This window comes from Helianthus annuus, chromosome 7 (genome assembly GCF_002127325.2).
Source record: "Helianthus annuus cultivar XRQ/B chromosome 7, HanXRQr2.0-SUNRISE, whole genome shotgun sequence".
Lineage (NCBI taxonomy): Eukaryota > Viridiplantae > Streptophyta > Magnoliopsida > Asterales > Asteraceae > Helianthus > Helianthus annuus.
In genome coordinates, this window is record NC_035439.2 from 138,046,526 (window position 1) to 138,107,473 (window position 60,948).

The 60,948-nt window shown below is 37.5% G+C and overlaps 3 protein-coding genes and 1 long non-coding RNA gene across 13 annotated transcripts; 1 reads left to right on the forward strand and 3 right to left on the reverse strand.

The window, feature by feature from the left end:
• Positions 1-31,154: 31,154 nt before the first annotated feature.
• On the reverse strand, positions 31,155-38,439 carry LOC110868751 (rRNA-processing protein UTP23 homolog). Of its 4 annotated transcripts, XM_022118003.2 has the most exons (9): positions 38,263-38,439; positions 35,186-35,307; positions 33,301-33,491; positions 33,138-33,218; positions 32,944-33,064; positions 32,107-32,388; positions 31,910-31,972; positions 31,569-31,674; positions 31,155-31,405 (listed from the first exon to the last, which is right to left on the reverse strand). In XM_022118003.2, exons 3-8 carry the CDS (start codon positions 33,489-33,491, stop codon positions 31,582-31,584), a joined length of 831 nt encoding a protein of 276 aa, XP_021973695.1. In that variant the 5' UTR covers positions 35,186-35,307; positions 38,263-38,439; the 3' UTR covers positions 31,155-31,405; positions 31,569-31,581. The 4 variants fall into 4 exon arrangements, with proteins under 4 accessions (XP_021973695.1, XP_021973697.1, XP_021973693.1 ...); XM_022118005.2 differs by lacking the exon at positions 35,186-35,307 and having other exon boundaries at positions 38,269-38,439; XM_022118001.2 differs by lacking the exon at positions 35,186-35,307 and having other exon boundaries at positions 38,263-38,438.
• A 2,554-nt stretch (positions 38,440-40,993) lies between these two features.
• LOC110868750 (probable transmembrane ascorbate ferrireductase 2) lies at positions 40,994-44,633 on the reverse strand. Of its 3 annotated transcripts, none has more exons than XM_022117999.2 (3): positions 44,388-44,633; positions 42,686-42,734; positions 40,995-41,467 (listed from the first exon to the last, which is right to left on the reverse strand). In XM_022117999.2, exons 1-3 carry the CDS (start codon positions 44,481-44,483, stop codon positions 41,187-41,189), a joined length of 426 nt encoding a protein of 141 aa, XP_021973691.1. In that variant the 5' UTR covers positions 44,484-44,633; the 3' UTR covers positions 40,995-41,186. The 3 variants fall into 3 exon arrangements, with proteins under 3 accessions (XP_021973692.1, XP_021973691.1, XP_021973690.1); XM_022117998.2 differs by having other exon boundaries at positions 40,999-41,541; XM_022118000.2 differs by lacking the exon at positions 42,686-42,734 and having other exon boundaries at positions 40,994-41,467.
• A 4,809-nt stretch (positions 44,634-49,442) lies between these two features.
• Positions 49,443-52,643, forward strand: LOC110868749. Of its 5 annotated transcripts, none has more exons than XR_004862851.1 (10): positions 49,443-49,696; positions 49,773-50,696; positions 50,786-50,881; positions 50,950-51,006; positions 51,101-51,149; positions 51,240-51,703; positions 51,785-52,116; positions 52,206-52,225; positions 52,309-52,415; positions 52,501-52,643. It is a non-coding gene; the product is annotated as an uncharacterized LOC110868749 (long non-coding RNA). The 5 variants fall into 5 exon arrangements; XR_004862852.1 differs by having other exon boundaries at positions 51,243-51,703; XR_002552706.2 differs by having other exon boundaries at positions 51,278-51,703.
• Positions 52,644-58,328: 5,685 nt separating this feature from the next.
• On the reverse strand, positions 58,329-58,766 carry LOC118480288. The gene has a single exon (XM_035975059.1). It carries the CDS (start codon positions 58,764-58,766, stop codon positions 58,329-58,331), a length of 438 nt encoding a protein of 145 aa, XP_035830952.1.
• Between the last annotated feature and the right edge of the window lie 2,182 nt (positions 58,767-60,948).

Consider the following 60,948-nt stretch of genomic DNA (forward strand, 5'->3'; position numbering starts at 1 on the left):
GCCATCAAAGATGAGATGAGGCAGTTTTACACAGAAGCAGACCCATCAAAAAGAAAATTCTCCTCACTCATCGGCTATATAGCTCCAGAAGATATAAATGATTATCTCAAGATAAAGGCAAGGCAAGCTAAAGTTAAAGCCAAGGTTGACAGTGAGAAAGAGAGGCTAAGCGAAGAAGGCATTGCGAATAGACTGGAGTTCTACCTTGCAAAGGTTAAGCAGATGGAAGAATATGCACAAGAGCTAGACAAAGAAAAGGCTGATCAAATGAAGAGATTGAGAGATCAACTTCTAGCCTTCATCATGAAAGAAAAGTTCTATTCTGCTGAAGAATCCCAGTTTAAAGAATGGCCTCTAGTAGCTTTGAAGCATGAGGCTGAAAGGATCCAAAAAGTCAAAAATGATCCTTCAAAGAAGAAAACTGCTCCAAACTGGAGTAAGTACAAAAGACTCATTGCTGATCTCACTGCTGAGTATAAAAGAAAGAAAAGGGAGTTGGTGGATGCTAAGTTAGGCACTGCTGAAGCCATATCAAAATGGTCTAAGCAACAAACTGATGAAGCTTATGAAAGACTTGAGAAGCAGAGGATGAAAGCCTCTAACTCTCCTAAAAGGTCTGACTACAAAAAGCTTCAAGAGCAAGTCAAAGTTTTCGAAACACAGATCAGCACAGCAGAAGATTTTGTCACAAAGCTGAGTAAAGAAAAGAAGGAAATGCTATCTGCTGGAGTAGATAAGAACAAAGAAGCTGAACAAATTGAAGAAGCTATGAAGAAAATAGCTTCAGATAAAGAAAGATTGGCTAAACTACAAGTCCTTGCCAAAAAGGTTAAAGTAGTAAGCCAAAAGTCATCAGCAGGCATCACAAACAGTGAGCTGATTGACAAAGAAGTTGAAGCAGATATAGCTGAAGCCAACAAGATCATTGAACAAGCATTCATACGAGTGTCTGAAGCTCATGATGCTGCTCTTCACTTCCTCAGGCCAATCACTTCAAGTTCATCAGATAATAAAGCTCTCCCAAGAAACCCATTGAGTTCAAAAATACTAAAGTGGATGTCTGATCAAAAGACCCACGTATTGACTTTGCTCAGATTCAATGGTGAAGTGAAGCATATATCAAGGAATCAGGCACTAGGCCTAAGTGCTGAAGATCTACAGGATCTCCTTGAGCTTACACTGTGCAGGGATGAGGATGATACAAGTTCCAAGGATTTTGAGAAAGAATTTAAAAGAAAAGCAATGGAACTTCTGATGAAAAATAAAGGTCCTGAATAAGGAAGGGTTTTGGCATTATCTGTTCCAGGGGGAGATTGTTGGGATTGAACCCTAACAGAGGAACAGATAATATAAAGCCAAAACCGGATCCCATCAGTGGACTCCTAATAAGCAGCAGTTTACTCTAATCTCTCCCCTTGACAGTGGTTATCTAACAGCTGATAATCTAAAGTGCTGCTCAACTACAATAACTGATAAACCAAACTCTGATGATTACCTAACAACTGCTGAAGACAGACTCTGTTGCTCTATCTACTGCTGTTTCCTAAGTGCTGTTGAAGACTCAAGCACTGCCCTCTCAAAGACTGATCACCTTTGAAGAAAGCATTGAAGACTCAACATCTGTGCTAAGGCTACAACAGTGGAACGTGAAGCAGTAGTTTTCCTTATGTTTTGTATGTTAGTGAATATCAGATGTTACATAACAGTAGTTTGTATAGGACAGTATTTGTAGTTTGTTAGGTCGTTAGATGTCACTATCATGGTGATGTCAGCTGAAGTATATCAGTAGTTTGGTTTGCCTATAAGTATGACAGTACTCTGTACTGTTACACTTGATCGTGTTGAGTGAGTTCTTCTCCTCAATTCATCCTTTCATCTTGTGCAACCAACTCTGGTGTATTAGGCTGAGGGGGAGTTTAGATTGTAAGCTTTTACTGTAATCATTTGCTTTGTATTTCAATCATTTGACTCAATGAAAAGCAATTGTTTATCAATCTCTACTTTCCTTTGTTTGTGTTTACTTTGTTTGCAACTCATTTCCGCTGCACTTATTAGTTTTATGCAAACAAACACGAATCATGACAGCCTCAGATCCTAACAAAACGCAACTGGAGAGGTACTATAACACAAGAGTACGCATCTGCACCTTCACGCCAGGAGAGTACGTCTTCCGAGATAATGAAGCGTCAAATGCGGAACGCTCAGGGAAACTAGCACCCAAATGGGAAGGCCCATACTTGATCCACGAGGTGCTAGGCAAAGGGGCTTACAAGTTACGCACCTTAGATGGTTACATCTTACCCCGAACGTGGAATGCGCAACAACTGCGCAAATGCTATATGTGATTTACTTCGGCCTTGAGCCTTCGAACGCCAGTATCGGCCACGCGCCCTTTTGTACTTTCCTATGTTGGCTATACGCCCTTTGACAATTAATGTATGTTGGCCTAAGCGCCCGTTTCCAAAGCAATGAAAGCATACGGCATGTTTTTTATTATATCTTTCGTTACAAATGCATGTTAAACTTCTGATTAGCACGAAAACACTCCAGCAACTTAGAAATTCTCAAACAAGAACGCCTCCAAGGTCCTCCGCGAACAAAGCGCGAGACCGGGCAGTTCCACTTACTCGAAGAGACTTCCATTTATTCGAGCTAATTTAACCTAAGTTTTTAACAACAGTGCAATAATTGTAACGGGAAAGAACAAGCAAAATTCATTCAATATAAAACAAGCGCAGCAGCGCAACGGTGTACATTCAAAGAAAGCAAAAAATTACAAGGCACAAAGCCTAATCGACAAAGCCTATTCGAGGGCATGTTGATCACCATCATCATCGCCATCATCATCGTTCCCACCATCATCATCATCATCGTCATCATTTCCACCATCATCACCAGCTGGTTCCTCTTCATCTGATAACTCAATAGTCACCGGTGGATCGAGAATGGCCTTGAGGCGCTGGCACCAGTCATCCTTCTTTAAAGCCTCCACTACCAAGTCTATTACAGGCAAGGAAAGGTTATCATAAGCACTCTCAGCACGCGTCAACTCGATAGGAGCTTGGTCAGTCACCGAGCAATGACTCACATCAAACTCTTGTCCAAACATCTCCTCAACGTGTTGGGCACATTCCAGATACCCTCCTCGATGACCCACTACGCGCGCAGCATCGGTCAGAGCAGCAACAGCGCGGTCTAGCTCGCCAGCATTGAGGATAGAGTTGGCAACCTATAATGAAAACTGCGTATTAAAGGCAACCCTTAGCAAATCAAGCTTATAAGTGCAAACTTACCAGCACTACTCCACGATTGCGCATCCACTCGGCCTCAGAGACAAGTGTATCAATGATACCTTGCGGCTCAGAGTAGTTAGTCTGCGCTACATTAAGGGCGGCGGCACTGATAGTGCGTGCCTCTTCTGCAGTGGCAGCCTTAACTTTCTCCGCTCCGAGGTCGATCTCCAAGGTCTCGCATTTATCAATCTGATCATTCAGGCGACGTTTAAGCTCAGCAATCTCGACATCCTTGGCATGCAGATCCTTATCTTTGCTAGACAATTGCGCCTTCACGTCAGCCAATTCAACCTGAAAAGAGAAAAGACTTAGGCTATTTCGTAAACAACATAGCAAGAAAGAAAGAAAGTGGTAAGCCAACCTCAATCTGCTGCTTGGCAGCCTTTTCAGCTTGTGCATCATCAACCATCGCAGTAAGCTCCACAATCTTAGCTTCAAGGTCAACAATTTTGTTCCGAGCTGCGAAAACGCGCTCATTATCTTTCTCGCATATGCGCTTAAACTCGGCCTTCTCCTTGGCCAGTTGCTGTTCAGCAGTTTGGAGTTTATTTTTCAGGCCCTCACGCCCCCATTCCTCCGCCTTCTTGTCCGCATCAAACTTGGCCTTTTCCTCATCAAAGGCAGCTTTGGACTTCTTAAAATCGGTGATACGCTTCAGCATCCGCTCGCGATAACCCTCCCAATCTGCCCGCTCCCTAACCATCGTTCGCCACTCACGAACTATCTGATGATTAGCGGCGCGTGCATTGGCCTCCCCGATCACATAAGTTCGGTACAACATTTCATGGGTCTTCGCCCTCTGCCGGTTAACCTCGCCGGGGGTAAAAGAGTTTAAAAACCAATCGCGGCAGGGCCCGAATTTCTGAAAAGTGTCCCTTTGCTTCAAACCCCATGGAGCTTGGTGAGGAGCGCTACCACGTTCTTCCTCGGTATAACTCTTATAATAAATATCATCGATGGTGTCCTTCGCCCCAATGATATTCGGGTTGTAGCCCCCAGCCCCACCAGAGCTCGCGCCGCTGGAAACATACCGACCCGACCCCTTGGAAGTGACTATCTTTGAACGATCATGGGCCTCAGCATGCGCGGGGTGGGTAGGTTTGGCGACTTCAGGCTCTTGCCTCCTCTCAAGACCCTTAAGGATTTCAAACTCCGGAACATCGACAGGCCTTTCCATAGCCTTCTTCTGTTCCCTCTCCTTCTCCAACTCGGAGGCCCTCTTCTTCTTCGCCTCTTCGGCTCTCTTCTCCTCCTCAGCCTTCTTCTTCTTCGCTTCCTCTGACTTCTTATCTTCCTCAGTTTTCCTTTTTTTCTCTTCCTCCATTTTCTTCCTACGCTCCTCAGCCTTTCTCTGCACCTCAGCAGCCTTCGCCGCATCCTTCTCAGAAATGTTTTTCTCCTTGGCAGACTCATCCCCAGCAGTCTGAGAGGATTTGATGGTGATTTTCGGCCTCTTCGGCTCTGGCTCAGTAAACTTAACCCCCTTTTCAGGGGTTTTCTTCTTGATCTCTGCAGAAAACAAGCAATTAAGAAAGGAAAATAATTGAAGGGAGAGAAATCAAGAGCTTACCAGGAGAAAATTTATATAGAGAGCGCAGGTTGCTCGTCTTCCCAACCAAGGGAATCGCACCAATTAGCGGCGCAGCAGCCACACCAGCTGTGGTCTCGCTTCTAACTCTTTTTCTGCTGACCAACTGTACAACAGCCGCCTCTTCTTCTTCAGCTTCCTCTTCTTCATGCACGGAAGGGGTTGCGCCAGCATTAGGGTTACGAGAACCCGCGCTTCCAGAGCTCCTTGAGCCACCCGCTCCAGCCTTCGTCTCAGCTGTGTGCGATAAGCCTTTAAGTGAATCACTAAGTATCACATAATCGTTCAAGTCACCCTGTCGAAGGCGAGGAGTACCTTTACCAGCAGCAGCGGTTGCGCGACTACTACCAGCCCCCTTACTGGTCACCTCGGCGTCCAAGTTGGCTTTTTTCTTCTTCTTCAAGGGTTTCTTTTTCTTCTCTTCTGGGTCCACCCCCAGGTCGCGCAACACACTTGCAAAGATGTTAGACCACGGACTTAGCTCGCTGTTTGAAGACCCTACAGACTCCTCGCTGGAAAGATAGACAACCTCTTTCCCAGCAGAAGTCACAGAGCGCAAAGGACGAGGTTTAGGGAATTGCGCACCTTCAGTCGTGGTAGGAGGCGAGGCAAAGGGATCAGCAACCGGATACATGAAATTGCCTCTGATCTGCTCGTACCAGCTTTCCTCATCCTCAAGCAGTGGGCGCACGCCCATAGATCCACCAAAAGTGACGAACGCAGCTTGATACAATTGCGCCTCTACACGTGAAAATGCATAAGTAAAATAAAGCATAAAACATGAAACAAAGTAGGAAAATCACTGACCTTGATCACCAATCTTCAGAATCGGCACCTCCTTGCTGTCTGGTGACCACTGGTCACTCATGCGCGCCGCTACCAGAACATTTTCCCCAAATACCCGGTTAGGGGTAGGGGTCAACTGCTGATACCATTGTTCGTGTTTCGGGATCGGAAGATCCTCTTTCAGCACCGTCTCACTCCAATCTCAGAAGGGCATGGCAATCGGCAGCACCTCTTCCCGAATGAAGAAAAATTTTGGTTTCCAGTCATGGAAACTCTTGGGTGGGTTTAACAAAATCTTCTTTGCAGCACCACGGCTGGCAAATGAGAAGAAGCCCATCGTCCGTTGAAGTTGGTAGAAAGCCCGGAACTTCTCGACGGTTGGCTCGATGCCATGAGCTCGGCACAAGAACTCAAAATGACGAACCCTAACCATTCCGGGAGGGCTCATCTGAGAAAGATGGAAGTTGTAGTGGTGCAATATGTGCCCCATGAAGCTCGTTGCCGGTAATCGGAAGTTACCTTGAAGAAAAAAGTCCTCAAATAACGTAATATAACCCGGCGGTGCGTCGGCCGCCGTCTGGTTTTGAGCCGGGTAACGTGCATCCCACTCCGGTGGAAACCGGAAGCTCCTAACAATCTGCTCGAAAAGCCCAAGATCCCACCGGAGAACGGGAACAGGACCCTCTTCTGTGGAAACTCCCTCCTGATGTTCTTCAGTCATCGTGAAGAAAGATAACAGGTTTCTGGAAAAAACTTGAAGATGTGAAGAAAATCTTGAAGATCTGCTACAAGATTTGAAGATTCAAAGAGGAGAAACGAGAGAAAGTTGGAAAACAAAGAAGAGAAGTGAGAACCTCTCACATCTCTTCGGATATATATACCCATCGCATTTAATGCGATGGGTAAACGTGCCGCTTTCGCCGCTAGGCTAACCAACGAGAGGCTGCCACGTCACACGGAAAAGCAGGGTTGACGGTTACCACGCACGCGTGGGCCTCACTCTCCTGAAACGAAGTGCAACCGTCACAGTCGGCATGATGACATCCGTGTCAGGGGTCAACTCAAACGTCGCAATCAGCGACTTATCTCACCAACTTGCCAGAGTTCAAATTTCGAAGTTTTTCCCGCCATAAAATTACAATTAGCTTCATGCAAAATCTATCAAAGGCGCGCAAGTTAACATCACCTTAGCAACACTTCGTGTCGCGCCACACCAACCAAAAGCAAGACACATTCCCTTCAACTTTTATTTTTTCTAAGTCCAGAGCTCCAACCACTTGCGTCGCGCATGGTGCAGCACTAGACTGGGGGGACTTGAAGGGGTATGGTCCCAAAAAGCCGCGCAAACCTCCATCAAGGTTGCGCGTGGGACCATACTCCTTATCTTAATAAACTTCCTATCAAGAGTCTCGCCCGAGATACACCACTTTCTGCTCTACGTCGCGCAAGATCCCGCCCACAAGAAGTTCTGATATCAACACTTAGCATACTAAAGGAGCACATGGGCATACTAACCCGCGCGGGGTTAGTTAGATGCTCAACAGGAACCGCATAGGAAGGCAACGCAAGTCTACCTCCAGTGGCACACAAGGTACAAGTGGCAGTGAAAAGAGCCAATGAGCGTCCAGCAGGCTCTGGTCAATCGTGCGCCACGATCGTCTGACGAGAAGTACGTAAGGACGCCTACGTGGCACCAATCAGGGGACGGAGACATCTGTCCCACGATCTCCACTTGTCTGCTGATGGCAGAAGAGCAGCAGGGCCGACAACAACGACACGTGGCTCCAATCAAGGTGCGCCAGCACCGAAGAACTTCTAGAAGCCACTAAACGGTCGACACTAGTGAGACAAAGAGCATATCCGTTGTGTTGTCATTTCCGGCCCAAGGCTCATCAGCCCATATCCTCTTACACCTCTCCGGCTATAAATAGAGACCTCATTCCACAGGTTAAACATTCTATTCCCTCTACTCTCACTCTTAACACTTGATTATCCTCCCAAAGCAGTTGCTTATTCTCACGCCGGAGCCTGGTTAAGAAGGAAACGCCCACATTCCCCTCTTAACGAGTAACGGTGTTCTGTTTTGCAGGACAACCTCAAGTCGGAGCTCAAGTATTATAAGAAGATTAACCATTATGGTAGAAACATAAACCAAAGTGATTAGACACTATAATTAGTTCAGTGTTTCTTCACCCAAGTTTGTGAGATAAGAGTAGTGTAACAAGTAAATAGAGGGAGTGTATTTAGTAGCACTTTTTAGTTTAACAATTTAGATGGTTGAAACCAGTTTTAAAATTTTTATAAAATCTCTAGTTTGTGTATAGTATACAAAACGGTCCAGCCACATTTATAATCCTTTAAAAATATTTCAACGGACTTTTTATATATTTTTCTCATTTATTTTCTTAAAGAAGTAGAACACCCATTCGAGATTTTTATTTTTTTAAACCATGGTGGACGGTGTACCACGTAAGAAAGCATGATTCAGTCAAGTGATTAACACATCTTTAATTATCCATTAAACTAATTAAAAGATATTTTATTGAATTTATTAGGTTTAGAAAAGAAACTAAAACCTAAAAATCGAACCTGACTCATGCCGATGATAACGTTTTCAAAAATAATTGTTTTTAATACAAATAAACGTGTTTGAAATGATTAAACCTACATATATATGCTAGTTGATATGTAAGGTTATTTTTGGTGACATGGATAATTAATAAACTTTTATTTTTTCTAACTTCCGTTCAAATGTCTGTTGTCTAAACACATCATGATTCATGCATAGATAATTATGGATGATCTTTGGACTTTGATATGATTACTGTAGAAACAACAAACCTAAGTTGATATGAGCAATATACTACTCACATGGTTTATATTCTGGCATTATCTAGTATTATGTAATCTTAGGGCTATTTGGCAACTTTTGAATTGTTAAGTGCTTAACAAGTAAGAGGTCTGAACCATTAAGTGTTGAACCAGTACGAGGTCTAACCATTAAGATCAGTATAATGCTAAACGTTTCAGAGGCAAATGTCTGACCAATTCAGATTATAGGTCTTAACCATTTAGACTTAGTATAAAACTTAACAATTCAGAGGCAAATGTCTGAACCATTCAGATATCTGGTCGCGAAACAAACAGTCTAAACCATTAAGTGTTGAACCAGTAAGAGTTCTGAACTATTGAGAGCCTCGTTAAGAGCTAAACAAATAACCCCTTAGAGCATTCACATCTTGTCCATCAAATGGTGTTTATATTCTGGCATTATCTAGTATTATGTAATCTTAGAGCATTCCCATTAAATTATGTGAGAGGCTCTTTCATATTATAGATAGTGTTTATGAGAGGTTGTGAGTAGAGGAGATATTAGAAAATATTATTGTTCATCTGTAAATATAAAAAACTCTTTACTCATATAAATTTTTTTAATATTTTTAGAAAATAGTTGTGAATAGAAAAGAGAGGAAAGGCTTTGTCGCGAAGGGCTTTGTATTCAAACTCAACAAATGAATGAGAATTTGTGTTGCTTGTAGGTGCTCTATGAGATAACTGATAAGGTTAGAATCCAAATAGATGATGAATGCCAACGTGGGGACAAACGATTATCTAGACAATCGAGCATGTCAACATCTATGCTTTTAAAGAAAATACAAGAATTTTTGAAGCATTTTGCCATTGAGCATAGAGTGTTGTTTGGACTGTTTCGACTAATACTCTTGATAGGTGTGATGTATGATGCACCAAAACGAGGAAGTTATAGCTACAAAAGGTCCAACATATATTATACTCACAGGTTACTGATTTCCCAATGTAAGTATCGCCTAATTTAGTTAGAATTGTCCATCTAATCGGGATAGGAGCTAGTGAAACCAAACCCAAAACCGAAACATTCAAAAAAGAATTGAATCGAAGATCCAGACTGAAAGGGCTCGGTCGGCCTTAGTCTTAACACACTCGACATCTCTTTAGGATTTCTAATAGTTAGCTACGATCAAGTATACAATGTATTTATACAAAGAACATTCTAATTATCATTTAATAATTAAAAACATGATATGATATGATGTTGTAGTTCGCAAGTATATTTCATCAAGTCATACAATCCTACGGAGTAGACTAAACAATCTATCACGAATCTCTTGTAACCAAGACAAATAAATCAATGTCAATGTGTGCAGCATATTGTCTCCAATCATCCTAAAGGATCGTGATACGTGGAACGACACCAAAGCCAATATGCCAAGCCTCAATAAACGAGCAACCCGCTTATTTTTTAACCTTATAACCTACATTAAAAAGAAATCCAAGGTTAAAGTACTATAACTCAACCAATGGGTGGTGGTCCATTGCCAAAAACAAAGCCTTTAAGCATCTGGGTTTGAGAGGAGAAGGTCTGGGATTCAAATTCAACAGACGACAGGTATTAAAAGAAATTTATCGTTCGAAAAAAAAAAAGTTACTATGACTCAATGTAACAAATTCCATTATATCATAGGTCAAGACGAAATGACCTGTTAATAAACCCGTTTAGGGATACGATAATATCACAGATTTTGGAACTTGTTTAGTGAAACAAAAATTATCAAAAGTTTATAGAAGTCTTAACTAGTACATAATCCTTAGCAAATTTAAAGAAAAAAAATCCATGAAAGTCAAATCATAACATCCATTACAACTAACAACTATAAACACGTAACTAACAAATTAACATGTCTTTAACATGTTTAGACACGAGCTTTCATGTCGACATGTCTAAGACAAGAAACTTGTTAAGCCCAAACACAAAACTTGTTAAGAACGTGTCTTTTCGTGTCGTGTTAACAAGTCCGTGTCTGAAATAACCAGCCCTAATAAATGTTGGGGAATTTCAGTTTGCCGGATGATCAGAGAGGCGTGTAATCACTCTTAGATCAAATTATTTCGGTGGTTCACCCGAATAATTCAATCGGATACAACTTTGATTTTGAGAAAATGAACCAGTGTATGTGTTTGCGTGAATTGTGTGAACCAGAAGATTGTGACCAAAAACTCAATACAGATTTTTGGGATTTTCGCAGGTAACTGCCAGAGGCAGTTATTTTCGAAATTTTTAATTAAATTGCATTAAAAACTGCCATGATTTTTTGTCTGAAAATTTATGACGAATTTTCATAAATTTCATTTTCTAAGGCATTTTCCATAAAGCAATTTAATTAAAATAAATTTTTTCCAAGTTGCCACCCCTTGGACCCTGCTCTCAAGGGCGCTGCCCCCGGACCCCCGCTAAGGGGGCGCTGCCCCCTTGGAACCCCCATAGAGTACGGGCTCCGCCCGTACACTTCGAATAATAACAACTCAAACAAGCGTGCACTCCCGCACCTCCTAACTTGCTTGATGTGTATTATTATTCGCTTTGATCATCAAGTCAATCCCCAATTACACTAAAATATCTAACAATAAACAACCAGTTTTAAGTAGCAAATTTAGATAAACATTTTTACGTAATATAAGAAGATAGTCACATATAAAGAAAATTAGACAAGAGTACTCAAAACCGTCATGTGCATCCCACTTACAGCAACATGTATATGTTTCTATATGGTTTCTGTCGTTGCGGTGTGAGGCGTACAATCGTGTTATCGGCGTTGTCGGGTGGAGGGCTATAAAATCATGCTAAGTAGTAATTGAATAAAACCAAAACCAGGTAAAAGCGTAAAATAAAAATATGAATATTTACAAGTTGAGGGGTTAAAAAAAACCCGAGGGACCAAATGAGACCACCAAACACCGTGCTAAGTAGCAACCGAACGAAAAAACTCCGAGCGACCAAATGTAACCACCAAACAGAGTGCTAAATAGTAATCCAACGATGACCAAATCTATAGAAAAACGTAAAACAAAAACTAATAAAAATTAAACTCATTTAACTTTTGTGACAAAATTATAAAAAATCAAAGTTTTATTACACAAATGAAAAATCTTAAAACTTATCATGCAAAAAAGACAAAATCACAAAAAAGACAAAAAAAAATCACTATTTCTCCATATGTTATGAATTAATTATAGGTTTAAAGAAGTTCGTCGCGTTGCGGCGAATTTCTTTTGTTATTTAGTCCGTGTTTACATGTGTTTTGAAATCACTACGAACGTGTTGCGAACGGAACTGCTGACAAGAATAAAAAAAATGTAGAAAAAAACACTAAAAGATAACCGAAAGAAAATCAATCAAAAAAGTTGTATGGTAACGATGTTGTTCGTATGAAACCCGTGGTCAGAGATGAGCAAATTGTTCTGGGTATCGGTCTCAAATTTGTCGAACCGAAAGATCTTAAGTACCAATTCGATACCGACTTTTGGCGTTCCTGGTACCGGTTCACTACCGTTTTTTACCTTCATATACCGGTACCGTAACCGATATTTTCGGTATCGGTACCGATTCTGTATCGGTTGGCACCGAGCTCATCCCTACCCCTGAAACTAAAAAAAAGAAAAAAATAAAAGTTGAAGAAAATCAACAAAAAAAAGTTGTACGATATATTTGTTCGTAGGGTAACTGTGACCAGAGATGAGCAAATGGTACCGGGTAGCAGCATTGAATTTCCCGAACCAAAAGATTTCTAATATCAACTCGGCACCAACTTTTGGCGTTTTCTGTATTAGTGCCGGTTTTTACCTTCATGTATTGATATCGAAGAGGACCTTACCCGCATTTTCGATATCAGTACTGGTTCGATACCGGTTGTCATCAAGCTTATCCTAACCCCTAATATTAAAAAAAGAATTAAAGTTAAAAAGTAAAGAAAATAATTATTATTATATTATTAAAATAATAAAAGTATTAAAAAACGGTATATTATTATAATATTAAAATCACTATTCATTTCAAACCGTTTATTAATATATAGTAATATATAGTAACTAGTGTTAATCCCCGGTATTGCGAAGCAGGGCGTAAAACCGTAACCATGCTACCAGCGACAACCCGGGGGGAGGGTATCGATGCGGCTAATCGGAAACCATGAAAGCAAATAACGATACCGATTCTAATAATATCAATACTTAAATTCTAATCTATAAAAAAACTAAACTCATTTATAAAAAACCAAAGTTTTGTTACAAAACTCAAAAAAACCTAGTTTATTATGCTTACAGAGAAAAACAAAATTCACAAAAAGATAATTTAGACACAATTCATTTCAAATGTTAGAAATTAATAATAACTATTCCTTCTAATGTTATAAATTAATATCTATATACATTATACAATAATGTATTATATACATTTTTTTATATATTTGTTTTTAGCAATATAATAAATAATTCTAAAATGCTACTATACATCGACTCTTTTCAAGTTCAACGTTGAAGCCACTCATTGCCGCGTCAGGTTGTCCGGAAAAGCATCTTTTGTTAATTATTATTATTTTTTTTTTTTTTGAACGGCAATTAATTATTTTCTAATCATCCAAACTAAATTGCAATTCACACCACGTACCCTTTAAAATGATATTTTAAATATAGCTAACATTTAAGAATTATCATAGCCAGTAGAGTAGTAGAATTTGTTGCACGATACCGAGGAAATTCGATGGGTATCGGTTCGGTTGTTTATGCTATTGATACGGTCATACGGTACTGACACTTGGTATAAAAAATGAAAGAGAAAACTCCAAAATATAAAGTCGTGACATGCATAAAGTTATATCAACATGTGTTTTACATCAATAAAAAAACATATAGACGAGTACCAGTATCGATGTTTAAAAACATACATACCAGTACCGATGTTAGTTGATCAGAATTACTCTTAGAAACAGTTTTTAGATCAGAAAATTATAACCAATGATCACTAGGTCAAATGGTGGAAGGTTGCACTTCTCTTGTGAAATGGAGGTTCAACTCTCACTTGGTGCAGAGTGTGGCACTGGCGGGCGATGAAAGGAGATCTAGGGAAACCTTGGTTCGATCCTTGAGCCAAACGGGGTTTACCGGTAATTTCATCGTTGTGCCTACGGGCGGGTGGGTTATCGGGTTTTCCCTAGAATTGTTGGTGGATTCGGGTTACTCTCGGATTACTCCGTTTGATCCAGTGGGTACTCCAACAGTGCTCAAGATTGATTCTGTTAACCGTTAAAAAAATTAGAAAATTAGATAATAATATAGAGAGATCATGGGGGATATTCGCACGCAAAGAATATTCTTTAGGTATCGTGACAAATTATTCCAATTTTAGCCGGGTATGATGATTCTTTGCATGGCTATTTGTTAAACATGTATAACATTTATATGATTAAGGTAATGCTAATAAATATTTAGAAATGTTATTAGGCGCACTACAAATCAACTTTCATATATCAATCATCCCTCGATAAAGGTAGGAACTATTGGTAACTAATATGTGGTGTCGTAGGTAAATCTGGCGTGGGTAAAGAGTTCATCGACGGATCAACACATCACCGGCGATACATTTGTAGAAAATTCACTCAAATCGCACCTCATAAATATTTGTTGTAATGAAGAACTCACAAACTTTGCAAATCAATTGTTCTATATATATTATATTATATATTTATACTATATTATAGGGTTTGGTTAACGTACAAATGCCCTTATCGTACATTTCGTACGCTACAATCTCAGCCGTCCGATCATCTTCCCGCATTGAATTCGCATGTTGTTTTTTTTTTAACAATTTCGCATGTTGGTTTTTTAACATGCGATTTCATCAAAATTACCACATGCGAAATTGTTACAAAAAAACAACATGCTATTTCATCAAATTATCACATACGAAATTGGTAAAAAAAACAACATGCGAATTTATCAAAAATTATCACATGCGAAATTGTTATAAAAAAAACATGTTATTTCATCAAAATTATCACATTCGAAATTGTTATAAAAAACATGCTATTTCATCAGAATTATCACATGCGAAATTGGTACAGAAAAACAACATGTGAATTCATCAAAAATTATCACATGCGAAATTGTTATAAAAAATCAACATGCGATTTTAAAATGCGGGAAGATGATCTGACGGCTGAGATTGACGCGTACGTAATGTACGATAAGGGCATTTGTACAGTACACTTTCCCTTATATTATATTCCTTTTAAATACATTGGCAAAGGCAAAACTTTTAAATACCTTAGGGAAGGAGGCCTTGAATTCAATTCTCACAAACAACAGAAATAAAAGAAATTTATATAATATTAAAGGCAAAGGTCGGTGAGGACCTTTGTCTTTAAGGCCTTAACTTTTACAAAAAAATCATACTTAACCCTTATACATTTATCTCCTTTTAATTTTCATATATTACAATTCTAATTCCTATACTTTTACTTTTTAACTCCTATACTTTTAGTTCTTTCAATTCACACTCTCAAACTATGTAACTTAAGCATTCACTTTTAACTTTTGATAATTGACAACTTTGATCTGCCAACTTTTTCTACTTAATAACTTAACGTCTCATTTATTTAAATTGCTTTTACGACTTTAGACCATAGCGTCACACATTAATATATTTTTTTTAATCTATCTCTAATTACTTTTACAACTTTACACGATTGTCTATAATATTGTCACAACTTTACACTGCAGTGACGTTAATTTCACGAACGTATCGTGTGTAACAAAGTCAAAAACGTGTAATGTCACATGCGGGCATCACATGTTAATTTCATCATTATACATTGTAACCACAATGTTTATATAGGTTACACTGAGTTTGATCGGATACGTCAAACACGTGTTTTATGTGGTTAACACATCACATAACGTGTCGTCAACTATAAACAACTAAGGTGTCGCCGACATAACACGCTGTGTATCGCAGTTTTAACGTACATGTCGTTTTAAAATTCATGTTTCAACGTAAATGACTCACGTTTTGACATAAAAAATTTTCTCAAGCGAGTCTGGTAAAAAATAATATGTTTTCTACTTATTTTGTGTATGTTCGTAAACTGTATTTGAAAGCAAGTCGGGTCAAGTATACCACCTTTTCATTCGATGGTGATGTAATTTTTTTAAGTAAAGAGTCGGGTCAAATATACAGTATAAATACGAGTTACTTTAACTTTTAACGTCGCCGCAACGCGTGGCTGGTCAAAATCCTAGTGATTGATTGGTATATCTAACTGGTTAGTCATTAAAAAAAAAAAGAAAGAAAGAAAGAAATTATGTGTAGATAATTATCCCAACAAAAGAAAAGAAAAAAAAAATCCCCTTTATTTAAGTTGGGACGTCATCACCTAATAATTATGTAGGTGGGGGATCAAGGATGGATGGAAATAAGCAAAAGAAACCTTACGTAAACTCCATTCATGACTCATGAGGGGGCCATTACGTACCCCCCATTGTATATCTATGTATTTTTTTTTTTTTTTTGAACGGCAAATTTGGATCACTGACGGACCACTGGAGTATCATCGTGCCACCAGAGGAACCACCCGATCATATCCATCTCCACTAGGCATAATGCCACACCAATTCAGGAGGAAACCCAATAAACATGGGAAAACCCCCCTTGTAGGAATCGAACCCAGGACCTATTGGTCCAAAGCCTTATCCCACCACCAAGATGCCACTAGGCTAAAAAGCCATGGGCTATATCTATGTATTATTTTTGGGAGATATGGATGTATATAACTATAAGCATACATTTATATATAATATCTACACGTGAAACCGTATCATCTTTTTTTATTAAAACATATGTATTAAAGTTAAACATTGTTAGGGTACATAGAACACCTTTGGGGCCGGATGAAGAGTGATGATATGGCATTTAGGATTGACGAGAACATCGCTCCCGCCCCTGCTTTGTACCGCAAGTTTCATCCTAATCGAGCGATGATGTGGCATTTAGGAATGGTGAGAGTGTCTGAGATTAATCTGTTGGCCCATAAAAAAAAGAAGGATGTGCATTTCCATGATTTATGTATGAGATTGATATGATAGAAAACATGTGATATGACGAAGTTTTTTTTTTTTTTTTTTTTTTTTGAACGGCCGACAAAAAGTTATTTTATTCAATGTAGCAAGATGCTACCCACCATACATACAAAAGGTTCATGACCACAACATTATAAGATTACAAAAACTACTAACCAACAAAATTAAACCGACTCCAATCCTCCCATGTTATTGACGCCACTTTTGACCGATTTTTTACCCATAGATACGCCATTGATTTTATCTCATCAAGAAGCTTCGTGCAATTCGGAGAAGCTTGCCTGAATACCACATCATTCCTTAGCTTCCAAATGCTCCAAAAAGTTACCAGGATCACAACATGCAATGCTTTCCTTTTCTTGCTCGAACCCGAACTGAACTCGTGTAGAGAAAGTAAATCATTAATGCCAAACGCGATGATCGGAGGAATCATACACCATCCCGCAAGATTCTGCCAAGATGTGACGAAGTAAGTTAGGCTTCCAACAACCAATTAGTTAACGTGTGACTAATGAACCCATAGTTTTTAGTCATATAGTATTATCACTTGCTTCTTTTTGTTAAATTGTATCAAATTAGTACGAGAAAACTCTTTCATGTAAAAAACAAAAACTACCCTAGTCTTATATACTCCTAGGCTTTTTTCAAGAGTTAACTGCCATTTTCGTCCCTGTGGTTTGGTCACTTTGGCCATTTCAGTCCATTTTTCAAAAATGCGCCATTTTCCTCCCCGACGTTCTGGAAAGGTGCCATTTCAGTCCAAAAATCATAACCCAGTTAAGTCGGTTTGTAAATAAGGACTGATTGTGTAAATTTGTAACATAAAGGACTGATTGTGTAAATTTGTAACACCACCACCACTAGCCCTGCCACCACCACCACTCCGCTGCCACCACCACCACCACCACCACCACCACCACCGCCACCACAGCCACCACCGCCACCACAGCCACTGCCACCACAGCCACCATAGCCACCACCGCCACCACAGCCACTGCCACCACTCTCTCTCTACTCTCTCTCTCTCTATGCTGGAGATGTAGTTTGATCGGAGAAGAGGACGTCACGGTGAACAGGGTGGTTCATCGATGATGAAGAAGATTAATGGAAGATGATGATAGTTGCAGGTTTGGTCGCCAGTGGGAGTGAATCGGAGAATACGGAGATGAAAATGAATGGTCTGCAATCACCACCACCATCAAAACAGTCAATGAAAATTCAAATATTTGAACATGTTACTGTTCATCGTCTTCCCCAAAACAGTCAACGAAAGTCAAACCCGATCCGATTTCGATTCAAAACATGATTATAATGTAATTAAACTTGCAGAAACATAATATAAGTAATAACATACTGATTTAACAAGTAAAACCAATCCGGTATCGTTTGGAATGGCGGCTCGACTAAGCTCCGGCGATGGTTTTTCCGGCGAGACTTGCAGAGGTGATCAACTATAAGTCAAACTTAATTCTCAAAAACCTAATTAAAAATTACAAATCTTATAACAACCGATAACAAACATAGAATAAATCAACTGATAACTACTTGAAACAGAGGCGAACGTTAGGGCTTGTTCAATCATACGGATCTGAGCAGAACGGTGATCGGAGAGTTCAACTACCTGAAACAGAGGCGAACGTTAGGGCTTCTGCTGCTGGCCATCATCTGCCGCCGTAATCTTCTCCGTCATCGGCGTTGCCGATTCAGTTGGTGGCGGCGGAGGTCTGGTGTGGCGGTTTAGAAAGAGAGGGAGTAGAAAGAGAGAGAGTGGCGATGATGACGGCGGTGGTGTTTTTGGGATGGTGGTTGATGATGATGGCGGAGGATGATGACGGCGGTGGTGTTTTAGGATGGTGGTTGATGATGAGGATAGGAGGATGATGACGACGGTGGTGTTTTTGGGATGGTGGTTGATGATGACGGCGGAGGATGATGACGGCGGTGGTGTTCTGTAGCGGTGGTTGACTGGCGGTGGAGGTGAAGGTGATGGTGGTGGTGGTTTAGAGAGAGAGTAGAGAGAGAGAGCAGTGATTTGTGTGTTTATATATTATAGATTTTATAATTATATAAATATTTATACATTTTACTTAAATGGTCCTTTATGTTAACAAATTTACACAATCAGTCTTTATTTACAAACTGACTTAACTGGGTTATGATTTTTGGACTGAAATGGCACCTTTCCAGAACGTCGGGGAGGAAAATGGCGCATTTTTGAAAAATGGACTGAAATGGCCAAAGTGACCAAACCACAGGGACGAAAATGGCAGTTAACTCCTTTTTTCAATTTTGTGTTTTAATAATATGAGTTGCACAACTTTTACAGTTTTAGTTATTCAAAATTATTTAAATCATATTTCATAGATCACCAAAAGCAATTATTAATCAACTAGTTTATGTCTTACCCGTGTTGCGGGGAGATAAGCCGAATATTTCTCAGTTTTATAATATGTACGCATGTGTTTCTGATACTTGTACATATTACTCATAATACAATCTCAATAAAAATAATAGCAAGACGTAGATAAAAAAATATGGTCGTCAAAGAAATTTTTTAACTAAGTTTAGAAATTGTAAAGTAACTTTATTAAAGTCCAAGAGCAACATCATTTTTCCACTACTAGCAAATGGTCTGTGACAACTCGTATTTCGAACCTACTTTTGTGTAACGTTACGCGATTATGTGAACACTATTTGAATAACATGTTATACGTGCCTTGTGTGAAATTGTGAATGTTTGTTTATATGCTTGCGTGACCCACTCGACTACACAAGCCCATTCGGGCCACACACATCCGACTCGAGACCATAGGGCAGCCCAAGGGAGGGTTCGGCCCATCCCCTAATCGCATAAACTTTGAGATGTGGTAACTATCTCACACTTTTACAAAACATCCTCACACACACAAACCCTAGAACACACCCTCTCTCTCTCTCTCTCTCGACTCGGAACCAAGGCTGCCGAACACCCCATCCCTCTCGAAGCTCTTGGATTCGGATCATTCCCTTTTCTCATCTCGGTTAGTAGTATGTTTACCGATTACGTGTTTATATGTGTGATTATGTGATGATGTTGTTATTAATCGGATTACATGATCGGTTAGGGTTTATGCTAGTAACTCGGTTCATATGTTGCATGATATGTTGTACGATATGTGTATGCATGATAACCGGATCGAAGTTTGCTATCCTTGTTATTGTTCTTGTTGTGAATCGGATTGACTGCATGATGGACCGAATCATATGAGCTGTAGTTATTGTTTATGCTTTGGTTATGATTAGGGTTCTTATGAATCAGTTGATAAATGCCCTGTTTGATCGATGGTATGCTAATCGGATGGTTGGAAATTTGTTAATTGATATGAATGTGTTTGAATTCTGAATTGAATGTTGATTGATCTGAATTGTGAAACTGCCAAATCTGTTTGCTGATATTACGGAACTGATTGAACTGATAATAAGGAAACTGTTACAAGCTGCTAGTCTCGACCAGGGTTGCGAGTCAAGAACCCTTAGTCTCGACTCGAGATCACAACACTCGCACACAAACAGCACAACTCGAGACCAGCATTTGCGAGTCCGGTTGCGACTCGAGACCGTGTAGTCTCGACCGGACCATGATGACTCGAGACCTCCTTGTTGCGACTCGAGACCTCGAAACCAATACAACTCGAGACCCCTTAGTCTCGACTCGGGATCGTTAGTCTCAACTCGAGACCGTGTACACTTGCACACTGTTTGGACCTTGCACTGTTACGAGCCCAACTGTTTGGGCCGGATACTTGGACTGGTTACGTGACTGCTATTGGACTGCTATGAATACTTGTGCATGCCATGATTTTTACTTGTGTGCAATACGTGTAGAACCTATGTGCTATATTCGAATACGAACCTGACTTGTATGATAACCATGCTAGGACGTGGTTGATCACCCTATAGCTTACTCGAACTTTCTGTGTATCTGCCGAGCAAACCAAGGTGAGTTCACACAACCAAGGCATGGGTTCCCGGGTGGGAATGGGATTAGATGATTTATTGTACATACTCGGATGATAGAACCTAACGACAAGATACGACTAGACTAGTAACACTCATTGAACTGATCTTCGCACACCTGCCAAGGGTTGGCCGGGATATTATGACTGACTTCGCACACCTGCCTTAGGAAGGCCGCGAACTAAATTTACTAATCTTCGCACACCTGCCTGGGAGGCCGCGATACAAATAAACCTAGTCTAGAATACTTGGGAAAAACATCCCCTAATCTTCGCATACCTGCCTGGGAGGCCGCGATGGAAACTGATGCGATACATGACATAACGAACGAACATAATGCTACTCATACTGTGGCAATTACTGAACTTACTTTCTGTGAACTCGCTCAACTAGTTGTTGACTCTCTGCTGCATGCCTTGCAGGACCTTAGGTACTTATGGAGCTTGCACAAGGAGGAGCAGGTCGTTGTGGGCATGGAACGTGAATGTTTATTAAACACTTATGACATTTCATACATTATTACTTACGTTGGGTTTTACTTACATGCTTCCGCTACTTGAACAAAGTTTGGTTTGAACATCAATCGTATTGAACTGGGTTTTATGAATTGCTTTAACTACTATACACTATGTTTGATATGATTGATGGCTTGATCCTGGTCACGTCACGCCTCCAAGCGGTGGTACACCGCGTGTGGATTTTGGGGGTGTGACAGATTGGTATCAGAGCCATTGGTTATAGAGAACTTGGTTTTAATATGGGAAAACGTTTTTTATTAAAACCAGACTATAACCAGAACAGTGCTCTCAACGATCCACAACGACGCTTCGCTCCACGTGCAAGACTCGACATCCTAGGTAATATGGTTTATGTTTATTACCTGCTTGCTAGAATTTCGTAGAACTTTGCTCGTAGTATGCCTAGATACACATGACCCTATTACATGAGAATACTTATGTGCTTACACTCTTCTGTCATCGCACTTTACGCGAACCTCTCTCTTACCGATGTTGTCTTTGCTATGAAGATCATGTCTGGACGAATTAACATGACTCAAGCCCAGTTGACGGCTCTCATTAACGAACAAGTTGCTGCGGCATTTGCAGTCGCATAAGCAGGAGGTATATCCTGTAGTCATAACTCACACTAGGATCTTTAGATCCTACACTCCTAAACCAACCCTTGTGTTTAACTTTGCCCTATTCGTACACGATAGGTCAACACGCACCGCAACCAGTTTGCACTTTCAAGAACTTCATGGACTGTCGTCCAAGTACATTCAGTGGCACGGAAGGAGCAGTGGGACTACTCCATTGGTTTGAGAAGCTCGAGTCAGTGTTCGAGATGTGTGAATGCCCTGAGGCTCGCAGGGTCAAGTATGCCACCGGTACGTTGGAAGGAATCGCGCTGACCTGGTGGAACGCGCAAGTACAGATCCTAGGGTTGGCAGCTGCTAACGCCACCCCTTGGAACGATTTTAAGGAACTCATCAAACGAGAATATTGCACGCGGGATGACATCCACAAGTTGGAAGATGAGTTTTACCACCTGAAAATGACGGGGTCAGAAATTGAAGCCTACACGAAACGGTCGAACGAACTGGCCATCTTGTGTCCAACCATGGTGGACCCTCCGATCAAGCGTATTGAATTGTACCTCAAGGGTCTAGTCTCAGAGATTCAGAGCCATGTTACGTCGGCAAACCTCGACAACATCCAAGACATCCAGCGTCTTGCTCATCGCCTTACGGATCAGGCGGTGGAACAGAACAAGCTGCCCAAACGCATCAGTGCTACCACTACTGCTGTCACTACTTCTGCTACTCCCAGCAACAACAAGAGAAAATGGGAGGGGGATTCCAGCAAGGGATCAGTTTCTGTTCAGTCTCAAGCACAGCAGCGCAAGACAAATGACTACCAGAGTCCGAATCAGCAATCATCAGGCAGTCAGGGACAGGGTGGATATCGGGGAGTTCACCCATGGTGTAGTAGGTGCAACAAACACCACAGTGGAAGATGTCGCAGGGAACGTTGTCGGAGATGCCTCAAGATGGGTCATGAGGCTAAGGATTGTAGAAGTGCGCGACCAGCAAATCAGAACCAGCAACTCCCACCGCCAGCTCCACAGAATCAACAGCAGCAGCCACAACGTGGAAACCGGGGGTGTTTCCAGTGTGGGGCAGAAGGCCACTTCAAACGTGATTGCCCTCAATTGAACCAGAACCAGAATCGCAACAACAACAATAACCAGGGCAATGGGAACAACAACAATGGAGGAAACAACAACAACAATGGCAACGAAGCTCGGGGTCGTGCTTTTGTGCTGGGTCGGGGCGACGCAATGAATGACCCCAATGTGGTTATGGGTAAGTTTCTTCTCGACGATATTTATGTTACTGTTTTGTTTGATTCGGGTGCTGATACAAGTTATATATCGCTAAAAGTCAGTAAATTGTTAAAACGTGCACCAACACTCTTACCCACCAAACATGTAGTAGAATTAGCTAATGGTAAGAGTCTAGAAGCCACGCAAGTAGTCAGGGGTTGTAAGATTGTCTTAGCCGGTCAAGCGTTCTCCATCGACCTTATTCCCATAGTCTTGGGAAGCTTCGATATCGTTATAGGGATGGATTGGTTGTCCCAACATCAGGCAGAGATCTTATGCAGTGAGAAGATCATTCGTATTCCACATTCTGGTCAAGAACCTCTCGAAGTTCAAGGCGACAAGAGTGGTGCTGTGGTTGGCATCATCTCTTTCTTGAAGGCTCAGAAGTGTTTGCGCAAGGGTCACACCGCTATTTTGGCACTCGTTACTGATGCATCTGCGAAGGAAAAGAAATTGGAAGACATTCCAATAGTTCGCGACTTTCCTCAGGTGTTTCCTGAAGATTTACCAGGTTTACCGCCTCACCGCCAAGTCGAATTCCAGATTGAGTTAGCTCCTGGAGCAGCACCAATAGCCCGCGCACCGTATCGTTTAGCTCCAACTGAACTGGAAGAACTGTCAAAGCAGTTACAAGAGCTCCTGGAAAAGGGTTTTATTCGTCCAAGCTCTTCGCCTTGGGGAGCCCCAGTGTTATTTGTGAAAAAGAAGGACGGCACTTTCAGGATGTGTATAGATTACCGGGAACTGAACAAGGTGACGGTGAAGAACCGTTACCCTCTTCCGCGCATAGACGACTTATTCGACCAGTTGCAAGGGTCGTGCTACTACTCCAAGATCGACTTAAGATCGGGTTACCATCAGCTGAGAGTCCGAGAGGAAGACGTCTCCAAGACAGCATTCAGAACTCGTTACGGTCACTACGAGTTTCTAGTCATGCCATTTGGGCTTACGAACGCGCCTGCAGTTTTCATGGATCTTATGAACAGGGTGTGCAAACCCTATCTAGACAAGTTCGTCATTGTTTTCATCGACGACATTCTGATCTACTCCAAGAGTCAGGAGGAACACGAGCAGCACTTACGTCTTATCTTGGAACTGCTACGAAAGGAGCAATTGTACGCCAAGTTTTCTAAATGCGACTTCTGGCTTCGTGAAGTCCACTTCTTAGGCCATGTGGTGAACAGGGATGGGATTCATGTCGATCCATCCAAGGTAGATTCGATCAGGAACTGGCCTGCACCGCGTACACCAACTGAAATACGCCAATTCTTGGGTTTGGCGGGTTACTACAGACGGTTCATCAAAGATTTCTCCAAGATCGCACAGCCGCTTACACTACTGGCCCAGAAGGGTGTCACCTACCGTTGGGGAGGTCCCCAGGAAACCGCTTTTCAGTACCTAAAGGATAGGCTTTGCAGCGCACCTATTCTCTCATTGCCAGAGGGCACGGACGACTTTGTGGTTTATTGTGACGCGTCGATACAGGGTCTTGGTTGTGTATTGATACAGCGGGATAAAGTTATAGCCTACGCTTCTCGTCAACTTAAGGTTCACGAACGGAACTACACGACACACGATTTAGAGCTGGGAGCTGTTGTTTTCGCGCTTAAGATATGGCGACACTACCTGTACGGTACCAAGTGCACAATTTACACCGATCACAGGAGCCTCGAGCATATCCTTAAGCAAAAGGATTTGAACATGCGTCAACGAAGATGGGTCGAACTTCTGAACGATTATGAATGCGCCATCAAGTATCATCCAGGCAAGGCCAATGTTGTGGCTGACGCCCTCAGTCGAAAGGACACTCTACCTAGACGCGTACGAGCCTTGCAGCTCACTATTCAGTCCAGTCTTCCAGCACAGATACGAACTGCTCAGATGGAAGCACTAAAACCCGAAAACGTCAAGGCTGAAGCCTTACGCGGCTCAAGGCAGCAAATGGAACAAAAGGAAGACGGTGCTTACTACGTAACGGGGCGTATTTGGGTCCCACTTTATGGCGGGTTACGAGAACTTGTGATGGATGAAGCACACAAGTCTCGCTACTCGATACATCCAGGTTCGGATAAGATGTACCACGACATCAGAACTACTTATTGGTGGCCTAGCATGAAGGCCCACATTGCCACTTATGTCGGCAAATGCTTGACCTGTGCAAGAGTCAAGGCAGAATATCAGAAACCAGCAGGCTTACTTCAGCAACCAAAGATACCACAGTGGAAATGGGAGGAGATTTCCATGGATTTTGTTACAGGCCTGCCTAGATCTCAGCGTGGTAACGATACTATTTGGGTGATCGTGGATCGACTCACCAAGTCTGCTCACTTCTTGGCAATCAAAGAAACGGACAAGTTTTCCACACTTGCAGACATATACTTGAAGGAAGTAGTCTCAAGGCACGGGGTGCCCACCTCTATCATTTCGGATCGGGATGCACGATTCACGTCAGAGCTATGGCAAGCGATGCACAAATCTTTTGGCTCACACAGCCAAGGCATGGGTTCCCGGGTGGGAATGGGATTAGATGATTTATTGTACATACTCGGATGATAGAACCTAACGACAAGATACGACTAGACTAGTAACACTCATTGAACTGATCCTCGCACACCTGCCAAGGGTTGGCCGCGATATTATGACTGACTTCGCACACCTGCCTTAGGAAGGCCGCGAACTAAATTTACTAATCTTCGCACACCTGCCTGGGAGGCCGCGATACAAATAAACCTAGTCTAGAATACTTGGGAAAAACATCCCCTAATCTTCGCATACCTGCCTGGGAGGCCGCGATGGAAACTGATGCGATACATGACATAACGAACGAACATAATGCTACTCATACTGTGGCAATTACTGAACTTACTTTCTGTGAACTCGCTCAACTAGTTGTTGACTCTCTGCTGCATGCCTTGCAGGACCTTAGGTACTTATGGAGCTTGCACAAGGAGGAGCAGGTCGTTGTGGGCATGGAACGTGAATGTTTATTAAACACTTATGACATTTCATACATTATTACTTACGTTGGGTTTTACTTACATGCTTCCGCTACTTGAACAAAGTTTGGTTTGAACATCAATCATATTGAACTGGGTTTTATGAATTGCTTTAACTACTATACACTATGTTTGATATGATTGATGGCTTGATCCTGGTCACGTCACGCCTCCAAGCGGTGGTACACCGCGTGTGGATTTTGGGGGTGTGACATGGTCACTATTCTGTTGGGGAATTTTCAGAAACCGGACGATCAGAGAGGCGTGTAATCACTCTCAGATCAAATTATTTCGGTGGTTCACCCGAATAATTTAATCGGATACAACTCTGATTTCGAGAGTTGAACCTGAGTATGTGTTTTTGAGTGAAATTGACGAACCAGAGAGTTATGACCAAAAAACTGAAAAACGAATTTAGGGTTTCTTGCAGATAACTGCCTCTGCCAGGGGCTGCCGCCCCTTGGACCCTGCTCCCAGGGGCACTGCCCCCGGACCCCCGCCAAGGGGGCGCTGCCCCCTTCGAACCCCCGTACACCTCGAATAATAATAACTCAAACAAGCGTGCACTCCCGCACCTCCTAACTTGCTTGATGTGTATTATTATTCGCTTTGATCACCAAGTCAATCCCGATTACACTAAAATATCTAACATATTCCACCATGTTGATTCGTCACATGTATACTAACAACGTTAAAGCAGAGGGACTATACACGCATTTACACAAACCTAACCAACAAAAAGAAAGCTTTTTAAAATAGAGGGGCTAAAGACATATATTAGTGAAGTTGGAGGTTTAAAAGTAAAATACAAAATAATTAAAAGAGTAAGTTACAAGTTTTGTCCTTTATGTTTGTCCTAAATTTCAGACGTTGTCCTTTACCTTTAAAATTGATGACTTTTGTATTTAATGTTTGAAAATGTTGCACGTTATGTACTTTATGGGAAACCCAGTTATAATTTTCAGTTAAATTAAGTCATGTACAGTGCACATGAGGGTAGAAATGTCATTACACCTCCCACTTGTCTTTCCCCCTTATTAAATACCCTGATCTACCCCAATCATTTCACCTTTGCAAATTGATCACCAAGTTATTTGAGCCATATGATTGCTTCCGTTCCCGCATCACTATAATATCTATGTTTTGTTACTTGTAGTTTTGGGTATTTTACGTTGATTATATATATTTTATGACACTCGTACCATCACATTCTTTCTCTAGTTATGAGTAAAACATTATATGTACAATCAAAGTCCGCAACCCTTGTCCCCAGGCGTGTAGCTCAATTGATTAAGGGTTGAGTGCTTTGCAGTCTTAACAAGCATAGATCCGGTGTTTGATTCATGTGTTTGACGTCCTCCATCGCCTTTCTGTTGAGTGAGCTTGATTTATATCTCACGTGTTGGGCCTGGGGCGGTCTGGCGTGAGTCGTGAGCTGATTAATGTGTCTACACGTTTTTTTTTTTCATAACCGAAACAAAATCTCCTACCCAACCTAATTAATTTGTTCTAACTTGCAAAGAAAAATGAGATTATTTTGACAGAAAACTACTTTGATGTGATCTTAATTCTGTTTGACAATGCATGCGATTTGCGCATCCACTCGTTTGTTGAGTAAGACATGTGAAAGTGATAGTTGAATTTGTGGTTATTATAGATGCTTATTTATTGTGGTGGTTACATCTTACATAACACTAATCATCTCCGATGTATACATCAAAATAGTACAAAAGTTGGTGTAAATAATCTCTAAGACACTCTATATCGTACCAAATTTCGTGTTACACATTTTATCACACTGAATTTTCACAAATCTCATATTTATTATTAAACACTAAAAAAGGATAAATTTTTAAGGGCGGTTGGAGGCGGTAACACCGCTCCCTCCCCCGAAAAATAAACCTAAACCTCCCTGATCGGGGGCTAAATTACCGCGAGTTGTCCAACTATTGAACGTTACTAGCTGTTAAAAAGACATGGTTGGGGCGACAACCGGTACGTGATGGGGTGGCATCGGCGGTCGGTTGCACTAACCGGAAGGCATGATGGTGGTGGTGATCTAGTAGTCAAGTGATAATTCCAGTTCCTTCACAAGGGTTTTGTTAACTAAATTCATCGGAAATTTCAATTTCAATCATTTAAATTCCAAATTATTTCAAATTCCTGTTCCTTTGTGACTTATTGCAATCCTTCAAGAAGGTTCCGCAAATCAAAAGGCAGTTGATTTCTTAACTTGCAATAATGTTCCTGACCGCTATTGATATTTATAGTTCAGGATGAGTCCTAAATATAAGGGTGTCCCGAGTACGCGGCAAACCCCGCGCGGTAATACTGCCGCCGGTGGGTTTTGCCGATCGGTGAACATGGATAGGCGGTAAAGGTTTGCCGATGCGTGAAGTGTTGCAGATAGAGAGAGAAGGGTAAATATGCTAGTTTAAAAAAATAAAAATAAAAAAGTTTATCAATTCATGAAGTGTCTAACCATTGCCAACACTTTTCAGCATAGTTTAAACTCTTAAGGTTGAATGACATGCAGGGGCGGACTTACATGTAGCCTAAGGTGGGCGGGCGCACCCCCGGGAAAAAAAAAATTAGTGCTATTTTCCGTTGAAAATCCCGTTTGCACCCCTTGGATTTTTTCGTCCGCACCCCTTGAATTTTTTCTTCCGCACCCCTTGGAATTTTTCGTCCACACACCTTAGGTAAAAAAATATGTTCGATTTATATTTTAATTTTTTTCTTAGTAAACTCTAATTAAAAAACTACCTAAATTATAGGAAAAATTACAAGTTTGTCCTTTATCTTTATACTACTTTTCAGGCGGTGTCCTTTTTAACGAATGCTGACAGACGGTGTCCTTTAATAGGTATTTTGTTGCAAGTTTAGTCCTTTAGACCCAACCCAGTTAAAAAACCCTGTTAACTGTTGACAGACGGTGTCCTTTACTAGGTATTTTGTTGCAAGTTTAGTCCTTTACCTATGTATTTTGTTGCAAGTTTAGTCCTTTACACCCAACAATTAACAAGGTTTTTTAACTGGGTTGGGTGTAAAGGACTAAACTTGCAACAAAATATCTAGTAAAGGACACCGCCTGTTAACATTCATTAAAAAGGACACCGCCTGAAAAATGGTATAAAGATAAAGGACAAAACTTGTAATTTTTCCTTAAATTATATAACTTATACTACCCAACTTAACCCAAATACTCAATACCTTAACCCACTATTTCATTAAACATAATTAGCCCACTAATTACTAGTCCATTAACCAAACTCAACCTAAGTTCAAACTATAATAATTAAAATAAGCCCAATAGTCCCTTAGAATTCATCCCGCCCTCCCTCTCTTGGGTCGTCTCCTACCAGCGATCATCGAACACAACAGCAACCACAACAGCACGTCATAAGCAGCCGCGAACCACTGCCGTCCGACACCAAAGGGTAACAAAATTCTTAAATAGGTTTGAAATTTCATGTGTTTTGACGTTGTTTATGGTGATTATGTTGTTTAGATGATTTTTAGGGTGATTATGTCGTTTAGATGATTTTTAGGGTGATTACACACGATTTCTATGGTTGAAAATTAAAATTGAAACATTATGTTATGGAGCGATGAACTTATGCATCAATTTATTTGTGATAGAAAGCATGAGTAGGGACGTTATGGCGCAATTTCTTTTGCTTTACATGACCCGACCCGAACCGACCCGATACGAACCGATTTTTTTACTTATATACCTAGGGGCCTAAAATTTTTAAAAATGTTTCGCACCCCCATGGAAAAATTCCTGGGTCCGCCACTGATGACATGGCATACTCTCATTAGTTGATTTTGAAGTTTACCACTTTCAAGTGTTTAACCAATCCCTTCACCCCAAGTACATATTTTCTTTTGATTTGATGTATCTGAACAACCATTGTCACACTTAGGGCTGTAAACGAACCGAACGTTCAGCGAACAGTTCGTGAACTGTTCGGCGGGAAGTTCGTTTATGTTCGTTCGTTTAATAAACGAACGAACATGAACACGAAATTTCGTTCGATTAGTTAAATGAACGAACATGAACAGAGGTCTCGTTCGTTCGATTGTGTTCGTGAACGTTCGGTAAGGTGTTCGTGAACGTGTTCGTGAACATTCGTTGATTTGCGTTCGTTTATGTTCGTATGTTTTTTGTTTAATTGAAGATGTTTGTACTTTCTTATATTTTTTTTGTACTTTTTATATTATTAAACTTTTATTTATTTTATTTCGCTAACAATTAAACTAGAAAAACCCACTTTCACCTTGTTTATGCATCATTTCCCTTTCATTTCTCATTATTTACATCCACGAATACAATCGACCTCTGTTCCACAGTAAGGAATTCAAGTTCGAGTGCTACTCTCTGGGTCATCTATCTTTATCCTTCGTTGCGTTCGGCAAATTTATTTGTGTTCATTTGTGTTCGTGAACCGTTCGCGAACACACTCATTTCCTTAATGAACGAACACGAACATAAAATCTCGTTCGGTAAGTGTTCATGAACCGTTCGTAAACACATTTATTTCCTTAACACGAACAAGGCCTTGTTCGTGTTCGTTCGTTTCGTTTACAGCCCTAGTCACACTAAAACATTAACATTGATTTGAGATGTGATATAACTACTAAAATACCAAATGACAGGTGAGATCATGGTCATTTTCACTTAGGTCACCCAAATTAGGGATGTGCAAATGATACTGGTACCAATACCGAATTTACCAAACCGGGTACATTTTCGGTACCGGTATTTCACTTGGGTCACCCGATTGGTACCGAGCTCATCCCTATCCCTAACCCAAATATCAAACTTTAGATCCATTTGATTTCATTTATACAGGTTACAACTAAAAAATTGGGCCTTTTTATAACTTCCCAACACATGTAAATTTAAAAATGAAAAAAATACTAATTAATCAACTATACTCACAGAATGTTAGAAAACATATTTGAGTGCTGTGTTCTCATCATTCTACACACTTTACACATGCCAAAAGCTTTAAATTAAGAATAAAATCCTTTTTTAGTTTTTTCTTTCTTTGATGAAAAAATAAGGATGTCCAAACTGGCATAAAAGAAACCAAAATGACACTTAACTTCTAAAGTTGATACTTTTTTCCCAAGAAGTATAAATTAGCAACGAAATGAAATAAAAAAGAACAAAATCTTAAAAATGGCTGTTGCTACAGAAGCTTCAATAACAAAAGTATCACAAGCTCCCCATCTAAAAAAAACTAAACTATATCAAGAGCTATAATTACCGCAAAATTTGAGAACAGGCTCTACAAACGCCTGTTCTTACATAGTAGTTCTCGTCGACCCATTTAAAAAAACGTCATCATCTTCTAAAAATTTCAATGAATCTTCAAGACTCCGACATGCCATAAGTCCAAGGCCTGTAAACAGAACCAAGCATCAAACACATCGTTTCTTACCATCGTTTTACAATAACTATAAGAAACATGACATGGAAGATATAATGGCAATGGATATAGCATTCAACAACTCTAATGTTTAGAACTTTAAATAATTAAATTAGTTATTAAAGAAGCTACTTACGATCATATAGTCTTTAGTCGGTTGCGGTAGCGACATTTTTTGGCTTACGGGACCTTTTCCTTTTCTTGCCCCTGCTCCTTACGGTTTCAACATTCTCATTAACTTCCTGCAGTAGTATAAACAGAAACACATTGAACACGAAAAAATAATACTCGTTTCCTGCCTTAACCCCCTAGAAACCACCTTAACAGCGTAAGTTGTGGTTTACCGGTCTCACTGGTTAGCACAGTTTTGGTGGGGCCACATGAGTTTTCCATAACAGGTTCTCACAATTACCGAAAATCAAATAATAAAACAGTAGGCTCGGATAAGCAGATAAAAAGAAAGAAAATTGAACTTGCCTTTTGGGCAACAGGTTTTTGGTTATCCTTTTTCTTCTTCTTACAAGAAAGTGGATTCGGACCCTGAAAAATGCCCGTAAATATTAGCAACTTGATTACCAAAACTCGATGATCATGTCAGGAACCAAGGGTCCAAAACCTTAGCAAAAGAGTCAAGAATATAATTAAAAAAAAAAAGCATGATGTAGAACCAAAACCTTAGCTTTTTTTCTCTTGAATTGTACTTTATCCTTTACATCAGTTTTCCTTGTAGAAACATTTTTCTTTAAATCTACAATGGTTTCATTTGGAAAAGCTTCATCTGCTTGCTCGTCTGTTTCCAAACTTCTCTTCCTTTTATTACTCAGCATTTTAATCTCTAACTCGTTCAGGCGTGAGCGTTCTTCTTCAGCAGCTTTTGCAAACTGTTGTTGAGACTGAGATGGAGGCTCGAGAAATAAAGCGTTTCTGAGTGCAAACATTACAGGCACAGCGGGAATCTGTATCCATAAAGCATACAAGTTAAAAAGATTAAAAAAAAAACATATATATTTTTAGAACGAGTAAAATGCCATTTTCGTCCTTTTGGTTTGGCCAGTTTAGCGACTTTCGTCCAATGGTTTGTTTTTTCGCATCTAGATCCAAAAGGTTTGAAATCTTGCCATTTTCATCCGGCTTGTTAACTCCGTTCATTTTTCTCCGTTAAGTCAGAGGTATTTTCGTCTTTTTTGTTATCTTAAAGGGCAATTTAGTCTTTTTTACTTATGTACAGGCATTTAAAATACCCCTGACCGAATCCGTAAGACCAAATTGCCTTTAAGCTAACAAAAAAGACGAAAATACCCCTGACTTAACGTAGAAATTGGATATTAGAGTTAACAAGTCGAATGAAAATGGCAAGATTTCAAACCTTTGGATCCAGATGCAAAATAACAAACCTTTGGATGGAAGTCGCAAAACTGGCCAAACCTCAAGGACAAAATTGGCATTTTACTCTTTTAAATTGTTAAAATAAGTTAAGTTAAGTTAACCAAACAGATGAAACATGTATGAACCTCCTGAAACTTCCTGCGCAAGTCAACATCCTGAGTAGCAACGAAGAAATGCTCCGAATTGCTTTCCCCGATGACGTCTGATAGACAATCCACTGCACTCTTCCTCTTCTCGTGATCACACCTAAATATATCTCTTCAGTGTCATTGTTAAAAAAAATAAAAACATTTTTTAAAGGTGAAAAGACGATACTGACCTTGCAGGCGCAAGATCACGGGCCACGTTAAGAGACTCGGAGTAGGCTTCACCAAGGCTTTTCAACTCAGCAAGAACACATCTAATGGAGAGAAAGAACGTATAAGCATAAAAGTTATCGACTTTTTGAACGTAAAAACATGGTAAAAGTAGATGAATCGAACCTGGTGGTGAACATTTTGACTGGAGCACCTAGAATGTTAGAAATGGCGGTATCAGCAGGAGTAATGCGGTTAACAAGAAGATGGTGTATAAACGTCCCGTCGCACAATATCTTAAACGGTGATCTGAAACCATAGCATGTTGTAAAGAATCTAACACTTCTTCGATGACGTTTTTGCTTTTTCAACCTCATCTGCAAGACAAAGAAGGATCCCGATGTTTACTACGACACATATCACTTAAACCCTAAATCCAAAATCAATCAGCAAACAAAAAACTATACTGATTCCAAAATTCAAAACCTAACATTCAGGAAACTATACTTTAGGTTATTAACATTTAGGTCATGAAATTGATTTAATGGCGACAATGAATCAAGACTTAATGAACTGGTGCAGCATGTTTGCCCTAATTTGTAACTAACTATAGTTGAATGTCTAATCTTTATCCAACCTAACATGTTCGCCCGCCTGCCACCGGTGGAAGCAGGGGCCATTGATTCTGATGAAACGTTGATGTTGATTTCGATATTTATGTTCAATTGAAATGAAAAACATGCATCCAATTCGTAAAGAAATACAAAATCAAGGTCTATAAAAATTTAAAAACAAAAACAAAATCAGGAATCCTTGCACAAAAAAATCAAAAGAGAAACCTGATTAGGAGATGGTTGAGAGAAGATTGTGATCGAGTAACGACATTGTAGTGATATATTGTGAACTTATTAAAAGATTGGTCATGTTTTTTGTTCTCCTTTTACACGTGTTGACATTCAAGGCCTCAACTCACAATCAAACCGAATAAATGAATTTGAATTGAATAACTCTCAATCTTATTAACCAGAAAATATAGCTCTAAGACTGATTACAAACAAGAGGTGGCAAAATGGATGGGTTGGATTGGGTTGGTTGTTGGGTCAGGATGGGTTTGGGTTAGAATGGGTTAGGGTCAAGATGGGTAAAAGGAAAAAAAGGTCAGGATGGGTTCGGGTCCAGATGGATTGAGAATAACTCAATAATAATAAAAAAAATGAAAAAGAAACAAAAATTCAAAAAATAATAAATAAAACTTGAGAAACTATAAAAATTAAAATTTAAAAAAAAACTTCAAATTTAAAAAAAAAAAATATAAAAACTAGACTATCTCCCCCACCACAACCAAAGTCAAATTCTTAAACAAAAACCTCCTCGCTATCCGCCCGTCCGGCCTCAACGCAGCGATCCTCGCTCTAAATCCATCAACATACTCATGTTTCACACCTGGAAAACTCACCGGCAAGAAACTTTAACTTATCTAGGAGCCACCTTGCAAGAAATGTAAATGCTTCATAACTTAAGCAATTTGGAATATAAATGCATTAATATTGTTGAAGTGGGCTAAATTGTCTAATGAATCAACATTTTATTGTTTTATATCACTTTGTACTTATATTTATGGATGATTCTGTTGGTAATTCAGTTGAAGTTTTGCTACTGGTTTTAAATTTTAAATATCGAAGAACAAGCTGAGCTTGTAAACCGTAGTAACCTGAACTTGTAAACCTTAGTAATTAATTATCAAAGTAGTAGTACGAAGAAGTTCTCCCCAATTTAAACCCCATGAAAAAAGTATCAAATACATTTCAAATATTGAGTAAATGCTATACAAATCTCAACCCTAATCGCAAACCAAACAAATTTAGACTTAAATTAAACCAAGCACCTACACATACAAATATACAATCTAACAACGTCAAGAACAAACTGATTTATTCAAAAAATAACAAAGCTATCTTAAACTTCTTTAACAAAATATAACCAAATAATTATAAAAGCAACTGAACTGAACCAAATAATTATCTAATCGACAAGAACAACAATTAACTATGCTGAATCTGAGTTAACTCACTGTGTGACGAATGGATTGATACTGAATCGACGAAGAAGATGAATTGTAGACTTTTTAATCAAGTGTATCAGACTTGCAAAGATGAATCGACCAAGAATCTATGTTCGTGACTGCGTGAATCACTGTAATTGCAAAGACGTATGGAGAAGAAGATAAGCGCCCATCCTGACCCGTTCCTCTGTTTTGTTAAACCCAGTTTGACCTACTAGTTCTTTTTATTAACTTTAGAAGGGCCCATCCTGACCCATTGGAAAAAATCATTAAACCCAAAATAACCCATTGTGTTTAAATAATAGCCCAAATGAACCCATAATCAGTTCCTTGGTTTAAAATTGCCGGGCCTATTACAAACTCGTAACCATAATCACAACTTTGACTAGGTACAGTTAGAGAGGACTAGCTACGAAAAATAATACACACATGCTTATCTACTATTCTAATTAGCTACCATAAATTGAATACAACTCAAATGTGGGGCTAGCTCATTTAGTAGAGGTATATACCTCTTAAATGAGAGGTCCCAGGTTCAAACCACCTGGGTAAGGGGAGTTATTTAATTAATTTGGGTTTAAAAAAGCGAGCTTTAAGCGCGCTTAAAGCGTGAAGCGATGAAGCGTTTGGAATAACGCTTTTTGGTCTGAAGCGTCACAACACGTGAAGCGTTTTGAGGCGAGCTTTAAGCGCGAAGCGACCATGGTTTGAGGCGACGCTTCAGCCCAATCAGGTCACATTTGGGTCATTTTTTAGGCCCATTAGTCTTTCAATAGGGTTTAAATGAGGCCCTACTTCTTTACCCTAATAATCAGCCGCTATCTTTTAACATATCAGCCGCTCCCATCCTCTTTCCCCTTCTATTATCTCTGCAACTTGATTTCTATACGAAGAAGATGAGCTTGAAGAAGATATTGGATTGAGTGATGTTGATGGAGATGAATACGTACTTGATTATGATGATTATTGATTAAAGACTATTTTTATGTTTATGTTTTAAGTGTGTTTCGACTTTAATTTATGTTTTAACTATGTTTTTTATGTGTTAAGTATGTTTTTTAATCATGTTTTTGTGTTTATTATTGATTAACAAATAGAATAGGTCCATATTGATGTGTACAATATTTTTTTTATTTTTTTTTATTTTGAGCGCTTCGTATACGTGAAGCTCTCGCTTCGCGCTTGAAGCTTCGCTTAAAGCTTTTGGAACCAAAATGCTTCGGAGTGCCTCACGCTTTTTTAAACCATGGGTGTAATGTCGTAGGGGTAAGTTTTGCCGTTCAAAAACTAAATAAAAATAAAAAAATTAACTTCTCTAAATTGATTTAACCCACTAATCCATAACTCAAAAAAAGTTGGCCTAACCTGAACCGCCTCATTGACCGAGATCAGCCCAGCCCGCCTCATTGGCTCAAAGACGGGAATTACGTTCAGTAAGCCATAGACATATTTTGCCATTCGGATACAACCCACAAACTATTTAGTTCGTGTAGTATTGCAGTGTTTCAGGTCATGTGTTACCTCTTAAAGATATATATATTATTAAAAAGAAATCCTTACTAGGAATTCAAAAGTGACTCATTATTAGATATGTCATAAGAATTTTGTTATTCAGTTTTAACTTCTATGAACAAGGCATTTAATAAAAATGTTTAATATATTAAAGCAGTTATATAAATATAAAATTTAAGGTGCAAGAGGTATATAACTAGGATTGTTTGTTTCTAGATGTACAAATCAATAATGTTAAGTATTCATAAAAAACAAATATCTTAAAATAATACATTTGTATAGCTTAGAATTGTGAACGCTGGAATACCACAAATAAAGGAACAGAATAGGACCGAGTTTGCTGCAGAAGTTTGTTGCACTTTGATTATTTAATTCAGCTTTGTTTTCAGTTCTAGTTATCCAAAAAATTAGTCGAAAAATACCATTGTAATCTGTGCCGACTTATTAATAAAAGATTACATTCGACTACTTCTTGTTCTTATCATACTTCCAGTTTTGATATACCTCTCTGATCGCCAATAGTCACAACTCTAACACTCTGTTCCCGAGTCTCATTTAACAAGGGGAGGGGAGGGAAAAGAGATGAAAATATGAAAAACCATGTTCCCGAGTTTCATTTAACAGGGGGAGGGGAGAGAAAAGGGAAGAAAATTTGTCCATATATTCATCCTCCCAAATTGGAGAGGTTAGGAGAGAAAATATTATTAATTACTAAATTGCCCTCATATACAATTAAAATATTTTATGTTTAAAGGGTATAATGGTAAAATTGTTACTTTCTTTTCTTTTCCTCCTAACTCGGGAACACATAAAATGCTTGATTTCTTCTCTTTTCCTTTACTTTTCATTAAACTCGGGAACACGAAAAAAGTCACGTATTTTCCTTCCTTTTCTCTCTTAAATGAGACTCGGGAACACAGTGTAAAACTGGTCGAATGTGACTTTTAATACTCTACAGATACTCTGAGAACATCACCTTTGCCCGTTGGCGGAGATATGACACCGAGAATAACAAAACCGCCCAAGAATACATTCGCGCCACCCAAAATATTCACCAGCATCGCTTCAAGGTGGAGTCTTGCAGGAAACTCTAAGTTAAGTTTTTAACATTCAGGTCATGGAAACGATTTATCTGCGATAATCACCATGCTTGCCCTAATTTGTAACTACTTCTAGTTAACTGTCTAATCTCTATGTCGGAGAATTTATCACTTTTATAAAATTAAAAAAAAAAAAATACACAACCTGATTGAGCCATTCCAAAATCCAAAACCAATGAGCAAACCTAAAAATCCATACGTTGCCCTAATTTGTAAAAGAAAACTATATTTTAGGGTTTTAACATTTAATTTATGGAAACGAATCAACGACTTATCTGGCTACACTCAAGACTTAATGAACACTGGTCATCAATCATGATGCTAGCGCTGATTTGTAACTGATTCTAATTGAATTGAAGGTATAATCTCTATCTCAAATAATTTATCGATTTAATAAGCAATAAACCTAGTTGAACGCATATATTAGTAAGTAGTATGAAATAAACAAGAAAAAAGGGGAAACCTGTAAATTACTTTAACCCGTGAGAGTTACGAACGGAGGAGCAGTTGATCGGAGCAGCAACAGCGGCGGCGAGAGGCGGAGGAACTGTGTTTGCAAAAGCGTCGGAGCCCTAACCTATGGAAGCCGGAAACTGTTGTCGCTGTGTTGAACGATGTTGGCGGCTGTGTAACTGATGTTGCAGAGCGAAGGGCAAAGTTATAAGCAGTGTTTCCACAGGGGTAATATGGTAATTTTGTTGTTGAAAAGTGAGGCCGTAGTCATAAAGTCCATTTGGGGCGTTATGCGAATGACACCCCACGTCATAAGGGTTTTATTGGGCGTTATATGATTAGATGTTGTAGTCGTAAAGTCCATACCTCATCATTACTCAACTATTAGTTTTCAACTTTTTTATAATTAATTTCTAACTTTATAAAGTTAAAAATGATTTCATTAAATTAAAAAACATTACACTAAAATAAAACAAAAAAACATTACAATAAAATAAAATAAAAACATTACAATAAAATAATATAAAAAAACTCAAAGATTATATATTTTTTTCGATTCACTCCTTTTGTGCCAACGCCATCTTCAACGCTTTTCCGGTTAGGTGGTCGTGCGGTTTCGAGTAGAATTCAAAGTCACTCGGGCCTTTTCGATCTTGCACCGCTTCTTCTTCCGGCAGGTTGCGGTAGCTCTTCCTCCGGACTATCATAGTTTACATCGGTGTTTCGAGCGTCGGAGTTTGGCGTTTCGGGTTCACCCGACTCGTTGGTTTTTGATCTCTTTGACGGCCTTTTATTTGCCGACCGACCGGTATTCGTAGGGACGTCGTCCCATTTGGGGCTATTCCAAAGAATTTGCCAGCACTTCAAGTACGGAAAACTACCTTGACTGGTTTGATACTCGATTAAGGCCGCTTGTGTAATGTCCTCGTCGTTGTGGCCAATTTTCCATCCGTTTTTTACCCGTTGGTAAACGGATTGAAAATTTGTACACTTCTTATTGATATCGGTCCACTTGCCCGATATTGAATCCGCCAGCCGGTATTCGTCTCACCTACTCATGAGCCCGAAAAAAAGTTCTCGGATTCGGTTCTAAAAGATGGTTTTACTTTGGTTGTTTGCTAAAAAAATAAACAAATAATTAATACAAAAAAAAAATAAAACAAAAAAAAATTATACAAAAAATTAATACAAAAATATTACCTATTTGGGGGTCCTCCGACACGTCGAGCCAAAATCGGGTTAATGCGTACTCCTCTTCAAAATCCCACGGTTGCACTTTTTTCGCTCGGGTTTCGGTTTTCTTTTTATGTGGGCGTTTTGTTTTTTTCCTTTTTGCGTCTACTCTACTTCTGGTTGTGTATCCGGAACTACCTCGGGCTCGCGTAGTGGCGAGCCGAATGCTTTAGACGACCCCATTCCGCCCACGTTTGATTCGGGTTCCAACCGTATAGATTTGAGTCCCATGAGAGTGGTTGGTTCAATAGGTTCATGAAGCCGATTTGATGTTGATTAAAATCGACAAAACCGGATCCGTATGGGGTGGGTCGAGTGGGAACCGGAGAAACGCGACGGCTAGGATTGCTAGTTTGGTTCGTGTCCGCACTCGAACGCGGAGGAATAAAACCGCGGTTGAAGGGATGCATTGTATAAAAATTCTAGATTTTTATAAAAAAGGTAGAGATAAGAGGGTTTGAGAGTGTGTTGAATTTTTAAAAAATAGGAGAGATGGTGAATATTTATAGATATTAAAAATGAATTAATTTTTGTTTTTATTTTTGACCGTTGACAACGGTCGATTTTTCAAAATCAAACAAACATCACGCAACTATATATTGTCATCGCGGCTCCACCCTTTTTCACCCCCATAGCACCGCCCGTAGTGGTGTTCCGCGGCACTATGGGGCGCTATGCTAGAATCTCCCGTTATATGCCGTCCCATTACACAAGACCTTATAAGCTCATAAAAAAAGTCATAATATTCTGACTTCTCACAAATGACTTTTTCTCCTGTACAAAAAATTAAATTGTAGGAAACCAACAATTCCCAAGTGTGACTGTACAAACAATAATGACCTCATAAATGTGATTATTATTGGTGAATCGGTGGGATTATTAAAATCTAATTTCCCTTTTAAATATCCAAATATATCTTCGAAAGTTTTATGTAAAAGAAAATAAGGTATGGTATGATGATATTTAAAGAAGATCGTTTAAACGAAGCCTAAATAGGTAAACTTTTAAGCTAATATTTACTGGTTTTGTATTTGATCGTTGAAGCTTAGGATGTAAATTTTTCTGAGTTTACTATATACATGTATTTAGTTTAAATATGATATTTCATTGTGTTTTTTATGAGAGATTGCCGATTTTTATGATATACAATTGTGTTGTTCTACTCTAAATCAATGATTCTATGATGCAAATTTGACGTATGCGGTTTGTTGTTTCATTCGATTTGTGTAGGGCAATTACTTAAGAACGAATACGTTTAAGTTTTACACTTTGCTTTAAGTTGGGTGGTGCGCAGGGATGCTAAATGGGTCATGTTCGCGGGTTGAAGCCATTAGCGTGGTGATGTGGCGGGTAGCACTATGTTGCACCGCATAGCCTAAGTGTGATATCGAAGGTGGTTACATAACCGCATACCCTACTAATTCATTAAATCATCAATGCACTATGGTATACAAATAGATGTTTCATACGGATCTCGCTGTTCTCAACATCAATGTCATGGCCACCGGTTAACAAGAATATTTGATGAAAAAAAAAGTTAAAAAAAAATCTACTTTTAAACATATTTAAAAAATTATTTTATTCTACTTTTAAACAAACTGACATATTTTGGTATAATTGTTAAAATCACTAATGTTAACATAACTAACTTTTGACTCTCCCTCAAATTGGTCAAATATGAGTTATGTTACTCAACCGATCCTCTGAGAACATCACCTTTGCCTGTCGGCGGCAATATGATGCCGAGAATAACAAAACCGCATAGGAAAACAATCGAGACACCCAAAATATTCACCAGCATCGCTTCTGCAGAGTAACGTGAAATCACGTTGTTGGTTTGAAGAAACGTAGCTTTTTCTAAAAGGCCAGTTACACAAGCAGCAACCGCAAGCACGTAAATGTAGACTCCAAAAAACACATGCCATGGCAGCAGCGAAGCCCTGCTGTTTCTTGACCCGCCCGGATGCCAGAATGTCGCAAATCCAGCTCCCCACTAAACGGTCAAAAAGCGGTTCAAAAGTTGACTTTGTTTGACCAAAAAACATAAAGGAAGAGAGAAATGAGAACCTGGATGGTGAATAAGAATAAACATTAGACCTTGTGTAAAAGCATGCCGGTTAAAAAAAAAATTAAAAAAAAAAACTAGAAATGCTAAACATATCATATGTGCATCTATGAAGCCTCAAATTAACTGATAAACAATCGAAGAACAACATTATACAGTCTTGTAATTAAGTAACTATAAGCATATATAATGGCAGTGGCGGAACTAGCCTATTAAATCAGGGGTATCCCAAATTTTTTTTTTACTGCAATCATATAATATTAAAAAAACGATAGCGGCGACATTAAATAAAGTATAATCTGGAAATCCATATCCGGCGAACTTTCAGGCAAACTCACCGGCATAACCAATAGTGGCGACATGCGTATTAACGACGACATTTTGTTCATTAGTGACGACCTCATTACCGGCAAACATGTCGCCGCTAATGATTGTTGATTTTTTTTATTGAACCAGTGTTATTGGCAGCAGCAAAATAGGAGACCAGTGCGTAAAGGATTGACCAGCCACGTTTGGTTTTCTTCCAGATCCTGATCCTGAGCGACGATCAGAAATAATGCCGCCATACGTATTTTGTGATTTTTTTGGGCTAATCTGATCAGCTGGGCTTATCTAATCAATTGGGTCATTGTTTCAATCGGCTCCCTTATTTTGTAAGTTTTGGTTGGTTAGGGATATCTTTCTATTATTTTAGGGATATCTTGATAAGAACTAGAAATTCAACTTCGATTACTAGAAGAAACGATTACATAAGTAGCCAAATTCGAGATAAGCTTGATCTCCGATTACAAGGTTCAGAACCCTAATTTTTATAACATAAACATTGGCATCTAAAAAAGGAAGGAAACTGCTACTAATACTAATAATTCTAATTAAGCAGTTACCAAAATAACTTCCCCACTATTCTGCTATTATTGTGGAACAATTAATTTGGCGGGAATGGGAATAAAATTAGGTTGGGTTCGTATCATATCTTTTGTATAAAACCGAAAAAAAACTAAAAAAAAGATACACCAAGCATACGGACTTCAGCCGTAGCCCGTGCTACAGCTCACATAATAGTAGTCCCGCCCCTGTATAATGGTATCTCTATCTTGTAGGCGATTAAATTAAAGTATAGAAGAGTAAATCTGTAAATGCAGTCACCTTCCCCATTCAGCAGAACAAGACCGATTACCATCAAAACAGGATGAACCTGCAGTAAAATAAGAAAAATGCTTATAAAGTTCAAGAATTTATAATACGCTCGAATTTTCCGGATGAACAAAAAACACATTATGAGATTAGGGCTAATATCTTTTTTTATCTTTCTTGAAACATAAAGGATTAAACAAATTATAGAGTAAAACTATCACAACTTCTTTGTATCGCGATCTACACTTTCTTGTGTTACATAAATGGATGGCATTGTCTGTCATGGTAATTCTGCAGGATAAAACCCTAAGACCAACCGTTGTGGTCTCGCGCCCCTTGCCAAATGGGCTTTTTAACGCCCCCGTACACCACCCCAGGGGCGCCAAAGTTGTATTCGCCAAACCCTTCACGGGCGTTAAAGGTTGAAAGAGGGGGGGGGGGGGGGGGGGCACTCACACACACACACACATTTATATTTTTTTATTTTATTTAATTACTAGTTAAACCACAACGTGATAGTTAAAGGGTGGGTTAGTTAAAGCGTCACTGCCTACGGCGCATTAACGTGATACGAACTCATGGGTCAACCCATGTCTTATGTTTTATGGGCAGCTCCAGATGGGTATTTGACCCATTTAATTATCTGCAGAAATGGGTTTTGGGGGGAACGGTTCTAGGAGCAAGTAGTGGGCAGTTTCTAGCAGTTAATTACCTTCTTTTCTTTTATGTTAAATAAGGCAGAATAGGGAATGTTTTAGATGTCGATGTTTATTTTATAAAAATTAGGGTTCTTAAACCTTTTAATTGGAGACCTAATCCTTCTCGAATTGGATTATCTATCTTGTTTGTTCTTGTTTCAATCAAATCTGAATTACAGATTCTATCATAACGCCCCTTTCCATGTTAAACCACAACGCCCAGCCTAACGGTTAAAAAGTAAAAACAACACCCAAATGAGGATTCATAAACACCTAATATCCAAAACAAATCATATGTCACAATTAAAACAATTGTGTTGACAGGCCCAGCACAACCTTCTCGCTCTGCATGAAAAGCCCCACTTTCTGGCCCTCAGGCGCATTTTTCAGGCCAAGTTCTGACGATATTCCGGCCAAAAATCATTTGAACAGGTCCCAAACAATAATACCAACCGACCCTAAACAAGCCTGGAATCAACCTAAAGAAGCCTAAAACCCCTAAGAGCATTCACATCCAAGACATCATATTCTCAGTGTGGTGTTTTTAAAATATAAAAAGTATAAAAAGTGGTTGTGAGTGGAGGAGAGATAAAATGTTACTGTTCATCTGTATATTTGAGGGGACACTGTTCACCCACTATAATTTTTTAATATATATTGAAAGTGGTTGTGAGTGAAGGAGAGAGAAAAATGTAATGATAAAGGTATAAAAATATTATTTAATTGAAAAGGAGAGAGAAAAAGTATTTGTTTTTAGTGGAAATATATTGATATAGGAGTTGTTTTTTAGTGAAATGTATGTATAATTTTAGGGGGTTGGATGTGAATGCTCTAATATAACCACAACCAATCTGCAGCCCCAAATCAGAGATCTATCAAGCATAAATTAGAACCATGGCATTGCAAAAACAAATCATATACAAGCATAAACAGCTAACAATTGAAAAAGGGTACTTTTTATTTTATTTTATTTTACTTAAATAAATAAATAAGAAGAGGAGGGTTTAGAAAATTACATTGAAGATGAGAGTTTTGTCGTCTGAAATGATAGCCAATCCTCCTCTGTAGCGAGTGTTCCATATGAGAACTAACGCAGCCATAAATAGACCCATAACTCGCACGAATAAGATGAGTGGGGGGGAATTTCACTGATGGAACAACCGCCATTGGAGCTGACTTCTGTCAGATTGGGGAAGAAACAAACAAGATCTTGACTTTCAATCTTTCATGTCATTCAGTAAAAATGTATTCTCTATCATACCTGTTTTACTTCTATTGGTTTAGTTTGTTACGATACTAGCATGATATAAGGGTGAAGGGGGTGCTCACCTAATAGGTGAGTCCCCTCTCTTACGCCAAACCAATCCTCGTGTGCCACGTCAACTCCCCTCTTAAACTCCCCTAACACCCTAAATTGATGGCGGCACTCCCCTCTTAGGTGAATTGGTTTTTTTTTTTAAAAAAAAAAGAAAGAAAGAAAAACATTGATTGGACAAGGCCTCTCTCTCTCCTCCATCTCTCCTCGGTGAGCCGCCACCGTTTCTCTCACCTCTCTCTTGGTCACCGCATGGTTGGCGGTGTATACCTAATCGGCAAAATGGGTCACCGATGGGGGTCACCGATGACACCCCATATACCCTAATGATACTGACAAAGAGAAATGTTCACGGGATATTGACACGTGTTTTATACCAATTAGAAAATTATAAAAATGAATATCGGTGCCAATGTTTTTTGGTTGGTATCATTTCAATTTTTTATGATATTGTTACTGTACCAATGTTGTTTGGCATATCGAGAAACCATTAAAAATGAATATGGTATCGATGTTGGTGTTGTTCGGATGGTATAATTACAATTTTCATGGGATTTAACAAAAAAATTAACTATATTTGACTCTTTTGAATTAACTTTTAGTGGATCGTAGGTAAAAATAAACACGTCGTAACGTGTATTTGAAATTTATAATACGTTATATTATATTGCTAAATTAATGAAAATGGTAAACACGTTATAAAGTACGTTTGTGTTTCGATCAGTTGTATATTACTATTCACGACTCAATTTTAGATAGTATTTATATCTAGATGTAAATAAAAATAAGCACGCAATGACGACGTACTCGAAATTTTATAAAACACTGTATACTATCTTAAAAAATAAAAACCAAAGTCGGTGGGGTTTCCACCGGCTTTGGTTGGCCCTTTCATATGTATATGGATAATATAAATTAAATGAGGGCATAGAAGGAAAAAACATAAAAAATGAAATTGTCTTTTGGTGTACTTAAATCTAGACGTGACTCTATAACTAACCTAATAAATTACAAAAGTCCCTTCTATTTACTACCCCTCTACTTTGGCATTTGACCTTTTTAACCCCTACCTTTTTACTAATTTAATTTTCCATCAGTAACTTTTGTTCATTAAATTATTTTGTTTATCTCTATCGTTCTTTTACTTAAAAAAACATTTTTACGTGCATATTTTTATGTATGTATCGATATAAATTTGAGTGTGTCTACGTTTTGACATAAAAATTTTTTGGAGATAAATCAGGTCAAATATGATACGTTTTCGTTTAAAACCTTTTTTACGTGCATATTTTTATGTATGTGTCTGTATTAATTTGAGTTGGTCTACGTTTCGACGTAAACTTTTTGGGAAACGAGTCAGGTCAAATATAATACGTTTTCATGCTTATTTTTATGTATATTTTCGTAAATTTTGTTCGGAAACGAGTGGAGTCAAATTGTATTTCTTTTTCCTTTTTTAAGCCTCTAATATATCCCATATAATATGTATATAATACATTATGATTATACGGTATTAATTCGATTTACTTTATGTTTTGATCCAATCGCAATGCTTATATAAGTTATACTGAGTTCAATCGAATACGTCGAACACACACGTTTTCGTATGGTTAACGCATCACATAACGTTTGGACTAATCCATTCGATATTTGTGATGTGCACGCGCCGCAACGCGCGCGAACTTATTACTAGTTTTATCTTAAAGTTATAAGCAAATAAAATTAAGTTTAAAATAATTAAAATAATAAAATACTACAATAATAATAAAATTAAAGAACCAGCAGACATAGCATCTTAATGGTATGTATAACAATGCCTTTAACAAAACTTTAAAAATATTAGAAAAAATCATGAAAGTATTTATTTTTTGTGTTATATTCTTACACTTTTGTTAGACATAAATTCTGTTTTTAGTCATGTCACACCCAACATATAATCAACATGTGATTATATTTCTGTCAATTCATATATGAATGCATCACTTATAAAACTTTCAATCATGTAACAACCACTCTTCATGAATTATTATAACCACATTTTTTTATTTGAAGATTCATGAGCGTGTGGTCAGATACATGAAGGGTCCACTTACGATGCACCCTTAGGTGACATAGGCGGATGACATGGTGGTGCGAGTGGGGCGCGGCTCTGGAAGCTGCATGACAAGGTGGCGTCCTGGTATACGTAGAGATTTCGAGTTGGCGTGCGGACGCACTAGTTCAAATGGTGCGTGGCGAAGGCCTGTCTCCACGGAAGCTTGGCACGGGTTTGACTAAGGCGTGACTGCGTGCGCACTAGAGCAGTCTACCCGCTAGTAAGTTAATGTCTGACGGTTTCATGTCATGAATGACAGTATTGATTAACCCTTTAAATTCGTCTAATTAGAGAATTAAAACTCGTCTATTACAAGATTAATGATCTTGTTTAATTGTCTAAATTTTAAGAATAATAAATGGGGGCTTAATTAGCTCTTTACGTATGTGAATATAAGAATAGAAAGATATACGTTCTAAAACACTATAAGAAAAATCCACACTAAAATCATCATTGTTCTATAGAATGATGATTCATTCTATATTGTCCCTGTACACAACATAATATTTTTCTACTTTAAGAACACCATTATACAGGTGCTATTTTGAGCGTGAGATTCATCTCTGGCAGTATACATACTATTTCGGTTGTTGTACCCTGGGAGACAGACCGTCTCGAAAAGAGACACGAAATATGTTTTAAGGGCTCTATATCAAACATGATCTTCAACCAAAACTGTCAAACTTTTTAGTGTGCTAATTGGTGTAGTTAAGGAGCATCTATAATGCTACCAAATGCGTGTGAAGTACTCACAAGAGATGCCGCTTGAATCGATATTGGTATATAAAATTGTAATTTTATATTATGTTTATTTAGTTTTGTAACCGGTATTGTACTATAATATTTTCCATGAATGACAACGTTATTATATATTTTGTAATATATATATTTTAATAAAATGTGGACTTATTTCCTACACAGAGTAGCGAACTTATTTAAAACAAAGCAATATTTTTTATATAAATAAGGTTTTAGTGTCTTAGAATCTTGATTGAATATTTGAATCATTGCAATCAAACCCATCTCACCTCATTTATGTAATGTGCCATTCGTACTAACATCACTGTCTCAACACAATAAATCAATAATACCTATTTGTAATTCAATAATGACAAAAGAGAATAATTGAGCTTATCATGTTCTTTATTCCATATGTACCGCTATAGGTGGTGTTTGGTTTTTTCAATTATAACTCCATGAGTCCTTGCCTCCATGGTAAATAGGAATAAGTTTATCACCTCTATACTATCTTTCAGGTTTCATGTTTGTTCATTAAGGGGTGTTTGGGATTATTTTTTTATTTATTTTTAAGACCGTGTGATTTAGTTATAACACGAGTAAAAGATTATGTATGTTTGTTTTTAATTCTTTTGATCGGTTGCTTGGATGTTGGTTTGCTTTAGAGCACCAAAACAAATTGATTTTGATTAGGCACATATTTTCTATTGGTTATGTCTAAACTAGGGATGCACATTTCATATCGAGTACTCATATCATACCGATAGATTCAATACTATATATGGTACCAACTTTTCCATAAATTTAGTATCGGTATTTTCGATGCTGGTACCGGTTCGACATCAGTATAGTACCAATCCCATTTCTAGTCTAAACTAATATTCTTCACTTATATGCATTTATGTGATTAGATATAACAATGCATCACAAAAAGTTGTGGATTATTTCAAGAGAAAACTAGGTCAATTGTATATATTCTTGAAGCATAACTAGAAAGTAGAAATATTGCAGCAGTGTTTAGATTGAGCCAGAGGACACGATAATTATGATAATTAGTTGGTTTTCCGGCGCTTTGCGCCGGGCTTTCAGTTGTTATTGGTTCGGTTCGGTATTGTACCGGTATGATACAAACGGTTTGTATAGCAATCAAGATTTGTTTTGCACTGATCGAAAACTATAGAACCGAATAGTGGTACCAACGTTGTTCAAGTGGTATAAGTTCGATTCGTCATAATATGGGTTTATGTACTCATTACAGGTACCGGTACCGATAGCGATGTTCGATTCAGCACGATACGGTAGCCAATAGCCATACAATTGATTTGGTTTAGATTTGCTATAGTATCCGTTTTTATCAAATTTATATCAGAATAGTGAACTTTAAATAGATGGGTGCACCACTAAGTTTATACTAAAAGTTATAAATAAACTACCTTAAATAAATGATTTATGTTTTGATTATCATTTCAATTTCACAAAAGAAATTACAATTCTTCAGTCATTATCTTTTTGTATATTTAAAAAAAAAAAATTGCTAATGAAATGTTTTATCGTCATGTTTAGTAAAGGTAAATGTATCATAAATTTACCTTTATTGTAATAATGAAATTAGGCCTGTAAATAAATCGAATGTTCATGAACAATTCATGAATATGTTTGGTGGGAAGTTCGTTCATGTAATAAATGAACGAACATGAACAAAAATATTTGTTCGTTTAATTAAACGAACAAACATGATCACATGCTTTGTTCGTTCATTTATGTTTATGAACGTTCGTTTATGTTCGTTCATATATGTTTGTTTATGCTCGTTTATGTTCGTCTTGTAAATGTCAAACAAAATCTATTATCTATTATATATAATAAACATAAAGATTTGGGCTGACGTGTCAATCAATTAGAGCCTCTTAGGTTTGTTTTTGGCGGGAAAATGGGATGGTGCTCGCGAATCTCTTTTTTGAGCAACCCGACCCACTGAATTCGGACCCTATATATTTATGTAACCCTAATTCCTTTTCATTCTTCCTTGAGAAGCTACTAATCTCTCTATCTCCTTCTTCACCGTCCCTTCTTTTCTAAAACCTAGGTATGATTTTCGTTAACTATCTTCTCATCATTCAATTGATTATATCATCTCTGAGAATATCAAGTACATTTCGGATCCAGATTTGTTCAAGGTAAGAATGTTTATCTGTTTTGTTCCATTCTTTTTCGAGGTAAGCCCTAATATTCGCGATTCTTTGGTTTTTTTAGATCTGGACCGACCGGTGTTGACGAAAAAGGAATTACTCTTTGTTTTCGGAAGGATGTTTGTGGGTTTAGCTATGACATGTGCTGATAAACTTTCTGATGTACCGACTAATCTTTAGGTCATGTTTGGGGGTTTAGTTATAATCATCTGTATTATAATCGATTTTCCTTTTGATTGAAGGTTCTTCCTTAATTTTGTTGTTTTTCATGTAATTTATTCATCTGTGTTAAATCCATATTTTCCCCGTTTCGTTTAATAACAAAATCATGTTATAGTTGCGTATAATAGCACCAGATTTACTTTGAATAAGTATGTTATGTTATAATAGATAATGATCATGATTTATCGTTTTTTATTTTGATCTTTATGTTCTTTGTTTCATGATTTCATCAGAACAAGTTACAATTCTGATATTTTGTCGGTTTAGTATCCGTCGTTTTTATGGTTTCTAGATTTGAGGTCTTCTTTGCGTTTTGATCATTTAGGGTTTTTTATACATTTGTTAAATCGTTGATAATTTATCCTATTAAGGAATTGATTTTAGGGTTTTTATGCTTAACAAATTTTTAACGCCCCTAATTTAGTTTCTTTGATTTTAGGGTTTTTTAGTTGTTAACAGAATAACATTTTGAGTTGGGTTTTCTGGATCTGAGATTATTATACTATAAACTTGTGTTTGATCTTATTGTGAATGATATGGTTTTGCATGCTGAATTTTGTTTGAATTTAGATTTTCAAGAACGCGTGTTTGATCAATTTCACACTTAGTCACATGATTAATTTTGTTTTATGTGATGTTGGGGGTTCTATAATTTTAATATGGGATTGTGGTTTGGTTGGGATTGTGTGATTTTGTTGCGAGATTAGTGTAGCCACGGTGTTTGATGAAATGACTCTGTGAAGGAAGACATGTTATTGATGGCAAGGTACAACTCCACTCTTGCTCTCTCTCTATATATATATATTTATTTCTCATAATCACCTCATTCATTTTCCTTCCATTTTATGTATTCAGGCCGCCGGTGAATACATATGGTTAACTTACAAGCAAGTCTATGACACAATATTGAAGCTTGGAGATTCCATCTGCACTTGAGGAGGAATTAACAAAGTACGCACTTACTTACTTACTTGCCTTTCTTTATTTTTTGTGGGAATTTTACAACCTCTCGTGTTTAGGGGGCAAGATGTGGAATATATGGGACGAATTGCCCAAAATGGGTTGTAAGCATGCAGGTAATTATTTATATCAGATGACGACATTCACTCTTTGTAATAATAATAATCCATCATTTTATTTCTGCAACTGACTGCAATACATCTTCTGCAGGCCTGCAATGCTCACAGTCTTCATTGTGTCCCTTTATATGACACTCTAGGTATGTATCATCCTTTTTGGTGCTTAGATATAACTCTAGGTTATGTTCATCAATGGTCTTTTGCACACTGACAATTCTGCTTGTGTGCAGCAGCAACTGACTTGAATCTTTGGTAATGGTTTTTTAAGGTGCTGGTGCAGTGAAATACATTATATGTCATGCAGAGATCTCAATTATATTTGTAGAAGAGACTAAAATTTTTGAGGTCGTTGGAAAAACGTCTCAGTTTTGTTTTACATTGTCATTAACAAGATTTATGATTCTTGCCTTTGTAACCTTTTAGAGCTGTCTGTACACTATCTTGCTTCTTTGTTTTTTAGTTTTTGAGAAAAAAAAATCTCATTATTTATAGGTATTAAAAACGCTACCCTATAATGCAAAGTACTTGAAAAGTGAGTTTCTTGTCTATTTTCATCATGTTTATTTTATGGTCCGCACATGAATTAAATTGTTTTATAGCTCTTGTGAGCTTTAGCACAATCATAAATGAGCAGAAGCAAATGGCTGAAACATGTGGCTTGGAACTTTATTCTTGGGAAACTTTTCTGCATCTGGTAAGCACCCATATACACATATTACATATACATGGGCACGTTCAATGCATAACCGATGAGATTACTTGATTAATATTGAAGGGAAGTTAAGACCAATATGAGTTGCCATCAAAGATGAGGAGTAATGTCTGTACAATCATGTACACAAGTGGAACCACTGGGGAACCAAAAGAAGTTATGATCAAAGATTGTACGGGAGGCGATGGTGTCATTTTCGTCAAGGACAGTCGTAGCTCCAATAATACTATGTTCACATAACTCATTCTTCATGCTGCATTGTAGATTTCTGGTTTTGATTCATGATATCTTAATGATTTTTTTTTTACGTTTATACCCTTTAGGATGTATTGGAAATTCTCCGCCTGTGCTTGCTAAGGCATAAACTTTCATGCATGCTAGCGGTGAGTCTTAAGGTAAGCACACATTTGATAAAAGATTTCTTATTGTTTTTCTTTTTTTTTATATTGTGTAATTTATTGAATTCTTGGTTTCTTTTAAAAAGGTTGGAGCAATTGTTTCATGGTAAAGTCTCTAAAATGTTTTTGCTTTTTAACCTTACCTCTTTGTATACGTTGAATTCATGAGTCATAATATATCAATTGCAGATTTAAGATGACATGGATTTGCTTTTTGGACAATTTCGACTATTGCCAAAAGGTGGGCTTGGGGGCACAATGGGTAAATGTCATGCTGCTATCGCTTGCTTTTCTAGGTATCGTTTTTTGAATATATCTCATAGTTTTGTAGTACAAATGAGTTCAGAAGCTACAATGTGTTGATTGCTGCTATTGATGCAGTCTGAGTGATAGGAGATTCTGTTGGATGTATTGTTACGTGTATTGAGATAAACCTCCCACGTGTAACCACAACTCTGTTTTACCATATGTGTCTATGACTCTTATGTATGGTCACGTGTGATTAATACTTAGATATCTGCATGACAGGGGCTTGGTTCACCAGTTTTTGACAAACTTGAAGCTGAGTTGGATAAAGCAGCTATGTCTTTACCTGCAACCAAGGGATTTGAGTTTGACAGTTGATTTGCATCTGTGTCGGGCGTGTTCTGTAACGGGTTAAATACAGGTAAATTTTGTGATGTTTGAGATATGTAGTTTTTTTCTTGGGGTGATATAAGCTGTTTTGTTCTTTTCATTCTTGAATACCCAAAATTGACTAAACCCTAAATTTCCTTTCAACTATTAGGGTATAACAGGACTAAACCCTAAATTTCCTTTCGACACGTATATATGTTAACAGATGTAGGATATACTGGTTTTTAACCACATTTATCCAAGTTATAATGATTTTTTATGTGTTTTTTTTATTATCTTTGACGATTTCTATTAATTTTACTTGGTTTTTTAGGTGTTTCTTTTGTGACGTGACCAATTGCTTTCTTGATTGATGTTTGGGTTGGATCAGTGCCTTTGCCAGAAGTGTTTCCCAATTTGCTTGCTTTAGAAAAGGAAAAGCTGTGTTTGGTGGCGCCAAGGGTGCGGGTAATGGTGCAGTAAATTGGAGCTAGAAACGGCCCGAGCGGGGCCTCTGGAGGCAGCAGAACTGCAGCAGCTAGAAGTGTTGTTGTGCACAATAAACCTGTCTACCGAACCTGACTGTTGGACTTGGCTATGTGACTCGACGAGCGAATTTTCTGTTAGAAGCGTGAAGAAGATCATCCAAGAGTTCGATCGTGTGGTCCCGAATTGTGTCTTTTAATGGATCACCTGGGTACCGCGTAAAGTCGGCATTGTTGCATGGTGTGCCGAAGGAGAGAGGCTGCCAACTAGAGTTGCTCTTGCGAAAAGAGGTATTCCAGTTTTGAGGACTTGAATGTGTTCTATGTGTCGAATTCAAGGAAACGTGTGAGCATATTTTTGTGTCGTGCCAGATCTCACATGTGGTATGGCAACTTATTGGTCAATGGTGCAAAACTAATTCCCTGTATGTTTTCAGTTTTGGACCTGCAGAAATGGGTCCTATTAGGTAAAAGGAGGCAAAACGCTTTTCATGTTATTTCCTTGGTTATGATTTAGAGCATATAGAGGCATAGAAATGAATTGGTCTTTTGACAAAAGCCGGTGTTGGTTTCAAAGGTAATTGATGAGATTAAGTCAATGAGTTTTCTTTGGGTCAGGAATCGTGCAAAGGAGTGTGATTACGTGGGAGAGGTGGAAGTCATTTGATGTGTTTTGGTTACTTCTATTTCTTTTTTTTTTTTTTTGCTTGGGTGTATCAACTCTGTTTTGGCTTGCATTTGGTGGACCTTTTATATGTATGTTTTGTCTTGTAAGTGTGGCACTAGCGCCTCGCTAGATATCAATAAAATTTTATGTTGGTCGTTAAAAAATTCATTTATTTCAATTAACATCAATAAAAAGAGTTTTGATTTATTATAGGATGCTAAATTAATCGTTTTGTTGTTTAGCTCACAGTATACTCATGATTCATGACATTTTATCCCTTTCTTCTGAGTTTTTTAAGTTGCATATTTAGGCAATTTCACACGAATCAATTGGTTATGAATCTCATAATGCATCTTGGCAATATAAGTTGAAATGAAGTATATAAACTCTCCAATTGAAGCATGTCACAAATAAATCTATCTTTAAGAGTCTTGAAAGTATGAAAAATTATATTGTCTTACACAGCATTTGTTGTCATATTTGTAGGTGTGTATTTTACCTGTGGGTCGGATCAGGTTATGTTTTATATCTAGCAGGTTAGAAAACGAATATGAAATGGGTCAAATTAGTTGGACAGATCAAAACTTGCCCAAAGGGTGTTTAAAAGCATAAACACTTTTAAAATATCTTAGTAAAATAGTATTATGAGTTCCAAATGATATGTTTAACGATTTAACATTATTCACATGATAAATTAATTTGTTTTTGAGCTATTGGTGTCTTTTTTTTTTTTTTCAAAATGTAGACGTTGAATATCTAACTACAAACTAATTGTAGTTATACATGTAGTGGCCCTAATGTTTTATGATAGGTACAAATTCCTAACGTGTGCGGGTCATGAAAAGTTTATAACTCTTCTTATAGCGAAGACGTTTAATATGTCAAACTTTTTGTATGATTTTAAGTATGTATTAATCATAAAAAATAATTAATATACTTTCTTGAGCCCGGGAAGCAATCCCGGGTAATAACCTAATTTCAAATATATATTTGATTTACAAACCCAAATATATTTTTTGTACCTTTTTAAGACAATGCGTAGTGGGGCGTGTTTTTTCAAAATTTAGCCCCAATAACGCCCAATATTGCCCCTCGACCGCCCCCTGGGTGTGTTTGGGTGTGATTTTGCAATAAAAGCCCCTCCAGCGTGATTTAAAACACGTCTTCCCCCATTTTCTTTGTCCAATCACCTTCCATCTTCCTATTTTTTATCCAATAAGATTTTTTAATGGTTTTTTTATTTAATTATATTACATCTCATTTAACATAATGCCCCACATCCTCACTACACCCATTTTGTAAAAATGCGCAATAATTCCCCATTGCTGATTGGCCTGCCACATGGTGCAAAACGCCCTAGGGTGAGGCATTATTCACTCCAACGACTATGCATGATCTAAGTATCTAATCTAATCTAACTTATAATAAAACACTACAAATAATGCCACATGGCATTCTCTTATTCAACCTCATAAATTTTATTTAAATTTGTTTAATATATTTCTTTTAATATTAATAACCGATATATAGATAGGGGATGGTTCAAATGAAAACCACTTTTATTGTGAAAACTCAAAAACTAATTAAAAAAAGCCTAAAAACACACACAAAAAAAAATTCAATTTTTTTTTATAAAAATCGCAGGTTTTTTTATATATAAAAATCGCAGGTTTTTTTATATATAAAAAAACTTTTTTTCAAAAAAAAAAAATTGTAGTACACATGTGTATACACATGTGCATTACAAATTTTTTTTTAATTTATATATATATATATAATGACGAAAATTGGTATGCAAAAAAAAATGGAATGTTTTTTTGGCTTTTTTAATTAGTTTTCGAGTTTTCACAATAACTAGTTGTTTTCATTTGAACCTTCCTCTATATAGATATCACTTATCATTATCTTTATCCTTATTTTTATCTAAAATTAATAAATAACTTCAATTAATTTCATATGTTATTCTCTCCTTAAATATTTTAATAATCTTATTAATATCTAAATCAAATATATAATAAATTATTAATATCTCTTTAACTAATATGAAAAGAATTAATTAACAAATATTAAACTAATCAAAGAATAATAAATAAATTGAAAACATATCATGTATTATGCGGATAATAAATAAGTGTTTAAGCATTAACTAGAGTTTACTCTATTAATATATAATACATAATAGTTTATTCAAGCTTTATAAAAATAAAATTTTTAACTTTTTTTTTTGTAATTTATGGTGTTGTACCTCCTGTATAAGGGATTTTTTTTTATTTTTAATCCAAAACTTTTATTCTTTTGAAATTTAGACCCTTTGTTTTTTACTTTTAACCCAAAGATTTTTTATTTTTTTTGCAATTTAACCCCAAATCTTCATTATTTTTTTATTTTTAGTCCCCCATACTTTTTATCTTTCCCAAGTTTTTTTGTTTCGTTCTAAATTTTGGGACTTAGTGCACCAAAACGTACGTGTGAGGTTCAACATTTTTCCGTATATTTTTCCCGTTTTACTGTCTCGTCGTAACACATCTATTTTTCTCCATTTGACAAGTTTTTTCGCAACGCGCAAGTCTGGATTGACTTAGTTATTTTTTTCTATGTTTTACGATTAATTTCTTTGCAGGGAGCTGCATGATTCAACGATTTTACGCCTGCTTTTCACTCGATATTATCTTTTTACCGTTTTTATTTATTTTGTTTTTACAAGTTTTTCCAGTGTTGGTGGTCGCTGACAGTAATATAGCATTGATACTACTTGACACAGTTTTACGACAACCGCTGCAACACTGGGCTTAATACTAGAATAAATATATAGTAGTCCAACTTTCAAGAAAGCAATCACCTATATATAAAACAAAGTCAAAACCTATCTATACTATATAATAAAAGAAACCACTTTAGGGACACTTGTCATTATATTAGAGCATCTCTTATAGATAATTATTATATTAATTTAATATTTTCTAATTAATTATAGATAATCCTATTAAATATTATTTAGTTTAATATCTTACGGATAATTATTACTTAGTTTAATCTTCTTCTCATATATTATTTAGTTTAATATCTTATGGATAGTTATTATTTAGTTTAATTTTCTTCTCATTTATAATATTATTTAGAGTAAATTATGAGTTTGGCCTCTGTGGTTATATCACTTTTACCCTTTTAGACAAAAAAGAATTTTTTAACATCTGAGCCATCCACGTCTTCTTTTCTAATCTTTTTGGCCCCTACCACTAACCCCATCCATTAAATGTTAGGGCCAAAAAGGGTTAAAAAAGACGTTAGGGGCCAAAAAGGTTAGAAAAAAAGACGTTGGGGGCTTAGATGTTAAAAAGTTCTTTTTTCGGCTAAAACGATAAAAATGATATAACTACGGGGGCCAAAATCATAATTTTATTATTTGATGTATAAAATTAGATTTATTCAAATCGTACAATATATGAGGTTTTTTAAGGGTATATATATATTTTTATTATTTAGTACAGAAAATTACATTTATTCAAACCGTGTAATACGCATATTTTTAAAGATGTAATTTTTTTATTACTTGGTATATAAAATTACATTTATTCAACACGTGTAATAAATGACTTTTTTTAAAGATGTATTATTTTATTATTTGGTAAAAAAATATTACATCTATTCAGCTCGTGTAATACACGTGATTTTAAAGATATAACTTTTTTATTTGGTATATGAAATTACATTTATTCAATCCATACAATATTGTTCTTATAGATATAACTTTTTATTATTTAATATATAAAATTATATTTATTCAACTCGTGTAATAAAGAAGGTTTTTAAAGACATATTGTTTTATTATTTAGTATATAAAATTTATTTATTTAACCCGTGTAATACACGGGGTTATAACCTAGTTCGTATATATATTTTACTTTTTTATTTGTTTACCATTTAAATAAAACAAAACCTAGAAATTTTAGGCTATTAAACTTGATATACGAAACTTGATTTCCAAGCCCATTCGTATCCCTTTCATCATCAGTCCCACAACCCTATCAAACTATTCTCTCTTCTTTTCTTCATGACTTCATCCATTATTAACAGGTATATGTAGATCTTTTAGTAAGTGTCTTAAGGATTTGTAAACACAATTAATGTCAATGAATTTATGTATAGTTGGATTTGTAATGTTAATGAATTTATGTATAGCTGGATTTGTAAACACAATTAATGTTAATGAAAATGTTAATGAATTTGAATATTTTGAAATGTCTTGATTCTTGTATTGAATTGTTGTATTCGTGGATTGGTGTTTGAGTTCCAGTGTTAGTAAATGGTTTAGCAAAAAAAAAAAAAAAAAATTATTTAATAAACAAATTTATTCAACCGTTGTTTTTTTTTTAACGGTAACTTTCATTAAAAAAACAAAACCCCAGCCAACCCACAAACCGGGCAGGCTAGAAAACCACAAACTACATATTCACAAATTTACACCAATCATCCCACGTAACATCTTTGTGACTCGATCTATTAACGAACCACAGGAAACTGACAGCTTTGACTTGACTAAAAAAGTTTTCAACTCTAGCCGATAAGTTCAAGAACCTCTTTTCGTTCCTAGCATTCCATAAGCTCCAACAAGCCACGATAATAATGCCTTTAATCGCCTCTTTAGCCCGACCCGACTTCCCCAAATGGTTATGCCACTCCAGCAGGTCTCTAAAGGAGAAAACCAAGAAGATAGGAGTGTTGCACCAGTACCTAATTAACGACCATAATCTGACCGCCAACGAGCAAGACGTAAAAAGGTGATCGACTGTCTCATCCCCGTAATGACAAAGCGTGCACGAGGGATCCTCAATCTGAATATTCCTGCTTCTAAGCGCCATCACAGTAGGGATTTTACCCATCTCCGCACGCCATGCTGTTAATACTGTTATTTATTGTTCTGTTATTTATTGTTTATTTTATTTTACATATAAAGGCTTCTAATATATTTTTGAAACGCTTCAAAAGAGAATCTACTTTTTGAGACGGCATCTCTTGAAGCGTTTAGGAAACACTTCTAAATAACAATTTCACCGTTGTTAATAATTTATTTTGTACTAGTGTTACTAGCCGCATAGACCCTAAGACCATGTGTAGTGGTTTGGGTGAATAATGCCCCTACCCTTGGGCGTTTTCCGTCATGTGGCAGTACAGTCAGCAAGGGGCATTATTAGGCGTTTTTCTAAAATGGGTGTAGTGGGGATGTGGGTATTATGTTAAAGGGTGTAAATAATTAAATAAAAATAAAAAAATCAACAAAAAAACCTATTGGATTAAAAAAGGGAATCTTAAATGCTATTGGCCAAACACATATGTTGAGGGCGTCGTTTAAAACACGCCAAGGGAATTTTTTTTCAAAAAAATCGCAAAAAAAGGCCCCATGTAATGGGTCTTCGGCGTTATTAGTCGTTTTTTTGAATTTTTTTTTAAAAAAAACACCCCACTACACATAGTCTAAGGGCTCTTGAATTCTTATGGATGACCCAAGCTAAAAGAAAATTTTAAGGGCCTATTTCGTGTTGTTACTAGTTCTAGTGTATAAGTATCTCAAATGATATTATAAATTCCAAATTCTACATGATAATCAGAATGTGAAAGTATATTGACCATTAAGTGTTTTTCCTGTTAGGTTATCAATAGAGAAATGTCTCTACCCCGTTCAAATGATACAAAATTTCAAGCAAGCGCAGATACTCCAACTCTGAAAAAGGCGCCTAATAGCGATGATGTTATTGTAGTTAATGATGAAGAAGAAAATCTCAATGATGAAGAAAATAATGATGAAGAAGTAAATAATGATGAATACGATGCCCAATACACTAAAAAGAAAATAAAGAAGACATCAACTGCTTGGGTTCATTTTCGCACAATAACAAATGTTGATTGAAATGAAGTCCATCAATGTATACATTGTGGTGAGAAATTTAACAAGTTTAAGGATGGAACCACCACACCATTAAATAGACATAAAAAAGTATTACTCGAAAGTAAAAGCAGCAAATAAAGGATAAATTCTTCTGGAAAAGCATCAAGTTCCTTTTTAATGTTTTATTTGATTTTTTTTTCTTATTTAGTGATATTAATAATTTTCTTGAATAACATTAGATTCTTCATCAGTGGCGAAAAACTGGGAGTTTATGTCACGACCCCCGACCCCATCTAGCCGGAATCGGTGCCGTGAGCAGTCCAGTGGTACCGGTGATTATTTTAAAAACATTGCAGCGGAAATTTCATCAGGACCGTGAGTTAGGAAAAATATCAGAGTTTAGAAACACCGGATTTTATTTAAAATGATGGAATAAATTCCATGTTTTACAAAGGTAGCTTTTAATAAAAATAATATTTCTTAATTTGAAAATAAGCCACTTCTTGAAGTCCTTTAGTGTCGGATCCAATCCTTGCTCCAATCTATTGTAATTACCTGAAACGCGTTTTAAAAAGATTTTGTCAGCGGGAAATACTGAGTGAATTATTCTAGTTTCTGAAAATGACACATTTATTATAATTCACAGTGATAAGATCTTTTACAATGTATCCTGATATCAACCAACTACCCACAGTACTTTACCACTCGATCCATTGGCCCATACGTCCAATGGTATCTGTGATTATGGTCATATCACCCAATGGCTGCCCCAATGGTGAAGATTATCAAGTAATGTATACAATACCCCACATACCGGCTGTAATTTGGTGATTCACATAAACTTAATCACTGTAAGTTATAATTCTGAAAATAATTTGGAGTATTGTAAACAATCACAAACTGTGATAAAAGAATTTATAAAAAGAGAATAACTCACAAATCAACATGCAGGATTTAATTAACAAACTTCCTGATTCTACTTCTTCCGATAATTAGGCATGCACTTTATTATTCCGGATCTTCTGATGATTTTATAGTTTGTTTGATTGTAAGGGTGTAGTTGGGAGTATTTTTGGTAGTTTAACAGAATAGAATACGTATTGGTGTAAAAACCCAAATCAAACCTTAACGGTAGTCATGAGATTCGAACCTTAACGAATTTCATAAAAACCGGGTTA

Coding starts and splice junctions, on each gene's coding strand:
- LOC110868751 (XM_022118005.2), bottom strand. CDS start 33,491: ATGAGGTTGAAAAAGCAAAAACGTCATCGAAGAAGTGTTAGATTCTTT. Junction 33,219..33,300: donor GTCAAAATGTTCACCACCAG/GTTCGATTCATC, acceptor TCTCTCCATTAG/ATGTGTTCTTGCTGAGTTGA. Junction 31,973..32,106: donor TCAAGAGAAAAAAAGCTAAG/GTTTTGGTTCTA, acceptor GGCATTTTTCAG/GGTCCGAATCCACTTTCTTG.
- LOC110868750 (XM_022117998.2), bottom strand. CDS start 44,538: ATGGCGGTTGTTCCATCAGTGAAATTCCCCCCCACTCATCTTATTCGT. Junction 42,735..44,387: donor ACAAAACTCTCATCTTCAAT/GTAATTTTCTAA, acceptor ATTTTACTGCAG/GTTCATCCTGTTTTGATGGT. Junction 41,542..42,685: donor TGTTCTGCTGAATGGGGAAG/GTGACTGCATTT, acceptor TTCACCATCCAG/GTTCTCATTTCTCTCTTCCT.
- LOC118480288 (XM_035975059.1), bottom strand. CDS start 58,766: ATGGGTAAAATCCCTACTGTGATGGCGCTTAGAAGCAGGAATATTCAG.